This window comes from Tripterygium wilfordii, chromosome 13 (assembly GCF_013401445.1).
Source record: "Tripterygium wilfordii isolate XIE 37 chromosome 13, ASM1340144v1, whole genome shotgun sequence".
Classification (NCBI taxonomy): Eukaryota; Viridiplantae; Streptophyta; class Magnoliopsida; order Celastrales; family Celastraceae; genus Tripterygium; species Tripterygium wilfordii.
In genome coordinates, this window is record NC_052244.1 from 5,607,246 (window position 1) to 5,679,334 (window position 72,089).

Here is a 72,089-nt window from a genome sequence, read left to right on the forward strand (position 1 = left end):
TAATCCCAACCATCGATCTCAGCGCCGTCGACGGCGACCGAAGGCCTGCCATAGTCGACCAAATCGCACGAGCTAGTCGCAAGCGGGGTTTCTTCCATGTTCTCAATCATGGGATTCAATCGGAGGTTATGGACCAAACAATTAAAGCTGTGAAGGGATTTCATGAGCTGCCAACGGAGATCAAGTCAAAGATGTATAACAGAGACAAGGGTCACTCTGTTTCTTTCTTTTCCAACGTTGACTTGTTTCACAACATTGAAGCAGTTTGTTGGAGGTAATTAATTCATCACTAGAGATTCTGAAAATCAAATTAAGTTCGAATTAAGACGATTGAATATAGCAATTGAGATGGGATTCGTTTTTGCAGGGATTCGCTGCAAATCATGGTAGGTTCAAACCGACTTGAGGATGAAGAAATCCCTGAAATATGTAGAAACGAAGTTGTTGAGTGGCATTCACATCTCAAACCACTTGCAGAGCTTTTGATTGGATTGATATGTGAAGGGCTTGGACTAGATAAAGAAAGATTGAAGGAGATGAAGTTCTCAGAAGCCGGTGCCATCGTCGGTCACTATTATCCCTACTGTCCCCAGCCTGATTTAACTCTCGGACTTAAATCTCATACTGACGCATCGATGTTAACAATCCTGCTTCAAGACCATATTGGTGGTTTGCAAATCAAACACAACGGGAATTGGGTCGACGTCAAACCTGTTCCAGGAGCACTTGCTGTTTTCGTCGGCGACATACTTCAGGTAACAACTATCAAGCTCTTGGTTTAGTGCTGGTGTATGAGAAAGCAACACTTTAGTCACCAAAAGCTGGACTGGTTTACAATTCAGTTACCAAAAGAAAAATAAAAGCATTATCACCCAAAGTGTAAGAATTAATGTGTTAGTATGATCATTTTGGGTGATGAAAACTACAATGTTTTCGAAATATCTGCACGCTGTGGGTGATTAAATCGTAACATTTATTCTGTAGAAAACTGAATTGTAAGCGGGTCTATCTTTCGGTAACAAGAGATGTTATTCACTCGGTAGTCTGGTCCTGAATTTTTGTGTGCCTGTTGATTCTTCTTAATGCTATGTTTTGTAGATGATTTTCAATGATGAATACAAAAGCGGAGAACATAGGGTGGTGGCTAATTCTGGTCGCGAACCACGGACTTCAGTTCCAGTTTTTTTCTATGCTAGTAACATGGATGCCTCGTATGGACCCTTGCCAGAGCTACTATCACTGGATAAGCCTGCACTTTATCGGCAGTTTAGTCTGTTGGATTTTATTAGAAGGTTCTTCGTAGATGATTGGGATGGGAAATCTATACTAGATTTTTATAGGATTTGATCAGTGAGACAAAGTTCAGGCATTTATAAGCCACTGTTACTTATAAAACTGATATCCAAAAGTGTTTGATGGGTCTTTAACTGTCATATCGTATGTTAGAAACAAGCATGTGTGATCTGCCAATTACTGTAAAAAAGAAATCCTTATTTTATGTATCTAATGCTCGAATGTATTACTACATAAAGAGCAAATGTGTTAATGTTGTCTGAAAGTGTGTGTTCCAACATCTATGCGAGGCACGGCGTTGGCATGGCAGCATCTCCCCATAAAAAATGATGCCCAAGTACAAAATTAGATTGTAACAATATATATATATATATATATATATATATATATATATAGCCATTTTGTTTTTGTGTTTTGAATTATTTGTTTGAACTTTGCACCTTTAAAATGAGAAACAACGCAGCAGTCAAAAGAAAGTAAACTAAACTCAAAAGTTTTCGATACATCCTTGGCATGAACTGGAGATCAATAAAGGTGTAAGTGAGAATTAATTATTTTTCATGGTAACTTGTTTAGATTTTGTTGCTAATCGCTGCGTTTCTCATCGCTCCGATCCAAAGAAGAGTGTTCATGTTCAGTGGAGTACCTTGTCAGAAACCATATATAGAGGATCATTCTGAGAATTCATATGCCTCAGTTTTGACACTTAAGCATGTTGGTCGTGCAACAACCATCTGAGGTTGTTCCTCTTCATACTATCTCACTATCTTTATATTAAACAACTGCATGTATTAATTATGTCTTGATTTTCAGATTTTCTTTGAGCAGCACGTTCCGGAATTTGAAGGACAAGACAGACAACATGTGAACCAATCGAAATATGTATTAATGAACCAGAGAAATTATACAAGATGACTAACATTAATAGCTGATTTTACACCACTAGCACTAGTCAAATTGCAGAGAGAGTTATTTATTTAGTCCAAGAGCTTTACGCTGAAAAATCCCTAATTGCAGCATCAGGAAAACATGGACAGAAAATGTATTATGTCAGCCAGCCCATTTAGATATGATACTATAGAAGCGAATATATACTTGAATCGGCCAGGAAGGCTCCTGTGAGCTCCACAATAGAACTTTGTATTGTCCAGGAAATTAAAGATAGCCCTTGCTGTGTAGCAAGCACTACTCATAACTCTTTAAGTGGAGTATGACAAAAGCATCAAATAGAAATACTCTTTTAACTCTTAATTGGTTTTTCCAATAGGGTTTTCTTCTAATGCCAACAGGAATGAGTCTCAAGCAAACACCAATCCTTTGAAATTCAATAAAGCCATATAAAGTTGCACCCACCTTCAAGAGAGCCAACATTCTCTGCCTTGAAGGATCAGCTACATGCTCTGCTGTGCTTCTAACATATATAGCTCCACGCCTGCGCTATTGAAATGTAAATATGAGAAGAATGAAAGCAAAATAATATTAATGATCATTATCACATACATCTTTCTGCTTGACAGGAATGTTTTCATCATAGCATGAAAAATATGTAATGGAAGGCAAAGAATAGAAGATCGAAAACAGAAAGAAGTCAGAGAGGGTGACTTACTCTTCAACTGAAGAGAAATTGTGCTGAAACAGTAGCAGAACTGGACTGAATTGTAGGCCCCCTTTTTGAGTTCATTTCCGTTGATCAATATATACATCTTCGAAGGCATGACATAGCCTCTCATAGGTAAAAACCTGTTATTGGGAATTGAATTTCTAGTAGCATAACACCAAAAATATATATGTAAAAGAACAGTAATAACACAACGAAAAGCATAAAAGATCACAAAAAACGGAGAACAGAGGATGACTTACCCGGGCCCATCTTTAGATTCCAGTTTATTTCTCCTTTTCTTCCTCATGATTGTCCACATTGAAACAATTGTTACTATAGTCTCCATTAGCTTTAGTATCTTGTAACGATGGTTCTTTGACATGATCATCCACATACCTTGCTTCAAGGAGGACTGGTCGGATCATCCCAAGGAGAGTTAGGTTGGATCATTGAAGGTCGTCTATATCCATCTTCTCTGCCATGGGCAACTCTTTTGACCTTACAATAGTTTCTCGAAACTTTTCAAGTTGATTTCAGTCGAACCCTCAGAAATTTAGTGAATCTAAATGTCTTTAGCTTCCATTTCATTTTCTTCCTACTTAGTACTGGAGCTAACTCTTCAACAGGGTTGCCCAAATTGCAACTATTGTCATTACAACCTCCATTATCTTTAGCAGCATCTTGTATCATTGATTCTTCGACATCATCCACACAATCTCGCTTCAAGGAGAACTGAGTGAGATCACCACAAGGAGATTTAGGTTGACAATATATATCTTCTATGTCATGAGTGTATATCAAATGGACGCCACACTTTTTTACCGCACAACAGTTCATAAAATCTTCACCAACGTAGCACTCAATTAAGATCTCATTCACATCATCTGCTTCTTTAGGTATCCTCCTCCAATCATTTACCAATGCTCGATTATAAACTATAAGTACTTGATTTAACCGACTAGCATCTTTAGATTTCCAAACCCACCCCAAACCACCATTGGCACTGAAGCTGAAGCTGTCACCTCCATTGGTTCTTATATGACAATTATAGCTAACAAAATAGAGTTTGTGGTATTTAAGCAAATCGTTGCATCCAATAACAACGCTAAAAGCCAAGCAGAGTAACTCATCATTACACCAATGAGGAGGAAGCTTTGCAGTAAGTGAGGATCCCCTGCTTTTATAGTTGAACCGATCTGGAATATCCTCTCCCGGAAAAACGATCTTGCCTGCACCAGTATTCTGCATCATGATAATTGAATTTTTTTTATCATAATGATAACAAGAAACGTTAATGTAGAATATGTTTATAAATGTAGAAAGAGATAGACCCATATTGAGGGAGAGACCACTATGCTGTCCGAATAATTGGCTTTCCAGTGCAGTAACCTCGATTCTACTTCTACCACTATGCTGTTTCGTACATTTTGGTCCAATTTCCAGCAATTTGTAAATTGAAAATCAATATAATTTTGATCATTGTGCGAGTGAAATACTCCTCTGGCTGCTGTGGTTAAAGGACTTGCCACCATTTCTAGTGATATACAACACGCTGCATATATAAATCGGACATTCACTGGAAGCTGAGGCAGTGATTGAAGCCTCCTGCAGTCCTCCAGGGCAAGATGCCTGAGATTAGTAAGCTGTTTGATAGCAGAAGATAATTTCTGGAAATTGTTTCCAGAGAGATTTAGCCTTTCTACTGCAGATAACCAGACAAAAAGGTCATCTAACTCCCTCGTATGTATATTAGCTTCTTCTTGATGCTCTCTTTTCTTCAATGGAAAATGCAGACCAAAATTCACGAGCGGTTTCAGTTTATAAATGCTGGTGGGGAGATTCTTAATTCGAGTGCACTCACCAAGGTCCAACGCAACTAGGGATTTGAGATTACAGATTGTCGATGGAACTTCTTCGATTGCGGTCCCAGCTAAATATAAAACTTCGATTTTCAATGACACCTCCGGAAATTTCTTGATAAGGGGACAGCCCCAAAGATTCAGATTTTTCAAATTAGAAAATTTTCTAACTGGAACATCCTCAAGCTTATTGCAAAACATAAGATTCAGTATTTGAAGATTTGTAGCCAGCGAGAGGTCTGGAATTTCAATCAACTTCTTCGAGAAAGAGAGATCAATCTCCTTCAAGTGCACAAGATTCTGCGATAACATTTTTACTTAATGTTCTCAGTTCTAACAATATTTCATTCTGACTCTACATAATCTATCCATTTCATACGATTTTTCAAAATTAAATAATTCATATTATATTTAATTTGTTAATTTGTAAGGCCAAAGAAGTATAATACATGCACAAAAATAATGCTAATATATGGAACAATTCGTCAGGATTGTGAATAAAAAATTATGGAAGGTTGAAATATTACTAGACATAAATTGTTTGTATTCTAATCGTTTTTCATTAATTTTCACAATGTTTTATTTTATAGCTAGTAATATATTAAAAGATAAAAGATCTCATATATTTTCTTTGGAGGAATCTAGAGTTTATGAAAATGAAAAATGAAAAGGTATACCTGTCTTCCATTCCACAATCGTTCAAGTTCGCTGTTAGGCATTATGAGTCTAACTAGATTGTCCGGATGAAAATTTGATGGCAAATATGTCAAAGGATATTGTCTCCAGTGCATATATCTTAACTTGTTACTTAGAGATTTAAGGCCTTGAGGAAGGCACACAGTGGAGGGATAGAGTTCAAGTTTGAGGAACTCGAGATTGTGCATCCTCTCAAATGCTACAGGATTTATGCACAAGCGTCCTAGATTAAACATGTGCAACAATATGCCTTTGACTGCCTCAGTCCCCTACAAACCAAGGTGAGACAGGAAGTTAATTATGACATAAAACTAAATGCATGTCGGCAAAAAAATATAAATCACTACGAGTTTTTCTACAAGAGAGGTTACATATGAAATGCAAAATTTATGGATTAGGCTCTTACTGTGTTCTTTGTCAATACATCACAGATGTCATGATGATCCCACAGCCTACTCCGTCTTCCTGGCTCTTCAATGGATTCTTCACGAACAATTTGTCGACCCATTTCTTGTAGCAGATCATGCATCCATACTCGACTCATTTGAACGGTTATAAGAGACTTGTCAATAAGCACAGCAAGTCCGATATCCGTAGAAAAATTGCAAGCATCATGGAAGCATTTTACTATATTAACATACTCTCCTTTAAAGAGACGCAATATTGAGAAACAATTTTTTTCTTGGTGGTCCAATCCATCATAACTAATAAGCAATACTTGTTGCACAGCCATATTTGGGATTCTCTCTAATTTCTTCAATGCACTTTCCTGTTCTTGCTTGCTTCTTCCACATAGATGGGAGCCCAATATTTTAAGAGCCAATGGATGACCTTTTGCATAATTTATTGCCCTTTTTGACAATCTCATGAGATGACCTTCTAGTGGATGCTCCTGTTTGAAAGCATATTGGCTAAAAAGACAGAGACTTTCATTGCAATCCAACCCTGGAACATCATAGATCCTATCAACTCCATTCTTAAGCACTTCTTTGTCCCTACTTGTTACGATGACAATACTTCCCGGACCAAGGTAATCATGCTGTCCAACTAAAAGTTCTATATGCTAAAAATCATCTACATCATCCAAAACAATAAGAACCTTCTTAAGACGAAGTCTGTCCCTTATAAACGAAATTCCCAGATTAGAAGTGCCTACATTTAACTGCTCATCCTTCAGTATTCCAGTAACAAGTTTATCTCGTAACTCATTTAGTCCACATTTTTCACATGTTTCTCTGATATCTTCAATAATTCCCTCCAAATTTTGAAAAATTATTGTTAAAGAAAGCTCTAGCAAGTGTTGTCTTACCTATACCTCCCATCCCCCAAAATCCTATGATGCAAACATCTTCATTAATCAAGTTCGGTAATGATTGAATTTGATCAAAGTGAGAACTCATTCCAACAAGATTACCAAAATTGCTTGAGGGAGTGTAGTAAAGCTTGCCCAAAATATCTGTTACAATACTTTTAATAAGCGTAGCCTCAGGCTGGAAAAGAAAATAAAAGAAAAGAAATAAACCCGAATTATATGCTGATTTTGAACGCAATAAATAATTGTTAGTATTATTAAGAATATAAAGAAGGGAGACAAACGAAAGGAATTACCTTGTGACTTGTGAATCCCATCCAGACAAATTAGCAGCTTTTGTCAAAGCATCTCTCCATATTTGTATCTTTGGATGGTCTTCAAATCGAGCTAAAGCTTGTCCAAAAGAGCCTGATTGGTTTCTTACATGTGATGGATCCACTTTGAAGAAGACTGGTATAACAATTTGTCCATTTTCTTTGTTACACTCCATAATTTTCACGAGCTCATCTAAGCACCATCTTGAAGAAGCATAGTTCTCAGAGAAAATTATTAAGGAAATTTTTGATTCCGCAATCATCCTGAGAAGAGCATCTGAAACATCATCTCCTCTCCTGAGGTCATTAGCAATGAAAGTTTCAATTCTTGCACTACACAGAGCAGCATGTACATGGCTGGTAATGTTGTCACGAGTATCAATCCCTTTGAAACTAAGGAAAACATCATACTTCCCTTGGGAAGAAGAAGAAGAAGAAGCAACCATAATCAGATCACTATTCTTTGAGCAGAGTCAACCAAAAAGATGTATCTTTCACATATCAAAACGAGGCTTTAAAGAAATGGAGAGCTGTAATGGTGGATAGATATCCATATATAAGCTTAAATGTAGTAGCTTCAGCTATAGTGCTATATGCAGTATTATAAGACCATTCAACCCAAAATATCCAATTTAATCACCTTTGAAGTTGCAAACTAGTAAAATACTTAAGATAGGTTTTTAAACATCTATTCACCACTTCAGTCTGACCATCACTTTGAAGATGGCAGTGTTTTCAAAGGCGTTTTCGCCTTGCGCTTTAAGGCGCGTTTTAGGGCTTTTTAGACCAAAAACGTATTAAAACGTATGAATAAAACGTTGTTAACTAAACGTACGCCTTTCTCCACAAAACGCAAGGAAAAAAGTTGAAGCGTGAAGCGCATGAGGTGTGCGTTTACCAAGAAATCCAACCAAACTACGTCGTTTACCCAGAAATCCAACTAAAAACAGAGGCAAAAAGCTCTGTCGAAACTCGAAATTAGGTTACATCTACTCACCGACTGTTGTCGAAGACCATCCGCTGCTATCTGCTGTCGAAGACCATCAGCGGCTGTTGTCTGTGACTCCATCGACACATCGACTGCTGTCTACGACTCCATCGGCTGTTGTCTGCTCCTCCACCTTGACGATTTGCTACCCCAGGTGAGTTGCGATGTTTTGTTTCATTTTCTTCTGTTTATTTCGATTATGCTTTTCTGCTTGATTCCGCTCTGTCAATATGCTTTTCTGCAATTCTATTTGATGCCGCTCTATGAATATGCTTTTCTGCTTGATTCTCGCTGCTATTAATCTGTGAATTTGTCTTTCTTGATCTGATATTAATCTGGTAATTCGTTTGTTCATTTGTTGACTCTGTTGGTGATTTAGAAGTTAGGAGTCTTAGGACAACTGGACAAGTGAGTTTTTTACAGTGTATTGTAGACTTGTAGTATACTAGTATTAAACTATTAATGTTATTGTAATGTACAAGACTTCAAGTGAGTTTCAATTGTTTAATTTGTTGCTATTTAGTATTTAGTGTGTTTAATACTTAATTAGTGTCTGATTATGAGTAGTGATTATTACTTTCTTGATTTGTGAAGGGATATCTAAATGGGTGATAAAAGAGATCCAAAGAAAGACTTTGCTTGGGATTTTGTAAAGCAAGTGGATGGTGAGAGGTATTTTCGATGCAAATTCTGTAATCACATATGTAGTGGGACTGTTACTCGTTTGAAGAATCATGTAGCAGGCACTCACAAAGGAATTGCTCCTTGCAAAAGTGCTCCCGATGATGTTAAGTTGAAATGTCAAGTTGCTTTGCAGAAATTGAAAGACAACAGGCATATGCAAAATGAGATGCTACACGAGATTAGGATGGCTGGGAGTGGGAGTGGGAGTGGGAGTGGGGGTGGGGGTGGGGGTGCGAGTGAGAGTGTTTCGCAAACTCAAACTATTGGTGCACGTGTTCCACAACCTAGGGTGAGGGGGCCTATGGATGCTTTCACAATTTCAGAGCCAAGGCAAAGTACACTCAATTCTCAATGGAAAAAAGAAGAAAGGAAGGAGGTTTGCAGGAAAATTGCAAGGTTTTGTTTTTCCAAGGCATTGCCCTTTAACGTTGTCAATGATCCTTATTGGGTACCTATGTTTGAGAGTGTTGCTAACTTTGGCCCTAGGTTTAAGCCGCCTTCAATGCATGAGATAAGGACATGGTTGCTAAAAGAAGAGGTCGAGGATATAAACAAGCTTAAGGAGCAACATATGAAGGCATGGGAAAAATATGGGTGCTCTATAATGTCTGATGGTTGGTCGGATGGGAAAAATAGATGTTTAATCAATTTTCTCGTGAACAGCCTAGCTGGGACTTGGTTTTTGAAATCAGTGGATGCTTCTGATTCTATTAAGAGTGGAGATTTGATGTTTAGATTACTTGATCAGGTTGTTGAGAAAGTTGGTGAAGATAATGTTGTGCAAATTCTTACTGATAATGCTAGCAATTATGTGTATGCTGGAAAGAAGCTTATGGAGAAGAGAGTGAGGTTATACTGGACCCCTTGTGCTGCTCATTGTATTGATTTGATGTTGGAGGACATTTCAAAGATAAAGGTGTTTGAGAAGACAATTAAGAGTGCGAAGAATGTTGTCAAATATATTTATGGACATTCTTGGGTGTTAGCATTGATGAAATCAAGAAATCATTCGTCCAGCAGTAACTCGATTTGCCACCTCATTTCTTACTCTACAGAGCTTGTATAAGCAAAAACAACCTCTAATGACTTTGTTCTCTTCAGAGAAGTGGGCTTCTAGTACTTGGGCAAAGAAGCCAGATGGTATGAGGGATTGTGCAATTGTATTGCATGATGGGTCCTTCTGGGGTAACATTGCTTATTGTATTAAGAGTGTTGGCCCACTAGTTAGTGTTTTGAGAGAGGTTGATTCAGAGGAGAGACCTGCCATGGGTTATATTTATGAATTGATGGATACAGCAAAGGAGAAAATTCAAATAGGTTGTGGAGGAAACAAAAGGAAATATGATCCAATCTGGAAGAGAATTGATGCAAGGTGGACTCCCCAACTGCATCAGCCTTTGCATGCTGCTGGATATTACCTTAACCCATCATTACGATATGATGTTAAATTCTCTAATGTTGAGGAAGTGAGACAAGGGTTAACTGAATGCATGGAAAGGATGTTGCCATATGAAGATCGCTTGAAAGCGGATGTCCAACTGGATTTATATGACCATGCTAGGGGAAATTTTGGACTCAGAGTGGCCATTGATACAAGGAAGTTGCGCTCTCCAGGTATTTTTTAAAAAATAATTCATTCATTGTTTTAACTTTTAAGCCTTTAGCCTTTTAAGTTTTGACATTACATAAATATCTTATTCTTTCCTTATTTTTCCTTAGCTGATTGGTGGGAGCGTTTTGGTGGAAAAACACCTGAATTACAAAGCTTTGCTATTCGTGTGCTTAGCCTCACTTGCAACGCATCAGGTTGTGAGAGAAATTGGAGTACTTTTGAAGCGGTCAAATTCTTATCTTTATCTTTACATTCTTAATTTATTAATATAAATTGTTATATTACATTATTACTAAATTTATATAATTTATACATGTATACATTAGATCCATACAAAAAAGAGGAATAGGCTTGAGCATCAAAGGTTAAATGCCCTAGTATATGTCATGTACAACACTAGGCCGCGTGAGAGAAGCATCAAAAGAAAGTTAAATATTGACCCGATTCTTGTGGAGGAAATTGAATCTGATGATGAGTGGATAGCAGAAAAAGAAGATCATGTCCTTCCAGTAGACACTAGTTGGATTGATGATGAACAATTGTTCAATGTGGATGCTATTAGGAGTCTCTCTGTTGCTGCTACTGTTATTTCTGGTGAGGAATCTTCAAATCCTCCACTATCTATTAGGAGAGAGTCGAGGGACACTGTTGCTGCTCAGCCTGCTCGTGATGAATCGTCTACTGCAACGAGAAATTCATGTAGGTTAAAAATCTAAAAAAAACAATTAAACACAATTTATAATTTCCATACCTTTTAATTCAAATTCTTTTAATTCTTAGGTGGAAATGGAGTTGATAGACGCAAAAATAAAGCACCAAGAGTGGTACTTGTTGAAGAAGATTATGGGAATGATGTGCTTGCACCAAGCACAAACATGGATAATGTGTTTATTTTTCCAAATGATGGACTTGGTGTTGACTCTCTTGGTGATGGGAGTGGCAATTCCTCCAATCCTAATATTGATGATGATGATGATGAATTTATGGATGAAGAGAATGATGATGATTTGGATGAGAATTACCACTTTTAAGTTTTAATTATTTGTTATATGAAATTATGAATTATGAAATATGAAGTGAACTTTGAAATATGTAATCTTTAAGACTTTAACTAAGATTTCTGCTTCTAGTATGAAAATGACTTCTTATTATTTCATTCTTTTTTTTTTATTATATTTATATATTTTTAATGTATAAAATTTTTTTCCCCGAAAAACCCACGCCTCAACGCATCAAGGCTTACGCCTCGCCTTGAAGAGACTATAACGCCTCGCCTTGCGTTTTCGCCTTTGAAAACATTGGAAGATGGTATCTAGAGCTCATACACAACTTAAAACCCTGCAATTTGAAGAATTCCTTCTAAAAATCACTGATAAAAATAGGGTCCCTATCACTAACAATTGAAGTTGGCATTTCATGAAGTGCGAATACATTTTTAATGAATAACTGCGCCACTATATTGGTTGTATATGGATGGGCAAAAGTAATGAAATGGATGTATTTAGTCAATCTGTCAACCATCATCATTATCACTGATTTGCATTTACACAATGGTAAAGTAGTGATAAAGTTCATACTTATATCCTGCCATGTCCTAGTAGGAATTGGTAATGGTTGCAGTAAGCCAGGTGGAGCTATTGTTTCATACTTATTTTACTGACAAACAGAACATTCAGCAGCTAAAAGCTTAATCTCTTTCTTCATACCTTTCTCATAAAAATGTCCTTAACACACTAGGGTGTCCAATAGCAGGTGTTGCATGAAATTCATGAAATTACCTACACTTCCAAGAAGAAGTAGGACTCAACACAATCCTATTCTTATACTTGAGAAAATCATTTTCCAAATGATACTTGGAATGAGGTGTTAGCCTTCTGATGAAAAAAATATTTCAGGCTGTCGTGATCTGTTTTAATCACAAAATGCCTCCCCTGGAGATATTGTTTCACTTTTTAACAGTTGAAGCTATAGCAAGTAGCTCATTCTCAACAAAAGTTGTATAGCCTGGTTGGTCGTAACCCCGGTCTTCTGCAAACCACTGTGCGTGCTCGCGCGTGCAGGCAGGAGGGAAGGGGTTCGAATCCAACCGGTGGAAAAAACCATGAATTTGGCAACTGGAGTTATATCCCACCTGGGCCTCGGCCCTGACTTAAAGCCCAGTCCGTCTAGTGGGGTGGTTGGCTGGGTTAGGGTTTACTCTGGGCCGTCGCGTAGGGCAAAGCCCGCAAGACGTGTCTGGAGGTTCCCTAATCAAAAAAAAAAGTAGCTCATTCTCCTATGATGACAATGCCTGGTTCCTTGGTCCAAAGGATTGACTAGAGAATGCAATACGTCTTCCATTCTGTTCCAAAACAGCCCCTATCCCATTTCCAAAAGCATCATACTCAATTTTAAATAGAATGGTGAAATTTGGAAGAGCTAACACCTGAGAAGAATACACGACAGTTTTAAGCTTGTTAAAAGCAACAGTAGCTTCATTAGTCCATAAAAAAATCATCCTTCTTGGTTAGCCAGTGGTGTACAAAGGCTGGCAAATCTTATCATAACCAAGCACAAACTTTCTATAATAACTTGCAGATGCATAAAACCCCTCAACTCTTTGACAATTTAGGTATAGGCCATTCCAACACTACTTTGATTATAGAAGGATCAGCTATCACTCCATTACCAGAAATCACATGCCCTAAATATTCCATAAAGCTCATCTAGTAAATCACCAATCAATGGAGTAGGACACTTGTCCTTGACTGTTAACTGATTTAATTTCTATAATTCATGCACATTCTCTATGTCTTTTTCCTTCTTTTTAACTATCAAAACTGGTGAAGAGAAAGAACTATGACTAGCCCTTATAAAACCAGCCTGTAACAATTCATTCACTACTTTTTTCCAATTTCAATCTTGTATAGGTCCATATTGATATGACCTCCTACTAGGTGATTTAGATACCGGTAGTAGAGGTACCCTATGATCGTATGTCCTCTCAGGAGGTAGAGTTGACGGTGATTGAAAAATATATTCATAAGTAGATAATAAAATATGTAATTCCTCCAATTGAGAAGATGTTAATGTAGAATTGTACTTCTTGAAATCCTCTAATTCACAAGAATATAACGACATTTCAATACTTGTGTCGAGCAAAATTTTTTCAATCTATTGTAGAGAAACTTCCTGAGCAAAAGGTTTATTATGAATAACACTCTTCAAATAATCTATCATACTGCCCATTGAAAACTCTGTTGTGAGTGATTGGAAATCCCATAAAATTGGACTAACAGTTGATAGACATTGAACACCTTAAACCATATCACAACCCCATAAAGGCAACACATACAAACTTGCTACACAACTATATTGTCCCATGGTTAGAGGAGTAGATTTACAACAACACATGTTCCTTTCTTTTCCTCCATTAGCAATCATGACTTCAAACTCATAAGTGTTCTCCAAATAACCACCTAAGTGTTTGATGAGCTTAGAATCTATGAAATTGTGTGTTCTACCAGAATCAACTAAAATTATGGAAGGTTGATTTTTAACAAATCCTTTGATCTTTATGGTTTTTATCGATGGAACAGATGCAATTCTATAAAATGCACTAGTACTCAACTCCATTTATTGGCATTCAGAAGCTAAGCTTTCCTCAAACCTTTCCTCACTGGTTTCTCCCAATTCATCTGCAAAGTCAACTTCCAGTAATAATAATTGCTTTCTTGCACATTTATAACCCCTAATATACTCTTTATCACAATTAAAACACAGTGCTTAAGATGTCTTGTCTTGAAATTCATCTGGAGTAATTTTCTTATTAGGAACCTTGGTAATTGGACTTTTCTTGAGAGGAAAGTCTGAACTTTTATTCGACAAAGAAATATATTCACGAGACTTTTCATAAAATGAAGTATATTAGCAGGTTTAATGCCAGAGGTAGTTTGAGGGATATTCACACATAAATGATTTAATTTGGAATCAATCTGAACAACTATTGCATCATGAATATTATTAGGCTCCAGTAAAGAAGGACTCTGCCTCAAGTCCTCTAAGAAAACAACTCTTCAGTAAAGAAGGACTTACTCGAGATGTTCTGGTTGCAAATCGTCTGAACTCAGTGATATGATGAATTCTTTCAAACTACCTGTTTGCTTAAGCTTGAATAATGACTATGCACTATCTTCAAACTCAATAGGCCCAAACTCCTGCTTTACGAGCTGAGCTAAGTTTGTTAATATATACTTAACAGAGAACTGATAGTCATTTAACAGAATACAAGTTCCACAAAAGACTTAACGGTATAACCAAACACAGTTTGCTAACGGCAAGACTAACAAACTTAACAAACTACATTTAACATAACCGACTCTACTTATTGAGCCACTAGACAATAGCTTCACCAAAAGAATGTAAATGGAAATCGTTCTTATCATAAATACGTACGGTAGATAACTAAAATTGTCACAAAAAAAACTCGAAACAACAAGAAGAAACACTGATGTTAAAAGATCCTTGCGCGAAGACAAAACTCCTGGTGAACTTCCGTCTTCATGATTTTGAGACCCAGAGGAAGAAGAAGAACTAACGTCTTCGCCTGTGTTTGTCTTTTCTTTTAAAAAGAATTCCAATCTCAACCATCCCTAGGATCGGACGGCAGAAATTGGAAGCCCGTAAACCTAACAGTTTGCAGGCATTCGCACTTGAGAAGTACATGCCTCAGTTTTGACAGTTAAAGCATGTTGGTCAGGCAACACCATCCATCAGCTTCCACCGTCTGAGGTTGTTCCTATATATTCATGTTGGGAGTACTCTTACTATTTCACAATCTTTATCTTTAAAGTTTAAACAACCGTGCTTATGTCTTGATTTTCAGTTTTTCTTTGACCAGCACGTTCCGGAATTGGCATGTGAACCAATCGAAATATGTAGTGTCTAAAAGAATCAGTGAAATTAATAGCTGATTTTACATGCCACTAGCACTAGTCAAATTTTACAAAGAGAGTTCTTAATTTCTGTAGTCCAAGAGGCTTGACGCTGAGAAATCACTAATTGCAGCATCAGAAAAACATGGACAGAAAATGTATTCAGCCCATTTAGATAAATGATACTACAGAAGAGAATATTTGAATGGGTCAGGCACCACAATTGAACTTTGTATTGTCCAGGAAATTAAAGATAGGCCTTGCTGTGTAGCACTAGTCTTAAAATGGAGTATGACAAAGCATCAAATAGAGAAATACTCAACAGAAGCTGGTTTTTCTAATGCCAACAGGAAATAGGAGAAAAGTAACAAATTCAATCAGCAGTAGCACTAGAGAAATAGCTAGGGATATATGACAGTACAGTTAGAATAATTGCAGAGGCCAAACATTTCTGACATAATCAAGCACCAAAGAGGAAGCAGGTTGTATACAAAATACACGTACGCTACACCTGCTGGTCTTGCATGGGGCCATCTTCATCCCGTCAAAAATGTAACATTGGCACCATCAGGAAATGAAAAAGGGTGGAGGGAGGAAATAAATACATACTCGAAACAAGTATGTAGTATCTCCATTAACAATCTAACAATTGAAATATTCACAGAAAACATGCCTTAAAAGTTAAAAGAGCCTTTGTGTACCGAATACCTCTCTTTTTGGGTAACTGAGAAAGACACTATACAATTTTATATTTTGGACATCCGATATGATCCCAAACTCGAGCCATGACGCCCTCACACACAAAAATTTCTCATCTGACAACATGATAAGTTGGGCCAAAACTCAACGCATGTCCACGAACCGTATGGACTCAAGACCTGTCGAGTCCATACGGTTTGTATACCGTATACCTCTCTTTCTTGTTGAATGCCATAAGGCAGAGGGCTTTTTCACATCCTGATCAAAAGGAGAAACCATAAGAGAACAAAGGTGGATGTTGTTCCCAACGTAGAAGGCCACACAGAGATGATATCTTTTATGCACAGCATAGAAAACGCACCAAAAAAGAATGAAAACCATATGGGCTCAATTGGAGAAAGGATTCCATTTATTTCTCATTGACGAATTTCAAATTTACAATCTGTGTACATTTCCCTTCTTAGTAATAGCTTTACTGTACCGAGAAGGTCCAAAAACCTTAGAAATCCATCAATTATGTAACAAGAAACAACAACCCTTTTTGTTCCTACAATTGCCTCCGTGAAAGCCATGGCTTCTGATTCTCCTCTCATATATTTTCGAGAAGACTCAAAACATGAATCACATGGCTTTGAACAGCGAAAATTATGTACAAACTCCTAAAACATTCCTAACATAATGAACAGGACAATACATCTTCTCCGTTTTCTTGTCGCGGAGACATAAGTCGGTCAACTAATTTGTCTAGAGCTTCCTTCATCCACCAATGCCGACAAGCTTCTCTAGCTTCATCCACAGTCATCTATACAATATACTTACACATTTAAGTTCCAGAACCATAAACGGTCATCAAAACAAATGTTAACCAGTGATTAGAGACATACCCATATTCGTCGCCGCACATTCATCTCCGGCCAGAGTTCTAATTGTTCCTTCACAAGCAGAGGAAACATGTATCCTTCATAAAATGTGCCTTGGCTTTTGCTTAAAAAGTTCCATTTGCCCAATCCGCACTGCCATATAAATCAACATAACCTTTCAATTCAAGGAACTCTATAAATAGCCAAAGAAATCCCTTATCGGTACAGAAATGAGCAAATATGGATTCTGGTACTAACCTCAACAGTGCCAAGAACCCCAGCTTCTTCAAGTGACTCCCGGGAAGCTGATTCTTCCAAAGATTCATCAAGTTCCCAGCCACCCTGGTGAGACAATGAAATGTTAAATGCATAATCAATGAAATAAAATTGGATCATCAAGGAAAAACAGAAAGGGAGAAAAATAGGCATTTATTTTACCTTGGGAAACATCATTCCTTGCCCCTTCTGTGAAGTGATGATGAGGACTTCTAGTTCATCACTAATGGATCCATCACTGCAACTTTTGAATCTATATGGTATGCATCTGCAATTTCCAATATTAATGAAAAACGAGTTAATTCAATTAGATCTACATCAATTTCCAACTACGACAGGACAAGATTTACCAATACAAAACAATTTCTTCAAAACCAACATGTGCTTCCTCTCCATCAATTAGAAAATGGCCACAACCCAGAAGATTGACAGTGGAGGCCGACAACCCAAATGTGAATTTAGCTTTTTTCTAATTGAAAATTAATCTAAAACCTCAAAACACACAAACCCAGAAATTTTTCACAAAACTAGAAGGGCATAATCCAGAAGATCGATGGTGGGACAAGAACCCCAAATGACAAATCGACCTCTTCAAACTAGAAAAGTAATCAAAAGCCCCCCAAACAAACACAAGATGACAACCAAATCAAGAAGATGAGAACAAATCAGGAATTTGTCTGTCAACAAATAAAAAGCAGAAAACTCACCCAACAACTTGGCGGCGGCCCAAGTGGTCGTATCTCTGGAGTTCCCTTCCGGTGCGAGAAACCAAACACGCCATCGATTCGCCCAGAAAATTAAGAAACCAAAATTTGAAAAACCCAAGATGAAAATAACAAAGAGTGGCTGTAGATATAAAACTATACAAGAGAAGAAAGCGTTATAGCTGGATTATAGTGTCAGTTAATCAGTTATAGAGATACCCAAAAATCCAGAAAAATAGACTGTTGAAGATACAGAATAAAAAGGATTGGGTGAATGACAGAGAGGAAAATGAAATTTATCAAACGAAAGGGAGTGTGTTTATTAGTTCTATTTGGGAGTGGGAGAGTTTGAGTCTGGAGAGTGGAATATGAGAAAATGAGGTGCCTTTGAGGATTATATAGAAAAAAATAAACAGCTATAGGAGGAGGTGGATTGGAGGTCCCAGGAAAAGTGAAAACAAAGAGCGTGTGTGACTCGTCGTATACACTGATGTCGATATATATTTCTTCTATCTATCCAAATTGTTATTAATTGGAGGAGTCTTCTTCTTCAATTTACATACACAGTAGAAATTCTAGATTTTAGTAACCACAGTTTTTATGAAATCTAATTCAACATTTTGACTTTTTTTTTATCAGTGTTACATGGATAAAACCTAAAAATTACAAGTTCAATTTCTAAAAACAATTTCTTTACATATTAAGTATGGTAAAATATTCTACGTATTCTATTTATCTATAATCTCGTCAAATACAGGAGTATTCTTAGAGTGTGCACCAGATAAATCTATTAATTAGCATAATAATCCGTAAATTATGGATATCATGTAAAAATATAAAAAATTTATGCATAGATAATCGAAACAACGATATTCAAAAAGGGAAAAGTTTTTTTTTTTTCCCCAACGGTTGGGCTAAACCTAAAAGCTAATTTCTGGACAACAGATTGTTTAAATCACCTTTCATCCTACCATTTGCAAGTATTCTTAGTGGCATTCCCTGTTGAAGACTCCGACTGGGAATGCCACTAAGAATTCATCTCCACGCCATTCATTCACCAATCACCATAGGCCACAACAGTGCAACAACAGATTGTGCTTTAGTTATTTATTGGTTAAGACATTTTTTTTTTCTTTTTGGTTAATAATGAATGGAGTTGGAAAGTCCACACGGCAGGCAGGCAGGCAGGCAGCAGCTTAATGGGTTTAATAAATTTCGGGAGAGGATTAGATTTGATGAATGTTAATTATGTTTATCGCGTCGACTTTATAAAGAATGGAGAACATGCGCACGTGTATGAGGACTGAGGAGTGGGCTTTGTTTGAATGCCTTGGACTTCCTTCCTTCACGTTTGCCTCGTTCATTTCGGTCTGGTCTCTCCCTATAAATGAGCCGCCTTTTCCTCCGCGTCTCTGACTAATTGGTTCCATACATGTTCAAAAAAAAATCGAATATTTTTTTTTAAAAAAAAATAATAAAAAAATAATGTGTGTTATATGACACCTCTTAAATAAATTACGGAGCTCCCAAATCCTAGACAATCAATGACTCTTAAGTGGCTGCATAATAATTTACTTTTTCTTATATATGCTAACGGATGATAAATGTTTAGTCTGTACAAAATTTGTATATTTAGGTTGTCCCATGCTCTCCAACTATGTTGTTAAGTTGCATGATAACTTACTTTTTAATCTTAATTAAGATTTTTATTTGGCCACTAATACCCAATTAAATTGATTTATTGTGTGAGAACAATCGATTTCAATTATACACATGTGACTTGTAATATACAATCACACTTCATGATAACAATTTAAGTCTCAATAAAATTATCAACGAGGAGTGACTCGGTTGATAATTGATTGGGGTTTTTTTTTTTTCCACTCTTTAAGTGTATTTCACATTAAGTTTGGATTAAAACTAAATTTTTTTTTTGAAAGGCCGACAGAGCACACACACGTCAAGCCATGTCTGAGGGGTATGAAGGCCACCATAACGGATGGAAAACTATCCAATTCTCAAATCCCCTGGTGAGAATAGAACCCTAGATCTCAAGGTCTTGGGTAGGTAACTTGACCAACCAGACTACCTAGAGAGAGAGAGAGAGAGAGAGAGAGTATATATTGGATCAAAACCAATGGTCGTACATAGGGTGCCGTTGCTTTTAACACGCACGTCTGTGGCATTGACTAATATGTGTCCCTCATATTTGACGTTTAATTGTCTTAATTAATTTTGTCTCAGTATTCATGCATTCTCATGTACATATATACGTATTTTTTTTCCTAGTTGAGACATTGTGATTGGAATTTGGAGGCAGGCAGTAGTTAGTCACTCCTTTCTTCGACTTAGTAAAAGGTAAATCTATTTTGAACTCTCGTCAAATTAACTAGGGGAGAATTCTTATATGAGGTCCTAAAATAAGGTCTTAAAATGAGATTTTAATTTTTACGGTTCAAAACTTTTTAAAAAAATTTAGAAAAAACATATTTATCTTTTGATTGGTCTTATGTACCCAATAATATATTTTTTATTAGAAACAAAAATCAAATTCAACATGAAAATAGTATGATAATTATATATCATTGTATATAAATAAAAAAACATTTCACACACTTTTTTGATTGCATTTGATTTTTGTTTCGAACAAAAAAAATATCGTTGGATTCATAAAATCGATCAAAATACAAATATTTTTTTTCAAATTTTAAAAAAATATTTTGGACCCTAAAAATGAATCCTAAAAATTAACACCTCATTTTAAGATCTCATTTTAGAACCTCATAGGAAAATTCCTATATATATATAGAGAGTCATTTTCACATTAGGACTCCCTCATATATGTTATGTGAGAACTTTTAATCTCAACCATTGGAATCATTTAATGGTTGATATTAAAAATAACTTTTTCATCACCATTATAAAAATACCCCTTACTCTTTAGTGTCTCTTATCCTTGACTAATTTCTTTCTTTCTTTCTTAAACAAATCGAATCAATAATAAAAAAAAGAAGAAATTCAGTAAGGGCTCAGATACGAATGACTAATTGAGAATTTATCATCGACACACACATATATATATATATATATATATAATATATGTGACTTATATATAAATATATAGGTCTATTTTCAACTCATCCAAAAAGTCATGATAGTTCTTCACTAGTACACTACTTACTATACATAATAAAAGTTTATAATAGTCGGCTGATTGATGCATCATTTACATCAATAGGAAAGAAAGAAGAAGAAGATGATGACAAATATTAGTTACAATAATTAAATCCTTTAGTCAAAAAACTGATTTTACTTCATAATTATATATCTTTTGTATCATAATCTCATCTACGTTTAATCTCTATATATATGCTTATTCTTTTGAATTTCAAATCATCCATGACTATTATATATTATGAATTATAGTTTGTCGAAACATGTAATATTATTATAACTTCTCATATTTTTTAACTTCTTACAATTGTACTGAAGTGCAATCTTTGATTCCTCCATTTCCTTCAAAATTTTTGAAAAATAACCTCATCACTCATCGGAAATTTTCAAAATGAGCTTGTTAACTTTATTGAGAATGAATCTTTGAAGCTGAAAGAATATCTTGTATTTGTTACGGATATATTCAACCTAACTGACTAGATGGATTAGATCGAAGCCTAGCTATATTTTTTAGGGTTATGTTTGGCGCAAATGTTTGCTGGGATTTTGGAAAATAGGTGCGAGAGAGGCCATGGTTGTTTCATCATGAGTAGGGTATTTTTAAGTGACATGCATAGATCATTATCTGAACACAATAATGTTAGGGATCTCGATAATAATTATCACAAAGGTACCATAGCAGTGTTGACACTCATTCATTGGGTGTAGTGATAATAAGACCATACCCAATGAATGAGTGTCAAATACTATAGAGGTATTTTTAGAATGATTATTACTGATATCTTTATCATTTTTGTTATTTGAAGAGATTTCCATCAACATTTCTCCAAATTATATGAGGTAGACAATTTTTTTATATTTATTGTATTCTTACTTTTCCAAATTCCAACCATCACAAAACCTTGAGTTGGAATCTTAGGCACTCTAGAAGGAGAGTTAGTGGGTGGGTAGTGGATGGAGAAACAAATTAAGATATTTATATATACATAGTCTTGTGGGATGAAATGGTCTCCTCTCACATGTAATGTCACAAAAAATAAGTTTCATGTACGCCCAAAGTTTATGAAAATGTAAGTCACTCTTTTGTCTCCATGTGCATCCAACTTCTTCAAACAAATCAACCATATTAATCATATCACATAAGAATATATTCATATATAATATAATTCCAACAATATTAATCATGGAGTTGTTGAATGTATACTTTTCTCTTCATTTTATTGTTTCCTTTTCTTTTTTTCCATCTTTCTTTTCCTGGTAGAGTCCTATACTTCTCTATCTTGGCCGGGTGCTTTTTTGTTTCAATTAGTCTAAAATTTTTAAAATATGGAATTACGTAATCAACAGTTTTATTCCATCACACGCTATTATACATATTGAGATGATGATGTTTGTGTGTGTGTTTTTTTTATGGCTAAAATACAATTGGACTTTGGCTCATGTAATTCATCTTTTTTGTCCTTTTGGTTTCATATTAAAAATGTAAATAGCTACGCTAAGGATAATTGACTGGAATCATTTCTAACAAAGCAATAAAGGTTTTATAAACGTGGAGTCTGTATTTGACACGGGGTGTTTGTAGATTTCTCTTCTTATTCATTTTAATTATAGTCTTCATGGTGATCATGGTGGTCTTCATCCCCTGCTCCTCTGACACTTTCTTGACATGTTCTGTCATAGGAAAATGTGGGAGACGGTCTTCTGAATCAAAGTCCTTCATAACCGAACTCCTTCATGGTAATGGACATCATGATGAGAATTTCAAGTCGTGCTCATTCTTGAAGGTGGATGTGGGAGTACTGGAAACCTGCATCTTACTCCATTCTCGTGAATTGTAGACCTTGTGTTTGTGATTAATGGAAAATGGCTAATAGTTGCCATATTATCAATGCTCTTGTATGTTGAACGTGGGAAGACTTCTTCTTCTTCAAAGTATAGGACGATCGTGACTCTAGTCTCTGATTGTCGTGCAGTTGCTGGGAACGTGTTTTGAGACATTTTAGGAACGTGCATGCAACAAACTCTGAATCTCCTGAACTTCCTCTACGATTTTTCTGCTAAAATATTAGTTTTCATCTAATATATTATTTTAAAATATGATAAAACAGTGAATGCTATAAATCCCTTGATTGTAGCATGTCGAACATCATTCTTTAGACATCCCTGATTTCTAGTATTTGCCTCCTAAATTTCAGCTCACTTAACCCCATATTTCCTTAGAAAATGAACAAACATTAATCTTAAATCTCATTGCCCTTGTCACGTGTCCATTGGTTATTAGTTGATAGTTGCCAATTGTAGGTCCAACACTGCCACATAACAGCAGATGACTGGAGGTCATTTTCGGTACAAACAGTTGGATAGTGATATATTGATGATCCACATTATATATATTAATATCATTTTAACTCCACAGTTATTTAATTCTAATTTTCCTTTAGTTTTTAAGCCGGAAGAGGACTTGCATAAAAAAACAACCAAAAAAAACATTGATTTGCAATGTTGACTTAAGAGATGAAGATATGCAAAGCCAACAAGCCATTGTGGCTCTCTTTAAAGCTTAAAACTCCTGGAGGAAAAATATAATGATAATGACATTTCATCCGAATTTCAATTAAATTTGTCAATAATTGAAAATAGTTTGTCTTACTTGTTGCCCATATTAGACTATGCTCCACGTGGTATGACCAATACCAATTATACGTCATCAACCAGGGTAGATAAGAAATGGTGACTCATCTTTTGTTAGAAAGGGGGCCAAAATAACCACTACTTTTCTTTGTCATCTAGGTTTTTCATAGTACGTATACCATGGGTTTTTATTTAACGTTTGAGACACAATCATGAATACTATGGGCAGGACCGGCCCTAACATCTTTTGTGCCCAAAGCGGCATGATAAATGATGTCCTATTAAAAAAAATGATACCCTTGATCTTTGGTGCCCGTGGACTTAGTCCAAATTTAAAACAAAAGAGCACGTGGGGGTTTCAAGAAGACACCTCTGAAATTATTTTTTGACTATATCTATGTCGTTTATTAATATCCAGTCCATTATTTATAACTTGATCTGCAATACTAAAAACATTTTAATTAAATTATATACATTATTTTATATTACTAAAAAATAATTTTAGATCTAATTATTATTTTTTTGAAGAGATTTTAAATTTGATTTTGATTTGGGAAGTAATCTCTTGTTGTGCAATTAATTAAATCTAATTATTATTTGTTTGAATAAATTCTAAATCTGATTATTGATTTTCTCTCTTATTGGCAACTAAACCATTTATGTGCAATTAATTGGCCCTTTGTGTGTAATTAATTGGTTGGTAAGTATAAAAAGAAAGAGCACAAAATACTCGAAATTGGGTTCCATGTAGACAAAACAAATAATGAAATCACTAAGCTAACAACTTTTTTTTATTATATGTGTGAATTGAACTAATATATATATATATAAGTTTTCTAAAATAATTTGGTGACCCTTGGACTTTGAGCTGGCCTGATGCCCAAAGCCCTAACTTTGAGTGATTTGGGCTTAGGCCGACCCTGACTATGGGTAAAAAATGCAATAGCACCATATCTATTAGAATGTACTATAGGTTTTTTATTAAACATTTCAGACACAATCATATTGTATTTAGATTTATATGGCAAGGCTTGGTGATATCCCTCGTCCCAAACGCACCAAACAATTACAGAACTTTTGACCCATGATAATGGCTCAAAAAAATTTACTTATTGTGGGTACTGTTACTCTATCAAGTATAAAAATGTCTTCTCACATGTTTTATTTATTTAATTTTTGCACCTTAAGTTTGTGCATAACCTAGTCTGGTATCAAGTGCCCTAAAGGCACAATATAAGAATTTCCTAACGAGTGTCTCAAGAAGGGAAAGTGTAGCCCTAAACACTAAGCCAGAATTTTTTTTTACATAAACACTTAGCCGGGTTTGACAATACATCCTGAATCCTAATGAAATAAATAATTTAGTATCTAATAATTTTCCTTTTTTGTTAACAAATATATGTTGTTGAAAATTGATGATATGTTGGAGAAAATTGATGATATGGAGTTCAATTGCACTTCGTTTGAGGCGCGTAAACTATCCTTAAAGGTAGATTCTACCTTTCGGAGAAAGAACTCAGTGAAATAGGCTGTAGTGGCTACTTCCCAGGATACAACAGACCTTCTTAGTCTCTATGCACTCAAAGACTAGGGTAAAACAGGAACAAGAAAACTCTATTTTAATAACTCAAATTTCTCAAATCTTTCAACATAGTGTTCTTGTGTCAATGTTAATCCACTATCATCTTTTATGATCTGAGCACTCAAAATAACATTACCTTCACCCATATCCTTCATATCAAATTTAATTTAGAAATTAGGAAACCTTTTCTATCAAGTACTACATCAAGATTTGTACAGAAAATAAGCATGTCATCCACATATAAACTAATAATCACACAATCATTACCAATAATTTTTGTATAAAAGCATTTATCAACTCCAATAGAGAAAAAAATCATCAGATCATATACTTTATAATTAACAAAGTCTTGTGTTGTTTTGTAGGTTAAACAATCAAGAAGAAAAAGAGATCATAGATGAGAAGAAGAAGAAGAAGAAGAACACGAGAGAGGAGAAATCCTTGAATCGATTTTCGTAATTCAAAAGGTAAAAACAACAACTGCTCTTTGAGCCAATAAAGAAAACAGAGACTGTACCACAACTGATGGTTTGGATCTGCTGTGTCTAGTGATGGCATTGTTCCATCAATAAAACCAACTTTGTTCCTGGATTCTAGAGCATTTAGGAAATTGCCACTCCAAGTATGGTAGTTGGTTTCGGTTAACTCAAGTGAAATGAGTTTTGTGACTGAAAAATCATTTGGTAATAGGTTATAGGGGTTGAGAAAAGGGTTAACAGGTTGAGACTGAACTGGCATAACAGGTTGGGTTTGTGGAATGGTAGATGGTGTGGGTAGTAGGGGTGGTGCAAATGTGGGGTTTGGCATTAAAGAAGTTGAATGATGAAGATTAGGGGTAGGAGGTGTTATGCCAGTATGATTAATATTACTTGCTGTTGAAGTTTGAAGATTGCTAAGCATAGCTGCAAGTTGCTCTGTAGAAATACCAGAAAGATTTCCTGTTGTGCTAGGAGTTACTGCTGGTGCAGCCATTTGAGTGGAGAAAGCTTGAGTATTTCTCAAGAAATTAGCTACCTGAGATAATATATTTGAAGTCATGCCAGCCTCATGAGCAGCTGGTGGTGGTGGAGGTGGTGGTGGTGATGGTGGTGGTGGTGGTGGTGGTGGAGGATCGAAAAAACGCTTTGATACCATGATATACTTTGTAATTAACAAAGTTTTGTGTTGTTTTGCAGGTTAAACAATCAAGAAGAAAAAGAGATCATAGATGAGAAGAAGAAGAAGAAGAAGAACACGAGAGAGGAGAAATCCTTGAATCAATTTTCGTAATTCAAAAAGTAAAAACAACAACGGCTCTTTGAGCCAATAAAGAAAACAGAGAGAGACTGTAGAGTACAGAAGCTGTGATAAGACAGAAAGTGTATTTGTAAAAGTATTGGGCCTAAGACAATAAAACAATATAATGAGCCCAACAATAAGAAATAAACCATAAGCCCAATATAATGAAGATTGCCTATCAGAGATAAGCCCATTAGCTATAGACAAGAGAAAGGGAAGCTTCGTGAAGAAACTTCAGAGAACGTGATCGTCGGCAAGACCATTATTGAAGTAGCGGAAATTCTATCATCAGACATTAAAATTTTATCAAAATTTTCAAACCATTGTTTTAGAATTGAACTTGTTTCAAACCATACAAGAATTTCATCAATTTATAAACTTTATTTTATTGTTCAGTTTCTACACATCCTTCAAGTTGAGTCATATAAATTTCTTCTTCTAAATCGCCATTTAGAAAAGATGTCTTAACATTCATTTAGTGAATAACAATTTAATCAATTTCATTTTTGATAGCTTCTCCATAAGTGTCCATCACAAGAAGAAATAACATCATTATAAGTTAAAAAGGATTATTGACAACCAAATAAGTATAAAAATCATTTTCAAAATACGATTCGTTTCTTGGCCATTTACTCCTTCTCAACTCATCATTTAAGTTTTCTGAAATTATATTTTCAGTCAGGGCATACAAAATTTTTTCAGATTTCAAAGGAAAAATATTCTCAAAAAAATACAACATTTTTTGTTTCTACAATAGTATTACAGCAAAGTACATCACTTTTAATCATACGAAATCTATATGCAGCACTATGTTCAACATAACCAATAAACATCAATAAGATGTTTTTGACCTTATTTTTCTTTTTTTCGAATCAAGCAACAATACTTTAGCTAGACACCCTTAAACTCTTAAATATTTCAAGTTAGAAGGATACCTGCTCCATAATTCGTAAGGTGTCTTGTTATTTTTCTTGTAAGATATCCTATTTTATATATGACGGATAGATAAAATTGCTTCACCCACAAGTTATGAGGTGCATTAGAGCTAACTAGCATGGAATTCATCATTTCTTTTAGTGTCTTATTTTTTCTTTCTACTACTCCATTTGATTCAGGCGAAAAAGGAGGTATAATTTCATGAATTATTCCTAGTTTTTTACAATAATCATTAAATAATACATTCACCAACTCTATCTGATCTAACTCTTTTGATCTTTTTGTTTAATTGATTTTGTACTTCTGCTTTGTATAGTAAGAACATATTAAATGCCTCATCCTTATTTCTAAGTAAATATACCCTTGTATATCTTGTAAAATCATCAATAAATGTTACATAATATTTTTTTTACCACCTCTAGTCATTGTTTGTTTTAAATCTCCTAGATCAATATGTATTAAGTCCAATACTTCTTATTGTCTTTTTACAAAAAAATATGTTTTCTTAGTAATTTTGGTTTCAGCACAAATATTACATTTATTCATACTTGCATTACAATTCCAGAAATAAAACCAAAAGTATTCATTTTCTTTATCCTTGACTAACATGTCCTAGCCTATCATGTCACAAGTCAAAAATATCAAGCATATAAGCAGAATAAGTACTAGCATTTGCATTAATAACTTTAGTAATATTGAGTATAAAGAGACCCCAATTATAATAACCCCCCTTGCCCATAAAGACATTACTTTTGTCGTAACAATCTTGTCAGATTCAAATGACACCTTAACCCCAACTTTTTTCAATAGAGCCATTGAAATAAGATTTGCTCTTATATTTGGAACATGAAGCACATCATTCAAGGCTAAAGTTTTTGCCTGAAGCATGTTTGAGAAGAACCTTTTCTTTTCCAAGAACCTGTGTAGTTCTTTAGTCTCCCATATAACACATTTTTTCTCTTTCCGCTACAGTGGTGTAGGAGGCAAAAATATTTTTGTTTGCACAAATATGCTTGGTAGCACCAGAGTCTACAACCCATTCTTTCATGTTGGCTTGAGAAACGACCGCAACAATTATATCATCTATTTCAATCAAGTTTATATTTGATTTAGTAGGATTGTCATTTCTCATTCTCTTTCTGCATTGTGATGCGTGGTGCCCGGTTTGCCACAAACAAAACAATAACCTTTCTTTTTGAAATTGGAGTTGTGGGCTTTAGGTTTTTAATCAGGTTTGTAGTTTTTATTGCCATACGTCTTGAAGTTGCTATGATGAGGAGACTTATTTTGCACTATGTTAGCTTTTGAAGTGAAATCCTTTGCCTTAGCAACTTCAATATTTTTTACGTTCATGTATTCAATAATGATATGCACAATTAGATCTTCAAGTGATAATTGTTTACTGTTGGCACCAAAAATATGTTAGGCCTAATAGGCTTAGAACATGTGTAAGGCCCATTGTGCTACCTATTATAATTTGGATTGTTATGGCCCATAAGCCCATATTATTGAGGAAGAGAAACTCAACTGTAGTAACTGTCCAGGTGGAGTTATGCTGGAAGTAGCCCATGTAAAGTGGAGGAGGTTATGGCAATTACCACAAGGTGGACCAGGTGGTAGCCTATGAGAGATTTAAGGGAAAACTGACATGAAGAGGTGGTAGTGGTTTCAAACTGATAGAAAATGACACAAATGAGGGGTTAACTGCAGTAGGATTATGGTTCATGGGAGAGAATTTCCTGCAAGACAGGAGGTATAAAAGATGGTAGACAGACAGATGAAAAACACACAAACAATCAGTCAAACAGACAACAAAAACTTAAGCCCAAAGGCACTTTCAATCTTCCTAGCATTTCAATTACTTTTCCAAATCCTTGTCAATTTCGAGCAAATATGATGTTGTTCATTCCAAATTCTCTTGTATTTATTTCTTGTCAAGTTTCAATGCTAACCATCGTTGTGTAAATTGTTCTTGGTGTCTAGTTAGTCTTCTTCATTTCAATCTCAACAAAGCGCACTTCAGTGGAGTTGGGAAACCTAGAACTATTGAGGTCCCAAGATAGTTCATTCAATTGTCTAGATAGAAGTCTTATTTACATTTGGTGCATTTCATTTCATTAGTGTAGGAAACTATAATCCTTGGCACACTTGCAAATCATCATCATCTTAGGCCACTTTTTGGTGACAACACTTACGCTTGTGCTTGAGTTGTTGTTTGCAGTCATTCCAGGATTTTGGTAGTTTCTCAACAAGAATTCCAACCTTAAACTCTTCTAGCAATTCAATATTCTCAGCTTTCAAGTCTTCAATAAGCTTGTGGTACTCATTGATTTGTGTTTTGATATCCTTTTCATCAATCATTTGGCATTTATAATAGTTGCTGATTGTGAACTTTTGTTGGCCAACATCTTCAGCAGTATATTTCTTGATCATAGACTCCCATATTTGTTTTGCTTCCTTGTAAGGACATTAGATATCAAAGAGATTGTTAGATAAAGTACTCAATACGACGTGCCTACATACCTTGTTTGCATAAACCCATGCTTCAAATATTTTTGAGTCACTGGCTCTTTCTTGAGGTTTCAAATCAGAGAGAGTATGAGCCATTCCTTGAACATCAAGGATAGAGAAAATTCTTTCTTGCCATCTTTTGAAATTGTTGCCACTAAACACTTCAATCTTTGATGTGTCAGGAAATGGTTTGGCATATGAAACATTTTGAATAACTGGAACAGGAGGTACTTGTGGTGCATCATGCACTGTACGCGCAGTATCTTTGACAACATTGGTTTGAGGAGGAACTCCATCATCTGAAGCCATTTCTACCTTTAAGTTTGTTGGAGAAAATTGATGATATGGAGTTCAATTGCAATTTGTCTAAGGCGTGCAAGATGTCCTTAAAGGTAGATTCCACCTCTCGGAAAAAGAACTCAGTACAACAGGTTGTAGTGGCTACCACCCAGGATACAACAAACCTTTTTAGTTTATGTGCACCAAAGACAAAGGTAAAACAGGAACAACAAAACTCTATGTTAATAACCCATATATCTCAAATAATGGAGAGAAATGATAGAGAAAAGGTAAAGAAGTGATATGTTCTCTATGTTTCTCCCGTATGTATATATACTTGATATTGTGGAGAAAGTAGAAGGAAAAATCAGACAAAATTTTAATAGTGGAAAAACAAAAACGTGGTGTGATGTGATATACCACCTAAATCATTAAATTTAAATTGTAGACTATAGGACTTAAAACAAATTGCGGGATCCGAAGATCCCATTATGATACCCGATTACATGATGAAGCATAGAGAGCTAGAGAGGATGATTAGGTTTACGTGGTTGGATGTTCCACTTACCCTTTTCAGGGTTGACCCAATAACCATCTTAAATTGGGCCTTCGGTGCTTATGAAAATGGACCCGATCCATTACAAAAGGGCATGAAAGTGATTGGATATTGGTTCATCATGGTCATTTTGATTTCAAGCGCGTCTTCGCCGTCGGCCGCCCCGGTGGTTCGCCTCTCTTATTCCGTCGCGGTCTCTCTTTCTTTTACAGCTGTTCAAGGAGTGGAGGTGAAATATTTTCTGTTTGTTTCATGGTCTTCTGTCGGCGTAAAAAAATTGTACTTGGATATTCTAGGTTTCTATTATTCCTTGCTTTGCTCATCCGTTGGAACTGTGTAGCATCCTATTTAGCGTAATTTCTTGATGAGGTTCTGCGCTGGTGGTTCTATAATGTTGTGTGTGCAAACTGACAACGTTAAAGAGCCAAGCTAATTGGGTTGCTATTAAGATTTCATGGAATATGATTTTATCTGGGGAAATTTTTAGTTACATAAATAATGTTGTGGAAGATTTGCATCATAATCATATATCTGATTATCTTTGAGTGTAGCCTATGTGAATTTGAACAGCTTAATGTGAGAGAGACAATGATTCTGCAACGTAGCCGCTCTTGTTTGTGTAAAGACTACAATTTTTTTTTTCTAGATTCCATTTGAAATAGTTTGATTTGAATCCTTTGAAATTAATTTGTTTCTTTATCTCTTGTTTTTCCGGTAAATTCTAGATGATTGGCAATTTGTTGCCAGCCTGCTTTTCTACTACTCGAGAGGAAAATGATATACAAACACCAAAGTTTCAAGAGTTTCTGTGAAGCATTTTTTCTCAATTATTGTATTAGTTCTTCCTCCTTTGAATAATGTGTTACAGAATTTCCTTAGAAAGTGAGTGACCTTACAGTTTAACATGTGACAAAAGCTTATGGCCTTTGGCAGGACACAAGGAACACTAATGCCGATGAGAATTTGAGAACATGTTATTGCTTTTATGTATATTTTTACATCTGCAACATGATTTAGGCTATTTTTTAAGGTGGCCTCAAAGTGGTTTTCATTCATACAATCGTCTGCATAGTTTTTTGCTTCAGAATCAGATGATTCATTCCTGATACAACATTAGCATTTGTAGACATCCACAAATACTTAAATCAGATATCTGATATTTCTCAATCCTTAATGATTTTCTGTAGTGAAACTGTTAATAGTTCCATACATTTTGTAGAGTTGTTTTTGGGGTATGAGGGCATTGAACTATTTGTTGTGTCATTTCAAATCCAGTATGACTTGTTATATTAATCCAATTAAAAATAAATTTAAAAATTTTTGGTTCTAACTTCTAAGTAGTTCATACATACAAGTTAAATTGTGGAGAACATTATGGTTTGTTTTTGTGTTACAGTTTTTATGGTTTAGGCCAGAAAATACTGTGCTGGGTTCAAAACATATTTGATTTACATTTTTTTTTTGCAAGTTTAAGCTTTAGTTTACATTTTTTTTAGGGTGACTTTTCTTATTTGGGCTAGGAAATTATATGCTAGGTTGAAGCACATTTTTTCCTACAATATTGATAAAGATGATAATTTATTTTCTTGGTTCCATGGGTTCCCTTTATTGGAACCATGTTTCTATTTATTTTTGTTTCGAATTGGTCATCAGCACTCTTACCTTGGAAACTCATACGGTTACCTCAGGAGGACTTATCCACACCTATGAATGATATAAATACTACTGTTGCATGAGTATAGGTTTAGTGGGTGACATTTTTTAGTTCTGTACATGCTTCTAGGTTGATTATGAGTGGCTTTCTTGGTAAAATTGAGAATGATAGCTTTGAAATGCTCAGTCACTTGTTCATGTCAGTCAAAATTCATAATATGCCTCACTTAGAATTGTTGCATCATAAGGAAAGAAAAAAGAGAAAGAGCTTAGATTTATAGCTACTGCAATAATAGGCAGCTGTATCAGGTGATGTAACATCTTAAGAGATTGAATCCCCTTCAAAAATTTGTATTCTACTAAGTCTTTCAGCCTTGACTATTTTTTTCAGGTTTGACTGCTGCTTTTATAGGAATCTACTGCATTCATTGCATCTCAATTTTTTTCTATTGGGGGTGTGATTTGTGCCACTGCTGCTAAATATTATGTTAAGTTACCAAATAGGATATATTGGTTGGCTGCTATAATGAAGGAAATATGTGCTTACGTCATGCTATTATTCCTTTCCAATTCTTTTAAGGTGCATCGAAGTAGCAGAAGGATAATAGCTTTACTACCCGAATAGGTAATGGTGGAAGTGTGGTGGTCCCTGTTGGGTGCCGCTATCCCGGCTGTTATTGCCGGGCAAGCTATTAGAATAAAGAGGAAGCATGCTGAAGAGCAGAGAATTAAGAGTGCGAGAGGACGGGAGAAGAGTTCTGATGAAATTTTCGTTTGTGAGAGGGTCTGCACATCAAAGAGAATGTTGAAAAAGGTGGGTGCATTTTCAAAGGACCCGATCCCAGATACTTGTGTTACTGTTTGTGGTGTATCTGAACTTGATGCATGCTCAGATTCCTGTGCTCGCACTGTTTGTGTTAATCAGCATCAAGTGCCCAACTGGAACGATATATGTCTCCGGAGATGTCAGAGTGAATGTCTTAAACTCTCTGCCCTTCGTTCTGCTTAGTGCATTGTCTTTCCCCTGTCAGGTTTGGATATTGTAGAACATGGTTTCTTGACATAATTACAGTTAATCCAGTCCTTGATACTGTTTCATTCAATGGGATTGTATGCTGTTAGTGCTGATTGTTGCAGGATATGATTGAGTAAAGGAAATGCATTCTTCCTTCCATTCTCTTTCCTTCTCTTCCTTTTCTTTCCATTCTCTTCTCTTCCCCAAATCCCTCAATACAAATACACTTTTAGCCAAAAACTGGCTTCCATTTTTGGGTAATCCATCGGAATTTTTTTTTCCTTTTTTGGGTTAGTGTATAGATGAGCTTCCATTATGAAAATGAACAGAGTGTCAAACGGCCCAACAGAATTTCAGAATAATGCACCTAATTCAATTTATTAATTATAGAATGAGATGTGGTAACATGTGAACAAAAAAAATATTAGTTAAAGATGGTAAGTTAGGTGTTTCTCTTAGTGCATGTACGTGAGATTTAGCAGATTTCAACATTCATTTTGGTGCGATTCGACGTTATTTCAATATTGAGTGTCGACTCAAGACTTAATCAAACCATATAATTTATGAGTATTACATGTGACTCGTAAATTCTTTCGGGTGGGGTCGAATGGATTATGCTTTCGGGGTTCCCTCGTCACATAAAACAAAATTGTGAACATGTGAATCACGCGTATGGCAGAACACTGGAGACAGCAGCAGGAGCACGTGGAGACAAGCTTTTGATGGATCGTACCTAAACACATGTACATATCTATATACATACATACATGCATGTTATTGTTTGGTATGGACAGTCCATTGTATGCAAACTTGCATGTGCGATTTATAGTGACAGTCAAGTCAATTCCAACGGATTAAATTGCAGAATAGTATGAAATAATTACTCCTTTAAACGCGTGGTGGATTAGGAATTATTATTTCTATAATTATCAAAACAAAGCATTTAGTGTATATTTTTCCATGGAAATTAAATCTATAGCATTCATATTATGATGGCAAATTTACCTAATTAGAGTAAGATAGATATTCACTCTCCTAGTCTCTTCTCTTGGTGAATTCAATTTATTCATTTATTGTGCTCCAAGTCCATTGAATTGAGGCACTTATCAAGAAGCCAAGCCAATGCAGAGAAGCAAGTCAAAGAAATAAACCTAATAAACATACACTGCTATGTGTCTTTGACCCAAAATGGAAGTGTGATTTTTCCAGGAGCGGCTGCGACTTGTTGTGTGACTGATAAAATGAAGAAAAACCAAAGGGTGGGTGGGCAGTTTCGGTATTGAACTTTGAAGAATCGTATCAAATCAAAAATCAAAAATCAAAATATGAAAAAAAAGGGAAAAACATTTAAATGCTTCCTCTCCTTGCCTTTACTAGGCATGAAGAAATCGTATATTTAATGCATAGTAATATATAATTGTCAATGCCTCCCAAACTCTTCACCAAACACTCTACTTGGGCATAAAGTGTGTGATATCTTTGCAGTTGCACCTGTGATTCTCTCTCTCTCTCTCTTTCAGAGTAAAATGGAGCCTCACAACAGCAACAAAGGCGAAGACAATATGAAGAAATCATCGTATGAAGAAGGATATAGCGGCGTACCTATTCATAGCCAGGTCATGAAGATCAAGCAAGAGTTCGAGATAATACGGCCTCCGTTGCTGCTGCAGCCAGGGTGGTATAGAGGTGACATTACCCGGCAGAGGTCGCGTTCCCCGCTGGGTTTATCCGAAAGACCCATCTCAGTTGGCAATTAGCTAGAAGAAACAAAATCATCAAAGAATTATCTGATGCGGTGATGGTGTTGCAGGTCCCTTTGTTTTGGGTTTCCAATGCTTTCTAATCCTACTTGCCGTGTTTTCTTAAACTTATCAGTGCAGTTGTACATATATAGGATAAGGAAGAAAGACCTGCTCTTTCAGAAATCTCTCTCTCTCTCACTACACATAAAAAAGATGTTAGATGTCACTAACAGGCAGCAGTTGAAAAAAACACATGTAAAAGTTAAGGTGTTTGTGCTAATTGCTAAACCCAACCTTTCTACCAATCCATGAGGTTTTACCCAAGATATATGGCAACAGAGTATCTTTATCTATGTCAATCCTCACCCTGAGGACTTCATATAGCATATTAGTGTGTTCTTGTCATAACAGTAAAAAGCATTCAAGCTTCTTCATATACTGTCTTGCGAGAAGGAGATTACACATTTCCACAACGCCCATAAGCACCACTTAATCATCCTCGATTTTGCCTACGACCATAGTCATCTCAATTGAAGCATCACTTCTAAAAGGATATTGACATGAATCCAAATGGTGAAGTTCATTTCATTGAGATATCATAGAGTGGATCACATAATATTAGTCTACATGCTTTCCCTTCATCAGTGCCTAACAAGACTTCTTTTTTTCTGAACTAGCACACAAGCTCCTCCGCAATACACATAAATATATGCATGTCAATCAGTAAGCATTGACTTTTACACTTTACACAGGAAAATAAGCTTACATGTAGTTTTTTACTTTTTACTGCTTTGCTCGATAATGAGCAAGAGAGCTAATTGACCAAATATGACAGCTTGGAAATAAAATATCCGATATGAACTGGCATATTACTTGACAGAGAACCATCATCCACCAGTACAATGAAATAAATTTTAAAATAAAATTTCATCAAAATCAAAGATGGAATAAAGCAGGGTAACTAGGCGAAGGCAACATACAAGACAAGATTGTTGATGCCTAACAAGCCATGGCACATCTCTCATTAAAAATCAGCTTTGGTTGGTGACCTCTTCCTTTGACAACAGTAACTTCACCCTCCTACCGACATCACTCATTACATCCATAATCACAGATTTCTTCAAAACTCTGAATTGGATGGCCAACTCGGTTGAGGCTGAAACACCCCGTTTCAGCAGAGATTCATCTTCCATCACTTTGGTTGGGAAGTGTTCCAGTGCAATCAGACAAATGGCGCCAATGGTGCGTAAAGCAGCAACTTCATTTGCAATCCCAAGAGGAGCTTCAGCAGATAAAGATGTAAGAGAGTTTATATCATGCTTCTGCACCGTTTCTGCATCACTCGCAAACAGTACCCTCAAGGCTGCCAGTAAGCGTCCCTCCACCAATTCTGGACCTCCTAACCTTACCTTTTATGGAAGCAAAAAATGTTGGATAAGTCAAAATTGATGGCAAACCCTAATAAAGTTTTTTTGTCAAAAAAAAGGCCCGTGATTTTATTCAAATTAAGGGTACAATGAGATAATAAGATCATGTTTTATGCCTCAATTCCAAGTGCCGAGAGATGAGAAGTAACCCAATTAAGTTCGCTATATTTTACAGTGAAAGAAGATTTACGAATTTTCCCTCTATTTTGCTAAAAAGTATTTTGCAACTAAGAGTTAAAGGATAGCTCATAAAGAGGTAGAGCATGAACCTTTAGATTAGGGGCTTCTCCGTCCAAATTCAGCTGGGATAAAATCTGTTGTTGCCATGGAGCTGGTGAAGAGAAGTTAGGTAAAGATATCCCCGTGGCTACGCTGGCAGCATCCAAAAGAGCTCCATCATATTTAAGCTCAATGCAGTCATAAGGGTTTAAAGGTATAACAAACCCATAATCCAGTAGGAAAAGATCATTGCTCAAGCAGCCATAATTAAGTTGGAAAAATTCATTTTTTTTGATTGAGTTTTTTGCCACAACCTGGTTTGGAAGAAAGAGAGAGCAAATTTAGCAGAAAGGATGGCGAATAGTAATTGTCTAAACAGAATATAAGGATTAAACGAATGGAAAAGCTTGCCTTTATTAGCATGTTTGTGTTCCCTGCATCATGTTCTTGAACAATGCGTGCATTTGGATTGAAGCTGTGGTTGCACATATCAATGAGAGGAAGCATCATGGGAACATCAATGCGGATTCCATTTGGAAGCTTTTCTCCATGTAAACGAAAAGCCCTAGATGAGACTGCAGTCATTGCCCATCCAAGGGAGGATGCATCTATATCTTGGCCACCAAAAGGATGATCCTTTGGTTTCAGATTTTCAAGAACATGTTTGACAGACTTCTCAAAGTTCAGAAGAAACCGACATCTTTTGTTTACCTGGTACAGAAAAGAGTCGCTATTACCTTCAAAGCTAAGCAGCCATGGGCCATTGCACCACAAATGACCAGGGCCTGATGTAGTTTTTGAACTACCGATGTAGAATTTGTTTAGGATTGAGCAACCAAAACCCTAACCCAAAATTAAACCCAAAATTTAAGAACCCTAGGACAGGAATTCACAATTCCCAGGTCTGAAACTGGAACAAAATTCTTGAATTTTTTTGAATCAAACAAAAAGTACCCTGAATCTCTCAGGTAGAGTTGGATAAACTCGCCTTCCCCTCTCAGCCTCTCACCGAGTGTGTTTAAGGAATCTCTCCTATAACAAATTTGTATAAAACTCTCATTATTATTTATTCTTGACTTGCATCCATATATATAGACTCCTAGTAATCCTAATTACATAAGAAACTTCCTTCAAATAAAACTAGGATCCCTAAAAGTAAACTAATATGACTCCAATTATAACTAGGACTTGACTTAACAAAATAACCTAATAAAAGACTCTCAAAACAAATAACTATTACTAAATTCGAAATTCCAACATATCTGGAAATTTTGACAATACCCTTGGTATGAAAACTAAAAGAAACTTACTTAAAATTAACCCAATAATAGACTAACTTATAAAAGCCTATATTAATGGTCCTCCTGCATCAGCGCCCTTCTAAGTGATTTCAGAACAAAAGAATCCATGCAAAAATTTCTCACTATTAAACCAAATATTGCAGAAATCAGGTCAATATTAGGAGTTTGTGGGTCCAAGTTTCTCATTTCCCCAAGGATCCCTTGACAGTTTGAAATAACCAACATTCTGACTCGAATGAAAAATTTTCCAAGTAGGTAATGAAATACCTGATGGAGAATAGGAGCATACTGTAAGTTTTTTATATCCTCTCCAGAAAAGAATATTGGCACACTATATGTTTCTGGAAGGTTGCTGATGTAAGGCCACCAAAAGGACTCAACGTTCGCTCTTTCTTGTAGAAGCCTCAAACCAAGCTTCATCGCCCATAGTTCCTCTGCCAAATGCTCCCAAATGTCCAATTTACTCATATTCAAAACTCTAAACAACCGAATTAACAAAACTAGGAGTTACAAAGTGTACTGAGTAAAAAACTACTTGATATCATACCTTAAACGGAAGCAGTGTTTCACATTAGTAGAATATTGATACATCATATAAGACTTCCAAATAAATCAAACCACCACATAAATACACATCATCTTCTGAAGAACACCAAGTAACTACAGTAATTTACAGTTATCTGCTAGCAAAGTTAGTAACAAAAACTATATACAACTGTAGCAGCATGAACTGATAATTCATCAAAAGAAAAATGAACACAAGCAAATGAAAATACTAAATCCCCATTTGCTGCAGCAGTAATTTGGGGGAACAACAGACTAATACCAAGTCTAGAAGCAAAAGTAAACAGACTGCAAAGCAATTATGAGGAAAGGATTCGTTTCATGTCATCTGCCATGTTGTTCAAAGATGAACAAACACATTATCTCTTCTCTCATCACCAGAACATTACATAACAGTTCAATCCGAAGTTAAACTTTTATTGATCTAGTCTGGACCTCTGTTTCAAAAGCATCAGGAATTCAGGATACTCGCATCGCAACAGAATGGTGAATATTAACATTTTTTTAGTTAGCGGGTGCATCTTTAAACTGACTAAAGAACAGAAGATAAGACTATTCTAATATAAGATAACAATGCTTTGCAAAATGCAGATAGTAAAACTATGTGCAGATATCAACATACAATGAATATACGCAAGAACATAGCCTGTAATTCGGAGACCAAAAATTAACAGCAAAGCAACCAATAATGTTTGCGTGAGCTTAAATCTGGAACTATGTTCTTGTACAATCTCTTCGAAGTGAAAAGCATCCAAGTCACATGGACACAAGCAGAAGAAGAAGAGATAATAAAAGCAAGAACCATATGTTCCCAACCCTCAACATTTAGAAGTACTAAACCTTCCTGAGTGGAAAGTGGAAACTACTATTTAATTTATACACCAAATGTGGGAGCTTCTGTTATAAAAACTTACTTTAGTTCAAGTAGAAATTGATCAGCCTTTCAGATGATTGAATATAAGATGCACAAAATTCTTTCACACCTCAATCTATGAAACTACACTCAAGGCATCATCACATTTTCTTGAACCATGAACAAGGCACCCCATATGCTCGCAATCATGTCCAGCAACAATGGACTTCATTAACAGTACCCAGACTATCATGGATACAACTGAACCATCGTAGTACTAGTTCCAAAGAGCAGCTAATAAACCATAATTATTCATTGGACTAAAAATTTAATTTTAATAAGAAAATAACTAATTCGACATAATGTCCCAGCTCCAAATGAAATGGACAAAGAAAGAAGCACATGAAAATTCACAAAAAAGAACGTAAAGAAAGTCGTAAAATCACAAGCAACTTTCACTCTGTCGATGTGCCTAAAGCACATTCAAGCAACCCATTTACACAAGCTCTAAGTCAAAATAGATTCATTAATAATAACTATTTATTAAAATTCCGAAGCAGAAGGAAATAACTGTAAATAAACCAAGAGAACCCATACCAGGAACTTGGCGGGCTAAGTTAACCAGAACAGAATCAGCTCCGTCACTATCATCCGATAAGAATTTCAAGGGAATGTGATTAGGGAGGACAATAAGTTCCGAACCGTATGGGATACCTTGAGAGGCAACCAAGCCAAGACCGTTGGGACCATCTTGTGATATCTCGACCGCCTCGTGCACGAACCCGCCTTCGCGCCTGACCCACTTGATAAGGTCCGGTGGGTGAGGCACCAGGCGCGCAGGATAAGAGGCTGCGGCAGAGGCGGCGCACGTTAGAGGGCGGCACCGAGTCAGAGAGGCCATCATCGCCATCTTGGAAGCAGCCATGGCTTGATTGTTGATGATGCCGAGAGATTGGAGTCTCTAACTCTCTATTTCTTTTTTTCTTTTATCTTTTTTTGCAAACTAAAAAAGGAAAACTTTGCCTTAACGGTGTCGTTTTTTTCCTAAGCTTCTCCGTTCTCTTCTAAAACCCTTAAAACTTGAATGGTTGGGTCTCTTCCGTTCCACGAAAAAACCCTAGCTCTCGCTTCCTCTCTTTTCTACTGGACATCAACGAAAATGGTTCTTACTCTGTAACCATTCGTCATTAACTCTCCGTTGATTTCGTTGATTGATTGTATAATGTGGATTGATTTGTTTCGCAGACAGTGGAAGGAGTGAACCCGAAAGCCTACCCACTCGCAGGTGCGCAGCTCACAATAACAATCATGGATCTTGTCCAACAAGCCGCTAACTACAAGCAGCTCAAGAAAGGCGCCAATGAAGGTATATTTTCAGTTGCATATAAATCCACTTTTTTTTTTCTTTTTTTTGGTGTGTGTGCTTGTGCCTCAAAATTTGTGGGTGTGCTTTCTGATTTGATTTTGTTTTTGGATGTTTTTGTGTCCAGCTACGAAGACCCTCAATAGAGGCATCTCTGAGTTTGTGGTGATGGCTGCTGACGCCGAGCCACTTGAGATTCTCCTCCATCTTCCTTTGCTCGCCGAGGATAAGGTAATAGATACTTCTCATATGTTTGTGAGATCACTTGTTTCTATGTTAACATGAACATAGAAATACAGGATTTAGCTCATTTTTCTTGTTGATGATGGTTTTGAATTCATGATTTGCAATGTAAATGTTGGTTATAGTGTTATCCGGAACAGTACAAGCTTGAAGTTTCTCTAATGTTGATATAGGAATGCTCTGAATTATCAAGTGTTAAGAAGAGGGTGATCTTATGAAGCCAAATCTTATATTTTGTGCTTCCAATTTCATTCATTGCAACTCATGTTACATTAAATTCATAACCACTGAATATGCTTGTTTCTTTTTTGATGAATATGCTTGTTTCTTTTATCGAAAAAGAATATGCTTGTTTCTCTAACAACTTGACAAGTTTATGTGGACGCGTTACATTGGGGAGAGGAGATTAGGTTAATTCATACCTGGAATCTTAAAGTTGTAATATAATATGCATCTTGCCTATAGTTCCTCTTAGAATGTTTTGTTAAGAATAAGCCTTTACATTATCTTTTGAAGACCTTTTTTTTTCCAGAAAAAACAATCTAAGTTTTTTATTTTTCAGGCTGCTACAAGAAACATAACATTTCGGTCTAATTGCAACAACCAATAATTGTATTCCATAATTCAATTTGGGTTTTTTTTTAGCTGCTGTCTTGTTTTGCTTCCTCCTATTTTCATATGGTGTCTTAGGAGTTTCATAACCATAAAACCTTTTATTTGGCAGAACGTGCCTTATGTATTCGTTCCTTCAAAGCAAGCACTTGGTCGCGCATGTGGAGTCACAAGACCTGTCATTGCGTGTTCGGTTACATCTAATGAGGGTAGCCAATTGAAATCCCAAATACAACAGCTCAAGGTATTAGCTAGCTTTCTATATTATTGATTTCGATTTCATGTTCTTGAGTTTGAATCCCCTTCTCTTTGGTCTGATGCAGGAAGCCATCGAAAAGCTTTTAATCTAAGTTTATGAATGCACGCGAATGTGATCAGTGTAGTTGTTGCTCTTTGGAGGCTTGATGAAGCTGTGCTTCAAGAGGTCGAAGCTTTGAGTTTCAACCTCTAAATTCATAGAATTGAATTAGTCTGTAGCTTGTTTAACGCGTGCAACTGCTTATTAATTGCTGTTTTTAGATAGTTTCAATTGTATTTTCTTCTGACATTTGCTGATTACGTGAGTTAGTTCATGGTTTTTCTGAAATTATGGTGGGTTTTTTCCCCAAAATTAGTGAAATGTGTTTCTATGCAACTTATCGGAGTAAGACACAGTGTGTATGCATTTTGTCTATTGAGAAAAGCTATCTAATCAACATCACATTTGCCAACCTGATTCGATTTGGCCGTGCAAACCAATATTCCTGTTTTTGAGGGTCGCAGGAAGAATTCCTGGACTAACCCAAAAAGTTAGGGTTAATTAGGAATAGGTTGCTCAAATCAAACTTTTATTCCAATAAATCTATCCTATTTTTTTTCAACCCATAAAATGGAAAATATCTAACTTTTATTCCAATAAATCTATTCTATTTTTTTTTCAACTCACAAAGTGGAAAATATTTATTTCATTAAGGGCAAAATATTTACAACTTCTTTTTTATTGGTCATACTATTATCAATTATTATTTTACTTCTAAATTTTAACAATCGCATATTTCTTTGATATCAGTTTGTTTGGACAGTTATAACTTACACGTTAGAACTCTGATTGAGAACATGTTTTCCGCGTTGGAAAAAAGATTCAATGACCCACATAATTGTATTTAATACATTTTTCTAGATTCGAACATTTTAAAGCTCACATTGAGGCTCAAAATTTGTGCGTCGAAATTGTGTTTCTGACATTAGTGTGGTCGAACTATCATAACTCACTTGTTTGAGTTTTGATTTGGATGATTTTGATGGCATTTAAAAGAAGACTCGAAGACCCATGAATTTGTGTCTAATATTCATTTGGAGATTCAAGCATTTTAGGAGTCAAATCGAGATTCAAAGTTTATAAAGCGGAACTATAATTCTGACATCATTGTGTTCGACGTTAGTGTGTTTTGACAGCCATAACTCGCACATTTGAACTCTTGTTTATCTTGAACTTTTTGTTAGAGTACTTGGACATTTCCAGACTTTATCCCTTATTTATTTCGAAGGAAATAGACCGTTATAAACATAAGTAAGGTTGGACGTAGTAAACTAAATAATAAACATATATTTTGAAAAGTTTATCTCAGTTTAGTTAAATTGATCTAATTAGAAGCTTAGAGTTTCTCAGGGATGATGGCATACCAACATGGATGCGGGTATGGGTATGCCAATCTCCCTACACGTGTACCCGCAATTAATATGTTTTAAATATAAAATACATTTCATAAAAAGTAAAAAAGAATTGTTGCATCATTTGATGAGCTCAACATGTGTGGGAGAAGAAGTTGGACGAACATGAAATCGTCTTGAATGAGAGTTTCAAAAAACATTGGGGCGTATTGATAATTTTAATTTTCTATCCTTTATTTCTAATTTTATATTTTCAGTTGACCTATTGAAATATGACACCCCAATTTTGTCATTCCTTCTAATTATCCCAAGATAAAATAAGTTGTAGGATCAAGTTTGGGTTCACGTGGCATTTTTGTTATTTGTTCTTTACAATTTTTGGACATCTATTAATTTGATCCCCGCCAAAAATGTGTGTAACCAAAAATTGGCTTCACGATAAACGTGCCCTCACTTGAATGACCCAATCTTGACAAAGAAGACGTTTAATGCACATGAGCAAATGAGAGTAAGCATTTGTATTAAAAGATTAACCACTATTTGAGAATCCACTTGCAACATGATTTTACGGAACCCAAGCTCCCAAGCTTTTTGAAGGCCAACTAGAACTCCCCATAGCTCCGCATGCAAAACTGAACAACTCCCAATATTAACTGAGAACCCACTTAGCCACTTCCTAGCAGAATCTCTAATAACACCACCAACCGCAGCCTAGCCTTCACTAGAACGCATTGCTCCATCCGTGTTAAGTTTAGTCCAAGAGCTATCAAGTGGCACCCAACGAATAAACTGTTCAGCTTTAACTCTAACCTTCCTTATCATTCTAGAAATAATCGACTTTGTAATTTTCCAAGTGTTCATTTTTTGATGAATAAGCTGAAGAGGACATGAAGGAAAAATGAAATCTTCATCAAACAAAAGTTTATTACGCCAATGCCATAGCATCCAACAAGTAGTTCCAAATATAGTACTCCATTTCTCTCCATCTTGCGGTTTATATAACATAGAAACATTATGACCTAACCAATCATGGAGAATCAAAGTAAAAAAATCAGCAACATGTTGTGTAGCTCCCAAAGCATTCCAGATAATACAAGCCTCAGCACAATCCCAAAGAGTATGTGATGTGTCAAATATATACATACACTTATGCATCTTTTACACATAAGTTCATCTCATTTTGAGTTGATTAAGAGTTGATATTGCCTAAGAAAGTTGTATTTGCATATTGTAGGTGTCAAGGCAAGAAAGGAAGGAAAAGAGTGCAAAATGAAGATTTTTACTCTAGAACCGATTTCCAATCGATCGGAGCCATTCCCGATCGATCGGACCTGCCAAAACAGCCTTGAATTCATCGAGACAGAGGCTATTTCCGATCAATCGGAACAGTGTCCGATCGATCGGAGGTACTATTCACAAGAAACTCGAAGTGAGTTAGTAAGTAAACTGTCATGAGCCGCTAATCACAAGAAACTTCTCAATCTCTCAGGACCATCCCAACTCCAGATTTTAGACCACAACGGATCCTAAATGACATAATTTTTTCCGCGTTGGAAAGAAGATTCAATGACTCACATAATTGTATTTAATATATTTTTCTAGATTCGAACTTTTTAAAGCTCACATTGAAGCTCAAACATTAGTGTGGTCGAATTGTCATAACTCACTTATTTGAGTTTTGATTTGGACGATTTTGTTGGCGTTTAAAAGAAGACTCGAAGACCCACAAATTTGCGTCTAATATTCATTTGGAGATTCAAGCATTTTAGGGGTCAAATCGAGACTCAAAGTTTATAAATCGGAACTATAATTCCGACATCTGTGTGTTCGACTTCAGTGTATTTTGACAGCCATAACTCGCCCATTTGAACTCTTGTTTAGCTCGAACTTTTTGTAAGAGTACATGGACATTTCCAGACTTTATCCCTGTTGAAAATGAGGGTCAACTATAGTTTGACCATTATTAATTGAAAGCTCAAAAATAATTATTGAATGAAAGTTATGGGCAATTGATCCTTGTTATAAGGACAATAAATTGGAGCAATTAGTGTGACCAAATCATTTATTGGTTGAATGTAAAAAGACTCAAAAGTGACCATGATGAACATGGTGGACATAACGCAATAAGTGTGTGTATGGGAATCCCACATTGGAAACATACCATGTGGATGTGTTGTTTATAAGCCCAAGTGTTGTAGTAAGACTTTGGGCCCAAGGGCACCCAAGCTTTTGTAGGAGTGAGAGGCTCCACATTATGAACTTGGACTAAAACACACACGCGTGCCCGCCGAGCCGAGCCGAGCCGGCCGATCGGTCGGGCATGGCGAGGCAAGCGTGCGTGCGGATCAAGCCCTAGTATAACTATTTAATGTGTGGGTCCCACGACAAAAAGATGCAGCCTCTTTTTTTAAAATTTTTAATGTGTGGGTCCCACACTTTTTAGATAAATGTATAACTATTTTATTAATGGGACCCACTTAATTGTGTTTAAAGGTTTAAATATAACTATTTTTTAATAAATTAATTATATCTATGCATTTATAATTATTATAACAGTAAATTTAATATTAAAATAAAATTAATTTAATTTAAAAAATACAAATAAAATATTTATATTTAAGACTTTTAATTTTATAGGTGTTTAATTTTAATACATAATGATAAATTAAAAAATACAATAAATGTAAGAAAATGAATTGATTACTTAAATATAAATTAAAAAATACAATAAATGTAAGAAAATTAAGTTGATTAATTAAAAATTACTTCAAATTAATTTTAAATATAAATTATATTTGATTAATTAAATTAATTTTAATAAGAATTATATTTATTAGATTACTTTTAATATAAATATAAAAAACTAATATTATAATACTTTATTTCAACAGTTTTTCCGCTAGCGTCAGTTTTTATTTTACCAAACACCTCACAGCATATTTCACAGCTTTAAGCTCAACATATTTTTCACAGCATTTCCGCTAGCATTGAAAATCAAATTTTCCGCTGTGCCAAACGAAGCCATGGGCTGGTGGTTGGAACCTTGCTTGGTCAAATTGCCAACCCTAAAATCAGTGATTACTCACTGATTTTTCTGGGTTTTTGTTGCTAAGCCTCCTATATAAGGAGAGCCTTGACAGCAGCTTCATAAGAGAGAAAACTTCTTCTTCTTCTGTCATTCTGCTGCTCTTCTTAGTCTCTCTTTCTTCATCTGTTTGAGAGTGCAATTCTAAATTGGTTCGTCTAAGTCCATTAGTATTGAAGTGCTGCTTACTAGTGGTTTGCGGAGCGTTGTATCTTGGGAAGAGTCTGTCCAGAGAGCTTGGCACCAGTGGCTGGGACATTTCTCTTTAAGGAGATTCGCGAAAGGCGTACCTTGCTCCCACAATTCGTATAAGCTGTTTACGGTTTTTGGTATTTTAATTTAAGCATCAATTATTAAGTTCATATGTGCTAATGTTACTGTTTCTGGTTAATGTTACTGTTTTATTTCTGTAGCTTGTTCACTGTTCATGCAATATAAATATTAATTGGTTTATTGCATGTTATATTCCAACAATCTTAAAGAGATACTGTGTCATCTTTTTGTGCTTAATCAGTGAATCGCTACAAATCTTGTTGATCTTTTTTGTGCTTAATCAGTGAATTGCTACAAATCTTGTTGATCTGTACGTGCATATTGAGTGAACCAATAAGATTTTGTTACCTGTACGTGTGTATTTATTGATTGCATATATATTGAGTACTTTGCATGTGTATTACGTGCATGTCTATGTGCAATCTGTATCAAACTTGTTAAATGACAAAAATAATATTTCTTTGTATAAATCAAAGTTGTTTAAAGTACACGGTATTATTATTGCATGCTTATTTGATAATATTTGTGCCATCACAGTAGTATTATTTTTGCATGATTCCGTGTATTAATTGATTTAATTAAAACAAAGTTTAATTGTTTTAATCATCTAAAACTTTTGGTAATCTTTTTAGTGATTAACAATAAAGTGGGAATGTCTAGAAAATTCTGTCTAGGAAAGGGGTTATTTAATTGAGCGTCGTATTATACGGAAGGCCCCCTCTTACCTGGGAACGATCTGGTTGCTATAATTGTTAGTTCCTAACAAAGAAAGCCAACAAAATTTTGTGTATAATTAAACCAAAAACTCTGTGCTTACTTGAATTGAAAATTATTGAAATTTATATCATTAAATTTTTGATATATTTGTGTTACTAATTCTACACTTTGACTTGTGTAGAAAAACAATGGCTCAAAATACTGAGGGATCCACCATCCATCCTGGAGGTGATGACTTGACCCCTGGTGGTTTGAATAATCCAGGTGGTGAAACGGTGACTGCTCCTATTGGAGGTATGACTGCTCCAAACGGAGGCGAGCCTAAGACTGCTCCTGTTGAGTCTGCTGCTCTAGCTTATGCTGATAGGAGGACTGCGGCTCCTCTGGCTGGCCGTGTAATGGTTCCAGCCGAAAAGCCAGAAAAGTTTACCGGCAAGGATTTCAATAGGTGCCAACCAAAGATGCGCTTCTACTTGACCACCTTGAACCTTGTCAAGTACCTCTATGAGGTGTGCCCTGTTCTGTCACCGGGAGAGCAAGACAGAACGATGATAGCAGCAGTCCAGTTTTGGAAGGACAATGAATATCTATGCATGAACTATATCCTTAATGGATTAGTTGATGACCTGTACAATGTGTACTCCGAAACATCTTCAGCAAAAGAGCTTTGGGACTCTCTTGAAAAGAAGTACAAAACCGAGGATGCTGGTACTAAGAAATTTGTGGCGTCCAAATTTCTTGACTTCATGATGGTGGATGGCAAGTCTGTTGTCAATCAACTTGAAGAGTTCCAGCTCATCTTGCATGAAGTACATGCTGAGGGATTGGTAATAAATGAACCATTCCAAGTGGCGATAGTCATCGAGAAGCTACCTCCTAGCTGGACTGATTTCAAGAATTACTTGAAACACAAACGCAAGGCAATGAACATGGAAGAATTGATGGTCCGTCTAAGGATTGAGGAGGACAATCGGAAGAAATTTGCACTTCCAAAAGCCTCTAAGGCCCACCTGGTGGAAACTTCCAAGCCCAAACATGGGAAGAGAAAGGGGGAGCCCTAAACCAAAGGGAAGTCGAAAGAGCAAACCAACAAGTTCTAGGGTACCTGCTATGTCTGCGACAAACCTGGACACCGGGCCAAAGATTGTAGGAAGCGTCTTAACAAGGACAAGGCCAACAACAAGGGAAAGAAGCAAGCCCACCTAGTTGAGGAGGAGGAAGATCAAGAGGTGTTTTGTGGTGTCATCTCTCAGGTGAACATAGTCACAAACACCAAAGATTGGTGGATGGACACAGGTGCAACAAAACACATCTGCGTCGATAAGGAGCTCTTCTCAACATATGAGAAGAAAGATGATGGTGAGAAGGTTTATATGGCTAACTCTGCTCCAGCCACCATCGAAGGAATCGGAAAAGTGATCCTGAAGTTCACTTCCGGCAAGAAGCTTGAGCTGCTAAATGTGATGCATGTCCCGGATATCAAGAAGAATCTGATATCAGTGCCCACTTTGATCGAGAAAGGATTTAAATTAGTGCTTGAATCAAACAAATTTGTACTTTCCAAGGGTGGGATTTATTTGGGAAATGGGTATATCAATGATGGGCTTTTTAAAGCCAATTGTGCTGTAATAGACGAAAAGTCTAAATTCTTGTACCCAAAGATTGTTATTAATAAAGAAAAGTCTTCAGCTTACATGGTTGTGTCTCCTTTTCTATGGCATGGTAGATTAGGACATGTAAACTATGGTACAATGAAGAAACTGTCAAACTTGGGTTTAATTCCCAAATTTAATTTGGATGTCAACCACAAATGTGAAACATGTGTTGAAGCAAAGTTTGCCAAGAAACCCTTTCCCAATATTGAAAGAAGTACTGAACCTCTGTCATTAATTCATACAGATTTATGCGACTTGAAATTTGTTCAAAGTAGAGGTGGAAAGAAGTACTTTATTACTTTCATTGATGATTATACCCGTTATTGCTATGTTTATTTATTAACTAGCAAAAACGAAGCAATGGACATGTTTGTAAAGTACAAGAATGAGGTTGAAACTCAACTTGGTACGAAAATTAAAGCACTAAGGTCCGATAGGGGAGGAGAATATGATTCTGCTCTCTTTGATGAGTTATGTTCTGAGTTTGGAATAATCCATCAAACTACAGCACCATATACACCTCAACAAAATGGAATTGCTGAGAGGAAAAATCGAACTTTAAAAGAGATTGTTAATTCCATGCTCATAAGTTCAGGTCTACCACAGAACTTGTGGGGGGAAGCAATTTTGACTGCTAATTACATTCTTAATCGAATGCCCCACAAGAAAACATGTAGCATTCCATATGAGATGTGGAATAAGAGACCTCCATCTTTCAAATATTTGAAAGTGTGGGGGTGTCTTGCTAAGGTGGCTGTACCTCCACCAAAGCAAGTAAAACTCGGACCTAAAACGGTGGATTGCATATTCATCGGATATGCCCAAAATAGCAGCGCATTCAAATTTCTGATGCACAAATCTAAAATTGATGACATCCATATCAATACGATAATGGAAACGAGAGACGCAGAATTCTTTGAGAATATTTTCCCTTGTAAACAAGGCGAAACCTCTCAGAAACGAAATAGAGATTCAAATTCTGAGAATGAAGAAATCGGTGAACGAGAGACCGATGAAATAGAACCAAGAAGGAGTAAGAGATCGAAAATCTCTAAGTCTTTTGGTTCAGATTATTTAACATACATGTTAGAAAGCGAACCTCAGACTTATAATGAAGCAATGTCATCTCCAGAATCTTCATTCTGGAAAGAAGCTATTGACAGCGAATTGGAATCCATCCTAAGTAACCATACTTGGGAATTGGTTAATCTCCCACCCGGGAATAAATCAATTGGATGTAAATGGATCTTTAGGAAAAAGCTAAAAGCTGATGGATCCATTGATAAGTACAAAGCAAGGCTTGTAACCAAATGGTATAGACAAAAGGAGGGTCTAGACTACTTTGATACTTATGCACCAGTTACGAGGATTACATCTATTCGATTGTTAATCTCGATAGCTTCATTATATGGATTGGTGATACATCAAATGGATGTAAAAACCGCTTTCTTAAACGGTGAACTCAATGAGGAGATTTATATGGAACAACCTGAGGGTTTCAAGGTCAAAGGACAAGAACACAAAGTGTGTAGACTTGTCAAGTCATTGTATGGGCTTAAACAAGCTTCAAAGCAATGGCATGAAAAATTTGACCAAGTAATGATTCAAGATGGATTTCGAATCAACGAGTGTGACAAATGTGTTTACACAAAAATTATGAACAATGAATGTGTAATCGTTTGTCTATATGTCGATGATATGCTAATTCTTGGTCGTAATGTTGAGATTATCAACAAAACCAAGAAAATGCTATCAAAGAACTTTGACATGAAAGACATGGGTGAAGCGGATGTGATACTAGGCATTAAGATCCTCAAATCTTCGGATGACCTAGCTTTATCTCAATCACACTATATTGAGAAAGTGATTGAACGGTTCAAAGGACATGGCATCAAGGATACGAACAATCCTTTTCTCCCTCACCTGGTCTTACATAAGAATACTGGCAACAGTATTAATCAGCTAGAATATTCTCGCATTATTGGCAGTGTCATGTATATCATGAATTGCACGAGACCGGATATTGCGTACTATGTTAGCAAACTAAGCAGATACACGAGCAATCCCGGGCATGAGCATTGGAAAGCTCTATTGAGAGTATTAGGGTACCTAAACAAAACAAAAAATAATGTTTTGAGCTATGGTAAATACCCTACTGTTGTAGAAGGATACAGTGACGCTAATTGGATTTCAGATTCAGAGGAATCGAAATCAACTAGTGGTTATGTATTTCTTCTTGGAGGGGCAGCTATATCATGGAAGTCCTCAAAGCAAACGTGGATCGCACGATCGACGATGGAATCAGAATTCATCGCTCTTGATAAAGCCGGTGAAGAAGCAGAGCGGCTTCGATATTTTTTGGAGGACATTCCAATATGGCCAAAGCCTATGCCTGCAATTTGTATTCATTGCGATAGTCAAGCTGCAATTGCAAGAGCACAAAATATGATATATAATGGTAAGTCTCGACACATTCGTCGAAGACATAATTCCGTTAGGCAGTTACTCTCAAGTGGAATAATTTCCATAGACTTTGTGAAGTCTAAGGAAAATATTACGGATCCGTTTACAAAAGGTTTAAGTCGAGAGTTGATAGACTGCGCATCGAGGGGAATGGGCTTGAAAGCCTTGATTGAATAAGTTACCTTGATGGAAACCTAACCTAGCGATTGGAGATCCCAGGGACTAGGTTCAATAGGACAACACAAATTGAGTGTAACTTAAGTGTGAGCAGTACGGAGTTTTACTCCAAACCCATTCCTAAGATGCACAAAGTGCTGCTAGAATGTGTGTATAAGGTTAAGCTATGCTTTTAATGATTCCTATATCTTGTGATAAACAAGTGGAGTATTAGAGGATACTTTTTATAGGAAATCATCTATATGAGTGAAGAGTATGGCCGGCTCTATGAAAGTATTTTAAGGCGATACTTTCTAAAGCACTCACTGAACCCAAGAAGTTCAAGGCCGAAATAATGAACACAACCGAGAACCAATATGAATTGGATCAGTGCTGCGTGAGATCTATTGACTAGGCTTACACAAACAACTGGCAGTTCAAGTCGTCAGTCCACTGACTAGTTAAGTAAGTCCGATGGATTTTCACTAGAGAAGGTTCAAAGCCAAAAACTACCTATCTCGATGCAGTATTGATTCTACTGCACTCTCAGACGTTTTCCCGTGTCAGTATAGTCGTCTGTTCACATTCAATGTGGGGGATTGTTGGAAAATGAGGGTCAACTATAGTTTGACCATTATTAATTGAAAGCTCAAAAATAATTATTGAATGAAAGTTATGGACAATTGATCCTTGTTATAAGGACAATAAATTGGAGCAATTAGTGTGACCAAATCATTTATTGGTTGAATGTAAAAAGACTCCAAAGTGACCATGATGAGCATGGTCACTTTGGAGTCTTTTTACATTCAACCAATAAATGATTTGGTCACACTAATTGCTCCAATTTATTGTCCTTATAACAAGGATCAATAAGTGTGTGTATGAGAATCCCATATTGGAAAAATACCATGTGGATGTGTTGTTTATAAGCCCAAGTGTTGTAGTAAGACTTTGGGCCCAAGGGCACCCAATCTTTTGTAGGAGTGAGAGGCTCCATATTATGAACTTGGACTAAAACACATGCGCGCTCGCCGGCCGATCGGTCGGGCATAGCGAGGCGAGCGTGCGTGCGGATCAGGCCCTTCGCAGACTTAGCCCAATAATTTCTTACATTTTTACACTTTGTTACAAGCCCATAAGAGAGACCCAAATGCATTGAATATGGACTGTTCAAGCCCAGCCCGTGACTGGTTGCAATAGCCCAAGATATGGGCTGGTGGTTGCAACCTTGCTTGGTCAAATTGTCAGCCCAAAAATCAGTGATTACTCACTAATTTTTCTGGGTTTTTGTTGCTAAGCCTCTTATATAAGGAGAGCCTTGGCAGCAGCTTCATAAGAGAGAAAACTTCTTCTTCTTCTATCATTCTGCTGCTCTTCTTAGTCTCTCTTTCTTCATCTGTTTGAGAGTGCAATTCTAAATTGGTTCGTCTAAGTCCATTAGTATTGAAGTGCTGCTTACTAGTGGTTTGCGGAGCGTTGTATTTTGGGAAGAGTCTGTCCGGAGAGCTTGGCACCAGTGGCTGGGACATTTCTCTTTAAGGAGATTCGCGAAAGGCGTACCTCGCTCCCACAATTCCTATCAGCTGTTTACGGTTTTTGGTATTTTAATTTAAGCATCAATTATTGAGTTCATATGTGCTAATGTTACTGTTTCTGATTAATGTTACTGTTTTATTTCTGTAGCTTGTTCACTGTTCATGCAATATAAATATTAATTGGTTTATTGCTTGTTATATTCCAACAAACCCTTATTTATTTCGAAGGAAATAGACCGTTTATAAACATAAATCAGGTTGGACGTAGTAAACTAAACATATATTTTGAAAAGTTTATCTCAGTTTAGTTAAATTGATCTAATTAGAAGCTTAGAGTTTCCCAGGAAGGATGGCAACCTTGCCCACATTGGGTAGGATGTGGAGAACCCAAGAACGCTTTTGGTGCGGATATGAATGTTTAATGGCATACCAACATGGATGCGGGTATGGATATGCCAATCTCCCTACACGTGTACCCACAATTAATATGTTTTAAATATAAAATTCATTTCATAAAAATTTAAAAAGAATTGTTGCATCATTTGATGAGCTTAACGTGTGTGGGAGAAGAAGTTGGACGAACACGAAATCGTCCTAATGAGTCTTAAAAAACATTGGGGCGTATTGATAATTTTAATTTTCTATCCTTTATTTCTAATTTATATTTTCAGTTGACCTATTGAAATATGACACCCCAATTTTTTCATTCCTTCTAATTATCCCAAGATAAAATAAGTTTGTAGGATCAAGTTTGGGTTCACATGGCATTCTCGTTATTTGTTCTTTACAATTTTTAGACATCTCTAAATTTGATCCCCACCAAAAATGTGTGTAACCAAAAAAGGAAAACTCAATGTGAGATTTGGATCGTGGCGCTTGTACTGCTTCTTCTAACTAAGTTATGGAGTAATACACCTTTGCATTTGCAATTCTATAAACTAGACGTATGGATGAGTTTGCCGTACCTGAACGACGATGTGCATTAGAGGAAAAAAGAGGTTTTTGGCAAGAGACAACTGGAGAACGTGCCAAAGTCAACAAAATATTTGTAAATTCAAAGAGTTGCGAAATATACAATACGAGAATATATGATACAACTCGAGAGAGGCAAATAATATACTCTTGTCATAACCATTACTATGGAACAACACTACAAACTCAATGTTAAGGTTGCAATTTTGATCCGTCCTTCAAGAGGTTTTCTTTCGAATCCCTTGATTCTTCCCACGAGTTCATGATCTAGATATGATGTGCATATTGTAACAATGAGCATGGCTGTGGAGGGTGTTTTGGAGTAAAAGACACTGAGTTGATGTCAAGGTCTAAATGGTCAGCATCCCAAAGCCCGGCTCGGGCTGAACTTGGACGGGCCTGGACAACCCAGCCCAATGCCCAGGGCGAGCCTGGGCTTTATTTCTTGAGCCTAGCTCGGCCCGAAGCCCGACCACTAAGCCAGTCCGAAGCCCGATCCCGAGCCCGAAGCCCGATAACACCATTTTTTTGATAGAAGTCCATAAGGGCCATAACCCAGTTCAAACGTTCAGTTATTCTCTTATGACTCCAGCCGCCAGGTCTAGGACTTCTAAGTCCTATGCACCAATTGACCGTTGGACATAGGAGTATAGAGACTAGATGTAGACTTGCAGTGTAGAGCCAGAGGTAGTCTGGCAAAGAGGCAGAGACCAATCCCATAGCCATAGATAAGAATTCAGAAGATCGTTTGCTTCAACTTGGAGCAAACTAGACGAGAGAAGAACTAAACAACAGAAGAAACGTATAAATGAATCAAATCAAAAGACTGTTTGCTACAAACAATTGAAACAACTAATGAACTAAACAAGCCTATAAATAACCCCTTTCACATTCTTGATTCTTCACAAATCTCAGTCACAATTTATTACAAAGTTACATCTACTTCTCACTCTCTCAATCCTCACAAATCTTAGTCACAATTTCTACAAGGTTACATCAAATTCATAGTCACAATTTCACAAATCAAAATTCAAATCACAAGCACAACTGAACTCACCCAATCACCCGAGGGCCGAGGGCCGAGGCACTTATCTGAAACTCAAAGTCTCTGTCTGAGCTAGTGACTCGATGAGGCTGAGCCTCTCTGCCTCTGCCTCTGCCTGTTTGAATCCACTTCTGCTCTCAGCATTCAGCTCCCGATCTCTCACAGCTCTCAGCTGCTCTGTCTATCTTGATCTCAGCCTCTGCCTATCTCGATCTCAGCGTCTGCCTCTCTTGATCTCAATCTCGGTCTCCACTCTCTCCGAGTCTTCTCCTGGACCAGTGGCCATGGACCGCCTCTCTCGGACAGTCGGACTCGACTGCGGCTGTGGCTCTGTCTCTCTCGAAGTCTCTCTGCAGGAGCATCGCTCTCTGCCTCGCTCTGTTGCTCATTCACTCTGTCTTACCGTCTGTCTCTCTCGAAGTATCTCGAAGTCTCGAAGTGAGTTCTCGACTTCTCGGACGGTAATAAACTAATAATTATACACTAACACTAATAGTCTAATACAATAATATAATTTCATTAATTTGTTAATTTTATCAATTAATCAATTATGAATTTATGATTTATAATTGTATTATTCTTTTTTTTTGTTAGGTGAATGTGAATTGTAATTTGTAAAAACACTATTGTGCATTGGCATTTGACAACTCATCTTCAACTTATTATAGAGAATTGAATTCTTGGGGTAATTTCTTATTTATAAATTATTGTACCTTTAATTTGATTTAGTATGGACCCTAGGCATAACGTTGATAACACCACGATTCCTATCACTATTGATGAGGAGGATGTTATTGTGAGGGAATCCATAGGATCTCCCGATACTCAACCTCAAACTCAAAATGAGTCTACGTCCACTGGTACAACTAGAAGTGTTAAAACCCAAAAGCCGCCTAGTGGTGCATGAAATTTTTTTGATAGAATTATAATAACAAATCCTAATAATGTTAAAGTAGTGAAAGCAAAATGTTTAATATGTGGTAAGCTATTAAGTGGTGCATCTAATGGAGGTACTAGTCATTTGATACGTCACTCTGATAAATGTAGACAAAATAGTAATGTAGATATCAGAACACAAATACAATTTAATGTAGATCAAACAGAAAATGTAGCTAATTTTCAATTTGATGAATCCACGTGCACGTGTAGAGGTAATAGATTATACGGTTAGGGCCGAACAACCATTTACTTTTGTTGAAAAGCATGATTTTACTGGTATGATTCAAAGGGGCATTAATTCTCAATATCATGATTTTTCTACTACAACTGCGAAAAGAGATACTATAAATAAATTTCAAAGTAGATTACTTGAATTGAAGAATTTTTTTAATAATTTTGATGGAAAAATATGTCTTACATCTGATATATGACCTTCTGTCCAAAAAATGAGTTATTTATCCTTAACAGCCCATTATATTGATAATGAATGAAATTTGAATACAAAAATTATTAGTTTCAAAATGTTAGAATCCCCTCATACTGGATTCTCGATGTCGAATTTAATTCTACAAGAACTTGAATACTTAGGCATTAGTAGCAAAATATTTTCTATTACACTAGATAATGCTAGTAATAATGAAGTTGCTCAAAGAACAATGAGACGCTATCTTACGCTACCTGTAGGTGGAAACTTATTTCATGTTCGTTGTTATGTTCATATTTGTAATTTGATAGTTCAAGATGGTTTACACATTTTACATAACTCCATTGAAGTAATTAGAGATATTGTACTATGCATTAATTTATTTGTATCCATATACGAAACGTTTAAAAATTATTGTGTAAAATTACACATGAAGAGGAGAAACATTCCACTAGATGTGCCTCATAGATGGAACTTAACATATTTACTATTAAACGTGACAATAAAATATAGGAGGGCCGTAGATTTATTTTGCGAAGAAATGAAAGAAAAATGTGATAGTTTAAATTTACAAATACCTAGTGATTATGATTGGACAATTGCTGAAGTTATTAAAGATTTTTTAGATGTTTTTCATGCTGCTACAAAAATATTTTGTTCAATTTATTATCCTACATCTAGTCGAGTGCTTATGCAATTAACACATATATGTATGACATTTGATAGATATTCACAATTTGATGCTTTTAAAATATTTTGATCCTTTACCAATTTTATTTAGTATTGTTGCGATTATGGATCCTAGGTGTAAGATCGAAGTATTAGAATCTGGTTAGACACATTATATGCTAATGATCAAGAAAAAGTCAAAACACAAATGAACGAAATAAATAATTGTTTGATCACTCAATTTTATGACGAATACAAAAATCAACTAGGAGAGCATAGGACACCACAAAATGTTACTGGTTCGAGTTCTTCTTCCTCGTCTTCGTCTAGATTCTTAGAAGGATTTCAATTGCTAAAAAGTAGACGAACTCACTCATCTACATCATCTAGTGGCTCAACTTCTGAATTAAAAATGTATCTTGATCAATTTGTGATTGATTTTGATGATAATCCTAATTTTGATATATTAGCCTGGTGGAGGGTACAACAGGGCAGGTACCCTTTACTCTCCAAAATGGCCCGTGATATACTAACCGTTCTAGTTTCGACCGTAGCGTCAGAAGCAGCTTTTAGTGCAGGTGGGAGAGTTGTGTCTACAATTCGAAACAGCCTTGGTCTAGCAACTGTAGAAGCATTAGTCTGCCTTAAAGATTGGAGTTTGACAAATCAAAGATTGCAAGAACATATACGCGAAGCTGAACTTACTGAAGAAATAAACAACTGAAAGTTATCAAGACCGGAATGGATTGAAGATAGTTCTACCGATGCTACTGAAGAATGAAGAATAATCATAAATAATAAATTGTATGTGTAGCTAAATAATTATGTATTTTTAATCAAAGAAATGAGAGTGATGCAAATGATTGATAGTATATTGTATATAGGTGCCAACTAGGATGTATATATAGTATATATGATGCACTTTTCACCCTCTATAAAATATTGTTTAATTGTATAAAAATTAAAGTACAATTATGATATTAATCAATTATAAGTAATATGTATTTTTTAAAAAAGTCAAGACCCTAAGGCCTGGCCAGGCCCGAGACCCGGGCTAGGCCTGGGCCTCATCTTTCCACTTTGGCCCTCCCCGAGCCTAAGGCCCGAAGATGAAAACCAGGCTTGGGCCTAAAATAGTCGGGCCGGCCCGGCCCGATGCAACTAATTAACTAAATCCACTATGAAGTATTTTGGTTTTGTTCGTCAATTATTTATTTTTTGGTCCAACTTAATCTAACTCATGTTTTGTTTCTAATATTACTTTTAGTAATCTAAATGTGCCATTGGGCAGTTTACTACTCCATTTCTCCTCTAAAGATTCCTCTAAGATTGAGCCTCATCAACAGTTAAGAATTCATGAACCATGAAACGAAGGGATGGTGCATCTGCATAATCCCTCTAGTTTAACTTTTATTGTCGTCATAATAAACAATTATGTAAAGGGTATGTTTATTTTCTTGACCTCTCATTTTTTGACTTTTGTTATTTTTAACTTCTTCTTGATTTTTACATTTTTATTATTATTTTTTGTAAAATCCTATAAATTGTAAGATTATCGCCCTCTTTTCATTGGCTTTGATTTAGAGAGCTGACTTTAAGAATACACATTACGAGCAAATGCTGAAGTGTGAGGAGTTAGAGGACTCTATCCCTCTCACTTTAGAAACGGTGTTTCACACATTTAATATGGAGGGAAAACAAGTTTATTGTTATGCGTATGAGTAAAGAAACTACAATTTTTTTATTTTATTATTTATTTAAGTTCTAATTAGTATTTGTGAGTTTATAAAATAGTTGGCCATTAAAGGGCATAATTCAATATGCAAGCAATTGTATTGTTGTGTTTATGGCCAAAGAAACTATAATTTTTTTATTGTTTATTTAGGTTCTAAATAATATTTGGGTGTTCATAAAATAACTGGACGTTAAAGAGCATAATTCAAAATGCAAACGATGATTTGTCCCCCACTCCATGGAAATGTATTGTTGTGTTTATGGCTAAAGAAACTATGATTTTTATTTTATTTTATTTTTTATTTAAGTTCTAATTAGTATTTAGTTGTTCATAAAATAATTGAACATTAAAGGGCATAATTCAAAATGCAAACAATGATTGTTCCCCGCTCCATATCGATCAACTCCCTCCTTTTTTTAACTTAATAAACACACATAAATAAGCAGATGTTACACAAAAAGAAGTCCAGTTTTACTTGTTGTGAATATTTCAATCCATTAAATTATAGACCATTTAGCTAGCAACCGCAGTTCATTTAGCTACTATAATGGGCCACAATATGATTCTCGTACATACCATATTAAAATAACGTCCATTCAAATAACAAAATTATCTTGGTTCTAAACATAAGTAGGTTCAGGGTAAATATGCCCAATCACTTTGTGTGATTCCCAGAGTATGGCCACTTGCAAGTGCTCGGGATTCCGCATGTGACGATATTAACCACGAATACCATTATGGCTCCTATTAGTATAGCCACAAACAGCAAGAGGCACACTGACATCCTAGTGTGATAGTAGAATAATAACATATTCAACCTCGCCTCTAAAACTTGGAGATGATAGAGTCCACCTTCTCGATGAAATGTCCAATAAGCTTCGCCTCTCTTCCCATATCGCATACTCAGCCATTCAAACTCACGTGCACCCTTCTAAGCCTTACAAACATACTACAATATGTACACAACCATGAGCACATGAAACCCAACACATGTACCATAATAATATATATATATGGGAAGGAGCGGAAAATATCAGCAACAATCCCCATAATTAGTAAACAATCCGAGACACCAAGTTACTTATAATCGACTTCCACCACAGTAGGGCCTTATGGAGGTGAATCTATTATGGTTATCTCAGTTCTTACAATTGGGGCTCGTAGTTAAGCAACTCTTAGGGCTCGTGGTTGAGCAACTCTTCCCGGGTATCTGTAACATTCCAAAATTTAGTGACCAATGGCTATGTGGCATGTGTAAATAAGAGGTCCCACATGTACAACATTGTGACTAAATATTAATAATAAAATAATAATAATTTTAAAAAATATTATGGTAAGTATATATAGATATATACGTATATATATATTGAGCTTGATTAGTTTAAGTGGGATCCTTAACATGAAATACTTGAGAGTATCAGCAAAATATCAATGATATCTTTGACAAATCAACAAAATCTTTGAATTTGTCAAAGATATCAAATTTGTCAAAGATATCAGCAAAATATCAATGATATCTTTGACAAATCAACAAAATCTTTGAATTTGTCAAAGATATCAACAACATCTTTGATTTACTTTATTGACATTATTTTTCTTACTTTTCCTTTCTAACGCCTATATAAAGGCATGTTGTACACAATCAACATATAGTGAAAAATATAGATCCTTTCACTTCTCTAACATGGTATCGAAGCCTTGGTAATCACTGTCCCATTTCATATCAGTTTCTCACCTTCAAATTCTATTTCATCTTTCTTGCCTACTGCAGTCCTTTCTTTCGTCATTCCTTGATCTGGTTGTTATTTTTGCACCTGTTTATTGCACTTATGGACAAATCAAATATCTCTCAACCCATCAACATTGTGTTAGATGGGCGTAACTACGTTTTATGGGCACAAGCCATGTGCAGCTTTCTCAAGGGTAGGAGACTTTGGCGATATGTCACTGGTGATTTCATTCTACCTACACAATCCCAAGATGAAGCTGATGATAATTTTGCTGAACGTTTAGAAACTTGGGATAGCAAAAATCATCAAATCATCAATTGGTTTCGTAATACTTCAGTATCCTCCATCAATCTTCACTTTGGTCGATTTGATACTGCCAAAACTCTCTGGGATCATCTTGCTCATCGTTACACTGCCACCGATCTCTCTCATCAATATCAAATAATTCAGAATCTCAATCAGCTACGTCAACAATCCGGACAAACTGTCACTGACTTTCACTCTCAAATGCAGTTTCTCTGGGATCAACTCACTCCTACTGAACCAATCTGGAAGAATACTGAAGATGCCAAAGCTTTTACCACATATAAAGACCATCGCCGGCTGATTCAATTTCTTATGGCCTTACAAGATATTTTTGAGCCTACTCGTGCAGCCTTACTTCATCAGAAGCCATTACCCACTCTTGATCAAGCCCTTGATGATCTTGTTTCTGAAGAAACACGGCTCTCGATCCGTCAACCACGACATCTCGACACAGTACTTGCCACTCCTCAGGTACACCAAACAAAGAAAGCTGACACTTCTTCAAAGTGTCGATATTGTCATCTATCTGGTCATATGATACTTACATGTCCAACTCGCAAATGTCGCATATGTCGCAAAATTGGACCAAGACACTATGAACAAGATTGTCCCAGCAAAGGTGGATCAACTCAGGGCACTCATTCCAGAACACATCTTTCCGCTGCCACAACTGATCATACTGCACAGGAGAGTCCTGAACATGTACCCACAACCACTCAATTGACCAGTGATCTTGAGTCACTACTTCGTCAGTTCCTTTCTAACTCTGGTAACCATTCTATTTCAGCATCCACCACTGTGTCAGGTAAATCATCATCATGGTTCTTTGACTCAGCATGTTGCAATCATATGACTGCTGACTCTACTCTTTTCACTTCCACACACTCTTCTTCGCATTTGCCATCTATACAAACTGCCAATGGTTCAAGGATAAAAGCTAGTCATATTGGTCACATATCTACTCCAAACCTATCAGTGTCCAATACATTTCTTATTCCACAACTCACTTTGAACCTGTTATCCGTTGGTCAGTTATGTGAACTTGGTCTTAATATTCTATTTACTCCTTCTGGCTGTTCTGTACAGGATCCGAAGACGGGACAGACACTTGGGACAGGCCGTAAAGTTGGGCGACTGTATGAGCTCATCTCTTTGCACCCCCTACATCCTACTCTCCCGTGTCATCAGTTCGCTGCATCCACAGTTCCAGCTTCCTCTTTGAGTCTCTGGCATTCTCGATTGGGTCATGCTTCTGTTAGTCGTATTCAGTCTCTTGTTTCTCATGGTCATTTGGGAATTGTTTCTAATAATCATTTTGATTGTTTAACTTGTCCTCTAGCTAAACAATCTGCTTTATCGTTCAATAATAGGGATTCTGTTTCTCATGCACCTTTTGACCTTGTGCACTCTGACATTTGGGGACCTTCTCCTACTGCTTCTATGGGGGGATCCAAATATTTTGTAATTTTTGTCGATGATTACTCTCGTTTTACATGGATCTATCTCATGAAAACTCGTTCTGAATTTACTACAATCTATCATGAATTTTCTCAGATGATTAAAACTCAGTTTTCATGTCCTATTAAAACTTTTCGCACTGATAATGCCATGGAATATAAGGATTCTAAATTCTTAACCATTTTACATGACCATGGCACTATTTGTCAGCGTTCTTGTCCAGGTACTTCCCAACAAAATGGAAGAGCCGAACGTAAACATCGACACATATTAGATACTGTTCGGGCTCTTCTTATCTCTGCCTCTTGTCCTGCACGTTTTTGGGGTGAAGCAGCTCTCACTGCTGTGTTTACCATCAATCGGATTCCTTCATCAGTCATTGGTAATCAATCGCCTTATGAACGTCTTTATGGGTCTGTTCCTAACTACAATTTACTCAAAGTATTTGGATGTGTTTGTTTTGTTCTCCTTCAACCACATGAACACACTAAATTAGAACCTCGTACTCGTCTTTGCTGTTTTCTTGGGTATGGGATAGAACATAAAGGTTATAGATGTTGGGATCCTATCTCCAAACGACTTCGCATTTCTCGTCATGTCGTATTTCTGGAAAACACTTTGTTCTCCTCAGTATCACATTTCTTATCTCTTCCTTCTCCCACTAACATGGTTGATCTATTTCCTGATGAACCATCTCCCTCTGAGTCTCATACAGGTGACACTCAAATTACTTTGCCTGCTCCTGAACTGTCTTCCTTGTCTGATGGATCTACTACAGACACTACCAGTTCCCCTACTCTTCGACGCTCTACCCGGGTAAGAGAACTTCCTATTAAACTTCGTGATTTTCAGTGTTTTGCCACTACTCTTACCTTATATGAGCCTCAGTTCTATTCGGAGGCCAAATCTAATCCTGTTTGGCAACAAGCTATGTCTGAAGAATTGCAGGCACTTGAGCAATCTCATACTTGGGATCTTGTTTCTCTCCCACCAGATAAGTCTGCTATTGGTTGCAAATGGGTTTACAAAATAAAAACCAAGTCTGATGGTTCTATTGAGCGATACAAAGCCCGTCTTGTTGCTAAAGGCTTTACTCAGGAGTATGGCATTGATTATGAAGAGACATTTGCTCCAGTTGCTCGTCTTACTTCAGTACGCAGTCTGTTAGCTATTGCTGCTGCTAGAGGCTGGACATTGTCACAGATGGATGTGAAGAATGCCTTCCTCAATGGTGATCTTGCTGAAGAAGTCTATATGAAACCTCCTCCTGGCTATTCACATCCCCCTAATACAGTCTGTCGCGTTCGTCGTGCCTTATATGGCCTCAAACAAGCTCCACGCGCATGGTTTGCCAAGTTTAGCTCTACTATTCAACAACGTGGTTTTCAATCCAGTTCTTATGACTCAGCATTCTTTGTTCGTCGGACAGCCTTAGGCTGTGTTTTTCTACTAATTTATGTCGATGACATGATTATTACAGGAGATGATTATTCTGGTATCACTGATCTTAAGGAATATCTTCAACAACAATTTGAGATGAAGGATCTTGGTTCTCTAAGTTACTTTCTTGGCCTTGAAGTACTCTCGGACACTACCGGGTACTATTTATCTCAGGCTAAGTATGCTTCTGATTTACTTGCTCGGGCAGGTCTCACAGATAGTAAGATTACTTCTACTCCACTGGAACCTAATATCAAGCTTAAACCTTCTGATGGTACTCCTCTCAGTGATATCACCCTCTATCGACAATTGGTTGGTAGTCTCGTATATCTTACTGTCACCCGCCCTGATATAGCCTATGCTGTACATGTTGTTAGTCAATTCATGTCAGCTCCTCGCTCTTCCCACTATGAAGCAGTCATTCATATATTGCGTTATATCAAAGCAACTCTTTATTATGGCCTTCATTTTTCTGCTGCTTCCTCACTTGAGTTGCGCGCCTACTCTGACTCCGATTGGGCTGGTGATCCCACTGATAGACGATCAACCATTGGCTTTTGCATCTTGTTAGGGGATTCTCTCATTTCTTGGCGAAGCAAGAAGCAGACTTCAGTTGCTCGTTCGAGCACGGAGGCTGAATATCGTGCACTTGCTACTACCACTCAAGAAATTGTTTGGCTTCGTTGGCTTCTTGGAGATATGGGAGTTCAATCTCCCAGTCCTACACCTCTATTTTGTGATAATAGAAGTGCAATCCACATTGCTCACAATGATGTTTACCATGAGCGTACCAAACACATTGAGATTGATTGCCATTTTACTCGTCAGCATGTCACACAGGGAACTATTCAACTCTGCTCAATATCTACTCTTGACCAACCTGCTGATCTCTTCACCAAGCCACTCCTGCCAGGTCGTTTCAGAGACTTAGTTTCCAAACTCAAGCTTACTTCTACTGCACCAACTTGAGTTTGAGGGGGGATGTCAAAGATATCAACAAAATATCAATGATATCTTTGACAAATCAACAAAATCTTTGAATTTGTCAAAGATATCAGCAAAATATCAATGATATCTTTGACAAATCAACAAAATCTTTGAATTTGTCAAAGATATCAAATTTGTCAAAGATATCAGCAAAATATCAATGATATCTTTGACAAATCAACAAAATCTTTGAATTTGTCAAAGATATCAACATCTTTGATTTACTTTATTGACATTATTTTTCTTACTTTTCCTTTCTAACGCCTATATAAAGGCATGTTGTACACAATCAACATATAGTGAAAAATATAGATCCTTTCACTTCTCTAACAGAGAGAATTTAACCAAAATTTAGTATGGGTCTATTATGGGCTTAAGATTTTATGGTAAATTCTTATGGGCTTTTGGTGGTTCTGGTTGAAAGTTATGGGATGAGGGAATACCAATGGTTGTTAGGCTTTGGGTTACAAATTAAAGAGGTCTATTCAAAGCTATTTTGGAGATATTATGAACAAAGTTAAGAGAGGTTATGGACATCCAAAGGTTGATTGGTGTAAATGTTTGGACATCTAAAAGGTTGATGGACCTCTAAAAAGAGATATTTCATTGCTGAGTTTGAGGTGCTTGCAGTGCAGTGTACGTTAAATAGAAAGGTAAGGTTCCTGGTTGGTTTTGTTCTTGCGTGGCTAACATTGTACTCGGACTCGACGGACTCTTTAATTTGCTTGGTTTGTAGCTGCTGTTAGGTACTAGGATTGGTTTGGCAAGGGCTGAGTTCAAGAGCTTTAATTTGCTTGGTTTGTAGCTGCTGTTAGGTACTAGGATTGGTTTGGCAAGGGCTGAGTTCAAGAGCTTGTTGTCATAGAATTTTCAGATCAACTGTGTTAGAGGATTGATTTTTCCGGGGAGTTTCTGGTAACCAAAAATAAGTAGACATGTTATGATTTTTGTATATAAGTTACAAATGAGCAAATCATAGTATGTATAGGGTTGCTGGTTCATGATTGATTTGAGTATGAATTTTCTTAGAATTGATAAATTTGGGTAGAGGATGTGAATTATGTGATGATATGAACGTGGTTTGTGAAAATTTTAAAAAAAAAAGTGATCTTTATAATTCATGGATAATAGCCCATGTTTATTAAGAACCATTGGACACCATCTGAACCATATATAACTTAATTTTGCAATCAATATCTTTTATTGAAGTGGGAAACACCTATATAGCTATTACATTGGTTTACAATCAATGATCTACGTAATTACAATCTCTATCAAAGTCACTATCAAAGTCAACAATTGAGGCATCAATTAGTCAACAATTGAGGCATCAATTATGAACTTAGACAAATCAATATTGATTGCCGAATCTTCAATTAAGGAAAGTCTTCAATCAATATTGAGTTTGTCAATAAAGTCTTCAATCAATAAAGTAAATCTTGGGTAAATCTTTGACTCTATTCAACACTCCCCCTCAAGGTGGTGCATAGACATCGTATATGCCCAGCTTGACAAGTGAATCAGCAAACACTGAATTTGACACTCCCTTGGTTAACACATCAGTCAACTGATCTTCGGTCTTCATATACGGAACTTCAATTATTTTTTCTTCTAGCTTTTCATACACGAAATTCCTATCAATTTCCACATGTTTAGTCCGATCATGTTGCACTGGGTTCTCAGCAATTTTAATTGCTGACTGATTATCACAATACAATTTCATTGGTCTTTTAATTGACAAACTCAGCTCCCCCATAAGCCGTTTGAGCCATAACAACTCACAAATACCTTTCACCATTGCTCTGTATTCGGCTTCTGCACTAGACAATGAGACAACTTTTTGCTTTTTACTTCTCCAAGTAACCAGATTTCCTCCAACAAAAGTTAAATACCCAGTGGTTGATCTTCTTCGGTCTCCTTTACCTGCCCAATCTGAGTCGGTATAGCCCCATACGTCTGCATGCCCATTCTTAGAAAAAAGTAAGCCTTTTCCCGGTGCAGATTTTAAATATCTCAGAATTCTAATAACTGCATCCATATGTTGTTTACCAGGATTGTGCATAAATCTACTCACAACACTGACCGCATATGCAATATCTGGCCTCGTATGAGACAAATAGATTAAACGCCCAACTAACCTTTGATATCGTAATTTGTCTATTGAAGTTTGATTCGAAGACTCTTCCAATCCATGATTTTGTTCCATAGGAGATCCAATTGGCTGACATCCAAGCATACCAGTTTCTGTTAATAAGTCAAGCACATACTTTCGTTGGGATAAAAATATGCCTTGCTCAGAACGAACAACTTCAATGCCCAAAAAATATTTTAATCCTCCCAAATCCTTCATATCAAATTCAGTTGACAAATAGTCTCTCAGTTTACGCATTTCTTCAGAATCGTTGCCTGTCACTACCATGTCGTCAACATAAATAATGAGAGCCGTTAATTTATCACCAACTCTTTTCAAAAATAAAGTGTGATCTGCATTACTTTGCTTATAGCCGAATCTTCTCATAGCAAGTCGGAATCGACCAAACCAAGCTCGAGGAGATTGTTTCAACCCGTATAAGGCTTTCTTCAGTTTACACACGACACTTTGATCACCTGGAGCTTCATATCCTGGGGGCAGAGACATATAAACTTCTTCTTGTAGCTCACCATGTAAAAAAGCATTTTTTACATCATATTGTTGTAGAGGCCAATCAAAATTTGCAGCTAGGGATATTAGGACTCGAACCGTATTAATTTTTGCAACAGGAGCAAACGTTTCCTGATAATCAACCCCATACGTCTGGGTGAATCCTTTAGCCACAAGCCTAGCTTTATACCTATCAACCGAACCATCAGGCTTGCACTTAACGGTGTACACCCACCTACAACCAACAGCTTTTTTTCCTTTCGGCAACTCCACCAATTCCCAAGTTTGATTTTTCTCAAGTGCTGTCATCTCCTCAGTCATTGCAGTTGCCCATTTTGGATCCAACAACGCCTCTTGCACTTTAGTAGGAATATCTATGACAGTCATATTACTGACAAAGCTTCGGCATTCCTTTGACAGTCGGTGAGTGGATGCATACTGAGCAATAGGATATTTCACTTTTCGCACAACCTCTGGTGAAAATCTATCTGGTGGAACACCACGAGTACTTCTTGGTGGGAGTACGTATCTGTCAGCTTCAATCGAGACACAAGTATTATCACAAATATTGTTAGTATTAACATCAGACTCAATGCTTACCTCAGGAGGATCTGTACGAGGAGTATCGGGAGTGGGTACTAGCGAAGATGAGAGAGAGGGAGCTTCAGCAACAGTATCGGCAACACACAGTGGATCAGGAAACAACTCCATCCAATTTGGAGCTTCAACAACAGTATCACCACTCGGGCCCGGAAGCGTGGAATTGGGTGAAGAAAAAAACATTTCATGTTCAGAAAAGGTGACATCCATAGTAACATAGAACTTACTTGTAGGAGGATGAAAACAACGGTAACCCTTTTGTGAAGGATGATAACCGACAAATACACACTTGAGGGCACAAGGATCAAGTTTCGTGCGGAGATGTTTCTGTAAATGTACAAACACAACACAACCAAACACCCGGGGACGAAGTGTGAGGTGCGATGGCAGTGTTACATAGGATGCCAATTTATCAAGTGGTGTCTGAAATTGTAGAACACGAGTGGGTACCCTATTCAAAAGATATACAGCTGTGGTAACAGCTTCTTCCCAAAAACGTGGTGCCATGTGGGCTCCAATAAGGGCAGCACGTGTAATCTCCAAAATTTGTCTGTTTCGGCGCTCAGCAACACCATTCTGTTGTGGTGTATAAGGACAAGTGGTTTCATGCAAAATTCCATGAGTCTGAAAATAAGCTTGTAACTCCTGATTTACAAATTCACCACCATTATCAGATCGAAGAACTTGTAAATTAGCAGAGAATTGTGTTTTGATCATGGTATGAAACGTGCGGAAGCAAGCAGCCACATCACTCTTATGACGCATAAGGTAAAGCCAAGTCATACGAGTGCAATCATCAATAAATAATACAAACCATCTAAAGCCAGTAGAAGTAGTAACAGGGGCAGGTCCCCAAACATCCGAATGAACCAACGCAAAAGGCACAACTCTTTTATTAGAACTATCAGAATAAGTAGCACGATGACTCTTGGCCAAAACACATGTATCACACTGAAAATTGGAAGGTTCACATGTAGAAAATAAAGTAGGAAATAAATATTTCAAGTAACCAAAGGAGACATGACCCAAACGATGATGCCATAACCGAATCTGATCTTCTGATGCCCTAGATGACCCTTTTGCTGATAGAGATCGTCCCATACTAACATCTTCCACATAATATAATCCCTCTCTCTTAGTACCACGCCCAATTATCTCCCCGCTGCAGAGATCCTGAAGGAAACAAAAAGTAGGATATATTAATACTAAACAATTTAGTTGTGTAGTAACTTGTGGCACAGATAAAAGATTATTGGAAAGAGCAGGAATCAATAAAGTGTGCTCCAAGGATAATGAAGGAGTTAAGTTAACCCTTCCAGCGCCCGTAACCGGATATGAAACACCATTGGCATTGGTGACAGTAGAGCAATTTGGTAAACAAGCATCATGTAATAAGGACGCATCAAAGGTCATATGATTAGTCGCACCAGAGTCAAGAATCCAACCGGGATCTTTTTCAGAATTTGTTGCAAGAAGGGCTAGACCAACACTACCTGACTGTTGGAGAAGAGTAGGATCTACCACAGAGTGAGTGATATCAACTGGAGTAGTGGAAGCCATGGTATCCATTGAAGAAGGAGTCGGTGCCATTGGGACTGTAGGTGAGGTGCATAGCGCAACTTTACCACCTTTTCGAGCTTGTAATCGCTCTTTGTGAGCCTGCCACCACTCGGGATATCCATGCTTTTTGAAGCAAGTATCTACAATATGTTTGGTGCTGCCGCAATGAGTACATTTACCACCAGTAGGTACTGACAGTGACAAAGAACTTGTTGGAGTTCCATATTTTCGAACTGCCATAGCCATCTGAGGAACTTCTGAAGACATCATTGTATTCCGGCGAAGTTCTTCACGTCTCACAGTTGAGAAAGCATTATCAGGTCCAGGTAGAGGATTAGTACGAAGAATATCTCCCCGAACAGAATCATATATATCATCAAGCCCAGCCAAAAAAGAATAGACTCGATCTTCATCAATTTCAGCCATTCGAGTCTTAATCACATCTGGCTGAGTAAAGGTAATTGGACGACGATGATCAAGCTCCTGCCAAATAACCTTAAGATCGGAATAGTATGCAGCCACAGGTCGCCCTGCCTGCTTAGTTGTCATAGCTTTTCGAGACAGATCATACAAAATAGATTTATCAGCACCCTCAAAATATGTTTGAGACACAGCATCCCAAACATCATTTGCAGTGGGTAAACGAATAAAAAGATTCATTATATCGGCCTCCATAGAGCCAATAAGCCAGCCTTTTACAGTAGCATCCTCCATCATCCACTTGTTATATGTAGAGTCACTAACAGTAGGTTTCGAGGTCGTACCTTTGAGATATTCCATCTTTCCTCGTCCAGCAACGAACATAGTAACCACCTGAGACCAAAGAGTGAAATTTGAGCCATTCAGTTTGATCCCATAAGGAATAGAGGTTGGTTCTTGAGTTGGCGTCACCACAGGTGGAACTATAAGAGCACCGGATTCAGCCATGAGTTGTTTGTAATTTCTGGATGAGATTCTGGTTCAATGGTGCAATCGGCACCTGTTATGGACGAAGCAATCGGCTTCTGTCGGATGGTTGGAGCAGTCGGCCCCTAGTAGCTACGGTGATGGAGAGGTAGTATGTTAAGAGAACCTTGCTCCGATACCAACTTAATTTTGCAATCAATATCTTTTATTGAAGTGGGAAACACCTATATAGCTATTACATTGGTTTACAATCAATGATCTACGTAATTACAATCTCTATCAAAGGCACTATCAAAGTCAACAATTGAGGCATCAATTAGTCAACAATTGAGGCATCAATTATGAACTTAGACAAATCAATATTGATTGCCGAATCTTCAATTAAGGAAAGTCTTCAATCAATATTGAGTTTGTCAATAAAGTCTTCAATCAATAAAGTAAATCTTGGGTAAATCTTTGACTCTATTCAACAATATATGCGATCTTAGATATTGAAACATGATATAAAGCTGAATTTTATATATAAATTTTGAGGTTGACCGTGAGTTAGTTGGCCCAAATTGGATAGTGACCATAAAATACTATGTCGTTTGGTTTAAAGCCAATTTTGGATGATGTTTAAGTGTGAGTCTATAATATACTTTGCCTTAGTCTTAAAGAGTGGTGATGAGGTAGTTTTTACATGTTGCATGATATGGCTTATTTGGTAATGGTATGAGATGGGTAAAATTATATTTAAATAAGGTGGTGTTTTGGGTAAGAGCATGGGTTGGTGAGAAGAGTTCTAGGTGATTCGTACATTTTGTATGGATTATGTTTGGTGTTGATTAGTGGCTTAGGATTGTTTGTGATGTATGTATTTTATTTAATTAAATAGGACAAGTGGGTGAAGGTCCTGATTTGGTGTTCGACAAATGTAAAGGGAAATCACCTGTTTAAAAATTTAGTTGACACTAAAAGGTGAGATGCTCTTGTGCTATAACATGTTAAATATTTTTATTGAGCTTTCATATAATGTCTTATAAAAATACGTAGAAACTTCTTTTGATTCTATGTTTGCGAACTCGATTTTATAAAAAATTATTTACGAAAGAAAAATAATCGTTTGTGAGATATATATATATCTATGGATTATTTTTGGTGGATTGAAAATGACTAATGATAAGAAAATATCTTTATTCATGAATAGTGATATTGAAATGTTGAGATTTTGGTGAAACATTATTTGCGAAATGATATTGTTCATGAAGTATGAAGAGTGATTGTTTTCAATTGAAAAATGAATATTTTATTTGTTTATTGTTGTTTTGAAAATTGTTCATGTATTGGTGTTGCTTTGTTGAGAACTTGACATAGCTAAATAAGTGGTTTTATATCGACTCAGGCAAATGATT

The 72,089-nt window shown here is 36.5% G+C and overlaps 6 protein-coding genes and 1 pseudogene across 7 annotated transcripts in view; 4 read left to right on the forward strand and 3 right to left on the reverse strand.

Annotated features, from left to right (window-relative positions):
• LOC120011989 (1-aminocyclopropane-1-carboxylate oxidase homolog 4-like) overlaps positions 1-1,601 on the forward strand; it is a 1,801-nt gene extending 200 nt beyond the window's left edge. The window contains exons 1-3 of the mRNA XM_038863202.1: positions 1-274; positions 368-755; positions 1,099-1,601. The exon at positions 1-274 is cut by the window's left edge and continues 200 nt beyond it. Coding sequence (XP_038719130.1) covers positions 1-274; positions 368-755; positions 1,099-1,347 — 911 coding nt within the window. The 3' untranslated portion in view covers positions 1,348-1,601. The remainder of the gene's footprint in view (positions 275-367; positions 756-1,098) is intronic.
• A 1,814-nt stretch (positions 1,602-3,415) lies between these two features.
• LOC120012481 lies at positions 3,416-7,520 on the reverse strand (annotated as a pseudogene).
• Positions 7,521-8,666: 1,146 nt separating this feature from the next.
• Positions 8,667-11,389, forward strand: LOC120012482. The gene is made up of 5 exons (XM_038863903.1): positions 8,667-9,684; positions 9,749-10,360; positions 10,466-10,584; positions 10,685-11,057; positions 11,139-11,389. The coding sequence occupies exons 1-5, from the start codon at positions 8,667-8,669 to the stop codon at positions 11,387-11,389; spliced, it is 2,373 nt and encodes a 790-aa protein (XP_038719831.1).
• Positions 11,390-16,361: 4,972 nt separating this feature from the next.
• LOC120011854 (nudix hydrolase 18, mitochondrial-like) lies at positions 16,362-18,186 on the reverse strand. Its single transcript, XM_038862995.1, has 5 exons — positions 17,814-18,186; positions 17,269-17,374; positions 17,089-17,172; positions 16,855-16,983; positions 16,362-16,772 (listed from the first exon to the last, which is right to left on the reverse strand). Exons 1-5 carry the CDS (start codon positions 17,885-17,887, stop codon positions 16,641-16,643), a joined length of 525 nt encoding a protein of 174 aa, XP_038718923.1. The 5' UTR covers positions 17,888-18,186; the 3' UTR covers positions 16,362-16,640.
• A 12,484-nt stretch (positions 18,187-30,670) lies between these two features.
• LOC120011912 (uncharacterized protein At5g64816) lies at positions 30,671-33,584 on the forward strand. Of its 2 annotated transcripts, none has more exons than XM_038863083.1 (2): positions 30,671-30,986; positions 31,483-32,794. In XM_038863083.1, the coding sequence occupies exons 1-2, from the start codon at positions 30,693-30,695 to the stop codon at positions 31,567-31,569; spliced, it is 381 nt and encodes a 126-aa protein (XP_038719011.1). In that variant the 5' UTR covers positions 30,671-30,692; the 3' UTR covers positions 31,570-32,794. The 2 variants fall into 2 exon arrangements, with proteins under 2 accessions (XP_038719011.1, XP_038719010.1); XM_038863082.1 differs by lacking the exon at positions 31,483-32,794 and adding an exon at positions 32,991-33,584 and having other exon boundaries at positions 30,751-30,986.
• Positions 33,585-36,006: 2,422 nt separating this feature from the next.
• LOC120013604 (actin-histidine N-methyltransferase) lies at positions 36,007-40,562 on the reverse strand. Its single transcript, XM_038865471.1, has 5 exons — positions 40,129-40,562; positions 38,382-38,548; positions 37,225-37,524; positions 36,864-37,127; positions 36,007-36,576 (listed from the first exon to the last, which is right to left on the reverse strand). The coding sequence occupies exons 1-5, from the start codon at positions 40,454-40,456 to the stop codon at positions 36,199-36,201; spliced, it is 1,437 nt and encodes a 478-aa protein (XP_038721399.1). The 5' UTR covers positions 40,457-40,562; the 3' UTR covers positions 36,007-36,198.
• LOC120013605 (NHP2-like protein 1) lies at positions 40,538-42,368 on the forward strand. The gene is made up of 5 exons (XM_038865472.1): positions 40,538-40,693; positions 40,777-40,897; positions 41,022-41,125; positions 41,862-41,993; positions 42,073-42,368. Exons 1-5 carry the CDS (start codon positions 40,616-40,618, stop codon positions 42,097-42,099), a joined length of 462 nt encoding a protein of 153 aa, XP_038721400.1. The 5' UTR covers positions 40,538-40,615; the 3' UTR covers positions 42,100-42,368.
• Positions 42,369-72,089: the final 29,721 nt, after the last annotated feature.

Bases quoted from the DNA above. Each gene is read 5' to 3' on its own strand.
- LOC120012482 (XM_038863903.1), top strand. From the start codon at position 8,667: ATGGGTGATAAAAGAGATCCAAAGAAAGACTTTGCTTGGGATTTTGTA. The intron at 9,685-9,748 runs GTGCGAAGAATG...GATGAAATCAAG, and splicing joins GTTTGAGAAGACAATTAAGA to AAATCATTCGTCCAGCAGTA. The intron at 11,058-11,138 runs GTAGGTTAAAAA...TTTAATTCTTAG, and splicing joins TACTGCAACGAGAAATTCAT to GTGGAAATGGAGTTGATAGA.
- LOC120013605 (XM_038865472.1), top strand. From the start codon at position 40,616: ATGGTTGGGTCTCTTCCGTTCCACGAAAAAACCCTAGCTCTCGCTTCC. The intron at 40,898-41,021 runs GTATATTTTCAG...TTTTGTGTCCAG, and splicing joins CAAGAAAGGCGCCAATGAAG to CTACGAAGACCCTCAATAGA. The intron at 41,126-41,861 runs GTAATAGATACT...TTTATTTGGCAG, and splicing joins CTTTGCTCGCCGAGGATAAG to AACGTGCCTTATGTATTCGT.
- LOC120013604 (XM_038865471.1), bottom strand. From the start codon at position 40,456: ATGGCTGCTTCCAAGATGGCGATGATGGCCTCTCTGACTCGGTGCCGC. The intron at 38,549-40,128 runs GTATGGGTTCTC...AGCATTTGGCAG, and splicing joins CTTAGCCCGCCAAGTTCCTG to AGGAACTATGGGCGATGAAG. The intron at 36,577-36,863 runs GTTCATGCTCTA...CTTCCATAAAAG, and splicing joins GAGAAGCCCCTAATCTAAAG to GTAAGGTTAGGAGGTCCAGA.
- LOC120011912 (XM_038863083.1), top strand. From the start codon at position 30,693: ATGATACCCGATTACATGATGAAGCATAGAGAGCTAGAGAGGATGATT. The intron at 30,987-31,482 runs GTGAAATATTTT...GGTAAATTCTAG, and splicing joins CAGCTGTTCAAGGAGTGGAG to ATGATTGGCAATTTGTTGCC.
- LOC120011854 (XM_038862995.1), bottom strand. From the start codon at position 17,887: ATGGCGTGTTTGGTTTCTCGCACCGGAAGGGAACTCCAGAGATACGAC. The intron at 17,173-17,268 runs GTAAAATAAATG...TTGTCTCACCAG, and splicing joins AAGGAATGATGTTTCCCAAG to GGTGGCTGGGAACTTGATGA. The intron at 16,773-16,854 runs GTATGTCTCTAA...TATATTGTATAG, and splicing joins ATGTGCGGCGACGAATATGG to ATGACTGTGGATGAAGCTAG.